Below are 72089 nucleotides of genomic sequence, written 5' to 3' on the forward strand. Positions count from 1 at the left end.
TGGTGATTTTTTGCTATGAACTTGCAAATTAGGGTTTATGATTTTAGGGTTTGACTAGCTTTGACTCTTTGACTTGTGAATTAGTTGATTTAAAGCATGAAGCATTATGGCCTATAGTTTTAATGTGTGCTTTCGATATGATTGCAAGGTTGTTTAGGTTTGCTAGAATTACACCTATGTGGTAGAGCGGAATTGAGCATTGTATTATTTTTGCACACTGACTATTTGGCCTAAAACATTGTAAAGTTTGAAGCTTTTAAGTGATGGATTGTGATGATTATTTGATGAGCTTAAATGTAGGGGTGAGTTACCCCTTAGTTGAGTTGATTGTGGTATGATAGCATTAATGCTAACTTGGTACAACATGGTTTTTGTTTGTTGTTATTTTTCTATTTCAGGGAAAAAGCAAGGGTAAAGAAAAACAAGCCGAAGGTGACACATCTCGCCAAAAGGCAAATAAAGCTAAAAGTGCACGACAAAAACAATCGAGACCACCACCTTCACCACCACCACATGACTCACCTCCTCACAACGATGAGGGAAACCAAGGTTATTACCTACATCCATGGCTTCAAGCCATTTTTGACTTAGCAGGTAAGGATGTGTGGTGTAGGAGATTGAATGTCCGACTTGCTAAACAAGTCAACGTTGCCAAGTACATTGATTGGCAACTGCTAAAAGACTTAGGCAAGTACAACATCCTTCTGAAGTATATTGTAGTTTACCCGGACCCAACCAACGGGCAACAAACCATAAACCCTTGGTGACCACTCTTTACCATTCGAGAGGCTACATACCCAACTCTCACAAGGGAGTTTCTAACCACAATGAATTTAGACCACGAGTTGAATCAATTAATGATGCTAGTTACATGACCTTTCGTTTGGGGGGTATTGAGAGAAGTTTGAGCATGCTGGATTGGATTAGAATTCTGGAAGTTTATCAAGAATACATTGACAACCCTGATTTGTTATGGGCTTACTTGCAAAATTTCCAAATTATTCTTTCCACCTTTGACTTTGACCAAAAGTGGGGCCTCATGGCTGAGGGACCCTTCATCCCTGGAAAAACTTTAATGATAAACATTAGGTCCCTCATCCGCCATATGATCCATATGGTTGTCTCACGAGTGATAAATAGTCGAGTTGAGAACTTTGAGAAGATGTACTATATCGATGTTTGACTTAACCATTTGATCTATAATGGTTGGAATGCTCACATTCCAAACACCATCGCCTCCATCCTTCATGATGATGATGGTACAAAGGCTTTAAAGCCTTCGGCGGGTGGGCATTCCGTGAATTTGGTGGCCAAATTCTTGAATATCAATCTAGAGGGGTTAAGGAGTGAGAAGAAGGATGCTAAGAAAACAAACATGAATGTTTATCTGGGTTGCAATATTTTAATGAAAGAGGGTGATCACTATGTGTAAGACCCTAATATTTATTGTACATAGAGTATTTATGGTGTACATAGGGTAAGGGTGCGCGCCGCGCACCTCACCTGCGACAGAATTTCTGTCTTTTTCCAATTAGATTTAAATGAGGGCCTTTTTGGTCTTTTCACTTGAGGACGGATCTCAGGCCATATCAGCTGGTTTGGATCCAATTTTGGATCACTTTCACATCCATTCAACACTTTCATCCATTCTTAGAGAGAGTGAGAGATTTCTAGAGAGAGATTTGGGGTTTTGTAGAAGAAGAAGCTTGAATCAATCAAAAGCTCGAGTGTTAAAATTGTTCACCTCGTTTCTAGCTACATTTTGGTTGATGTGGTAAGTTCTAACTCCAAATTTCAATGTTTGATTTGATACTCAAAGTTAGGGTTTGAACTTGAATTGTATAGAAACCCATTTAAACTCTTGAAGTGAGTTCTTGGATGCTAGTAATCGGGTTTATTGTTTTTGTTGGTGGGTTTTGGATTGGAAACCCACTTGGCCATGATTAGAACTTGTGATTGGGTTTAATCACCAGGTTTAGTTATTATGGAAGTGTTGGAACCCATTTTAATGTATTTGAAAGACTAATTTTGAAATGAGTCAAAATTAGAGTTTATGGGTGATTTTGAGAATGATAAGTGTTTAACACTTATGATTGGGTTAAATTGGCATATTAGGGCCATTGTCACTAGTGTTAGTGATTATTTAGTAGTTTGGGCGCGGTTTGTGCTTGGAAGTGCGGTGGGTCAAAATTGCACTAAGTGTCGATTTGAGTTGGTTTGTAAATCTACTCTAAGTGTGTTGTTTGTATTGTGATAATGGAATAGGTACTTTCCATTGACGAGTTGCGAATTATTCGGTAGCACTCTTCAAGACGACAAGGTGAGTGTTAATAACCTATGTACATATGTATGTGTAGGATGGGTGCGGGTCGGGTGAAGTGGTTCTCGGTTATAGAGCTCACTTCACATATAGGTGGATTTGATGGACTTGTGTAATAGGTCCAATTGGCACAGTTGTGCGTTTTGGTTGACCACCTTTGGCGAGGTGCACACTTTGTGTGTACGTTATCACATGTGCGTGTGATGTGAATTATATAACCCCAAAGGCGAAGGGTTGATATTGAGTTGTGAATTGGATAACCTCGATGATGTGGATTTTTATAAATCCCGGGATCATGGGTTTTGATTTGGGAAGTGAATCACGTGTGGATGCAGATTCACGATGACGCGTGTAGTTCGGTCATCTTATTGAGGTAGTGATCTCACGTGGTTGCGGATTTACTAAGGCTCGTGTAGTTCGGCCAACCTCGATGTTGTTGTGTTATTGAAGATAGTAGTCTTGTGTGGATGCAGATTTACTAAGGCTCGTGTAGTTCGGCCAATCTTCATTTGGTAATGGGTTAAGGGGTTAACCTTGGGCGGTATTATGCTTTGTTATACATATGGATTATTGTTGTATTGTTGTGTTGTAGCTAACTCTCTGGGTGTAGCTTATTGGCGTGGTACATATCGTCGTTGGTGTACTCACATTGTTGATATTGTTAGCTTGTTGTATAACGATTGTATGGTATGCTTAGATTAGCTTGCCTTTATGCATGGATGCTCCGATATGTGCTATTTGATTATTATTGTGTAGCGTGTCCATTTTATGCATATATATGTATGTAGTATATACTCACTCACTAAGCGTTAGCTTACCCTCTCGTTGTTTACATTTTTATAGATTCGCGTGAAGGTGGTGGCTCGGGTAAGCATGGGGACTAGTGGACTTGCGTAATTGCTTTAGAAGACGTGCTTTTGGATTGATTAGGATGGGGTAGCGTATCTCTAATCGCCATGCTCGGTCTTTATTTTGTGTTAAAATCATGTGGTCGAACTTGGTCGTAAAACGGCCAATGTGGGCCCGGTGTCGTAAAACTCATTTTATTATTGGAACGCGTTAGTTTTTTCTAATATTATGTGTTGTGAAAACCGTTTCGTCTAAAAGTGTCGGGAAGTGGGAGATCTTTAATTGAAAATTGAAAATTTCGGACAGAACCTGATCAGCCTTGTGCGCGCCGCGCACAGAAGGGGCTGCGCGCCACGCACCCCTCTGCTGTATAAATTTTTTTTTGATGCTTGTTCGATTGGATAATGGGTTGGGTCGTTACAAGTGGTATCAGAGCATGGTCTAAGGGATTTAGGCGATTTGAGATAGGTGCCTAGGCTTAGACTTTCGTGTGTGCTTATTTGTTGCGGGACTTATAGGTGAACGGTTCGGATGGGGACTTGGTTAGTGCCTTAGCGTGTAGGTGAACTAACTAGGATTGTGACTTGTGTTATGATATTACTTCTTGCATGTGTTTTATCGCGTAGGATTTTTGTTTGTGTTGGTTTTATCATCGAGCGAGGCGGTCGTTGTACTAACAAGTTGATACGGCGTGTGCGCATACTAAGGACTTGCAAACCTTATTACGGGTGCAAATTGTGTCTACAAGTGATGTACGACGAGTGTTGAGTAAGATGGGGCGGTGTTGTGCGTGTGGTTTTATACGTTCGTGACTAATCGTTTTTTCATTCTTTAGAATGACGACGAGAAACGGGATCGAGGCGGGCGACGATGAGTTTAACACTAGAGTTGCGGCCACCGTGGCGGAGAAAATGAGTGCGTTACGAGAAGAAATGGACATGAAGTATTTCGAATTTCAAAATAGTGGTGAAATGGAGCGTTGTTATAAGAGCTTCATGAGGACTAAACCTTTGATGTATGATGGGAAACTGGATCCCTTGATAAGCACAACATGGATCTCGAATGTCGAAGGGTGTTTTCGCACTATTGAATGCCCTCTCGAGAAGAGGACAAGACTCGCTACTAGCTTATTGCGGGGTAGGGCGAAGGATTGGTTGGATGGTAAAATTGATATCGATGCTGGTGAAGCTTTTATGGGGTTATCGTGGGATGATTTTAAGAAGGAATTCTTCAAGGAGTTCCGGACGCAAGCCGATTTGGCGGAATTGCGTGATGAGTTGCGAAATTTGCGACAAGGATCTAAGGACTTGAATACTCTCAAGACGACCTTTATGGCGAAGGCTCATTTTTGCCCGGAGTATATTGGGAACGATCGTATGTTGATGGAAGATTTCTATCGAACTTTGAATGATGACTTGCAAGACAAAATTAGCAGAGGTCAGGCGAAATCGTTTGCGGAGTTATTCGCCGTGGCTAGGGGTTTCGAATCGTATTCGCGATCGGTAGTTAGTAAACCTTCAAGTAAGAGAAGGGTTGTTTCGTATGGTGCACCAAGTAAGAGAGCTAAAGGCGCAAGTGTGAGCACGGGTGGTATACGGACGAGTATATCGGATTCTAGTGCGTCTAGGTGTTACAATTGTGGCGTGAGGGGTCACAAGTCTTGGGAATGTTCGGTGCCAAAGGGTGATGGCACGGTGTGCTTCAATTGCCAAGAAGAAGGACATCGTAGGTCGGAGTGTCCCGAGTTAGCGGGGATGGGTGTGGCGAGAAGACGTTAAGGTACTTTTCGTTTTAATAAATATGTCGTTTGATTATTTATTATGTGCCGATTGAGTTCGGTTTTGTTAATTGCATCGTGTTGTGTATATTATTGTTATGGGTGACATTCCTAATGGAATTACCCTATGGTGGTGTATGGATTGATGGAGGAAGGGCGTAAGACTTGGTGCGACCAAGCATTCCTTAGTGTTGGGAAATGTTTCTACCAAGCCATGAGTATGGGCTTTGGTGTTCGGTCGTTAAGCGCGTGTTTGCTTTCATGTTGAAGTTGATGAACCATGAGGTTCGACGGGTGGATAAAACCCTAAAGATCGAGTGTTTGATATCGATGTGTATTGGTAATGGAGTCTACGTGACGCGATGTTAGGTGCCTCTTTCATACCTACTAGCGTGGTATTCGACTCCGATGGTGTGGCGGTTACATTGTGCTTAGGGTACCGGAGAGAAACCCTTAGGTACATGAGTGACTAGGTGGAAATTTGACAAGCTAGAACAATCGGAGGATTGTAAGATTTAAGTTTTTGTGATTGTGGCAAACTCTTCGTTCGAAGTGTTTAAGGGTAGATTAAAATCCTTCGTGTGCTCAAGGTTGGAGCAAGGTATCGTGATGTGGTTATGGAACGGAGTTCTAATTGGGGGAGTTTGAACTCTCGCACGAAGATGTTCTAGTGCATTGATATTGGACGATGCTCGTATGGATTCGGAGCTAGCGTTGAGACCTAGGTTGGTCGATTATGGTAAAAGTAAGATTTGGAATAAATTGTACTTATGGTTTTAGATTTAAATTATCACCAAGGTGGTAATGTGGTGAATCTCATTTAGAGATAATGGACGTGTTTGACGAGCAAGGTGAGATCCATCGGTTAAGGGATGTGTGTGTCAGATTCTCTTCTAGAGAACTATTGCTTTGTGCCTATGTGCGATATAGGTGGTTCTTGCTCGATTGTGGTGGCGTTGTGTACATGTACGTGTGATGCGTGTGCAAGGATTTCCAAGTGAGTGGAATGTCTCTAAGTATGAGTATATACTTGATGTTTGGGGTGGATGGTTAGTGTATTCCGTTAGGATTCACTATGGTGTAGCAGGGCGCGATGTTACACTACTCGTTGTGATCGAGGCCAAAAGAGCGTGTGTTGATGGTTAGTGTATTCCGTTAGGATTCACTATGGTGTAGCAGTGCGCGATGTTACGCTACTCGTTGTATGAGGCCAAAAGAGCGTGTGTGATTGGTGGGTTATGGTCGTTGACGTGGTCCGCTAACTTCACCTTGGGAGAATTGTTATATCGGTATGGTATAACGTTATCGGGAAATGCGAGTACCGGTGGGGAATGGGAGTACCATTCATGTGTTGAGTTTTGGGAAGTGAGTCGCGTGTAGTTCGAATTCACAATGACAAGTGTGGATGCGGTCATTCTATTGGGATAGTGACTCTCGTGTAGTTCGGATTCACTAGGGCGCGTGTAGTTCGGCCAATCCCGATTGTTGTTGCGGTGGAGGTGGTGAGTCGCGTGTGGTGCAGATTCACTAAGGCGCGTGTAGTTTCGGCCAGCCTTCATGTGGTTAGTATTGAGAACTATTGGTTGTTTTATACGCCAATGGTGGGGTCGTGAGGACCATGTTGTGTGATTAGTGATGCGGTAGCCGTTTTTCGCTCACATGTTGTTACGGGTGTGACAATAGTCGATTTTGTACACCTTGGAATTAGCATTTCCATAGTTGTTTTTGGCGCTATCGGTTTTAGCCTTTTGCTTATGATGTTACGATAGTTGCGTATTGGTCGTACTGCGCACTTCAAGGGATGTTTAGTGATAAGTGTTATCCGTAAGGATTCGTTTTGTTTGGTCTTCATCGTTCGGGTTGTTGACCTTAGGTTGAGACTTGGTTGCTATTAGCATTGTACTTGGTGAAGGTACGCTAAGGGATTGATATCTCGGTACGAGATTGGTTGAGTTTTTCCCGATGTGAGGGATTGAGCAAGTTTTAGTGCTCGGATTTGTGGATTTGATAAATCACGGATGACGATTTAGTGTTGAAGGCGATTCATTGGGAAGAACTACCTAGTGGAGTTGGAAGAACGCGTGATGATTCCATGTATGCTAAGTGTTTGTGGTAGTTTTCGGATGTCGTGTGCGTTGCATGTCTCGAAGTGCGTGCACGTGTGTAATTGGTAAATGGAATAATCTTCGAGTTTATGATAATTGTGGTAGAAGTCAGTTTGGAACGTATGTTTGAGGACCATAGAGTGTGGATCTGATCAGTTAAGTGATAAGGATCACGATGACGTGATCGATTCTAAGTGGGGGAGAGTTGTAAGACCCTAATATTTATTGTACATAGAGTATTTATGGTGTACATTAAGTGTGTGAAGCGTGGAACAAATTACAAACTGGCGGGCTGTTCTGACCCTTGTGCGCGCCGCGCAGGGTAAAGGTTCGCGTCGCGCACCTCACCTGCGACATAATTTATATCTTTTTCCAATTAAATTTAAATGAGGGGCTTTTTGGTCTTTTCACTTGAGGACGGATCTCAGGCCATATCAGGTGGTTTGGATATAATTTTGGATCACTTTCACATCCATTCAACACTCTCATCCATTCTTAGAGAGAGAGAGATTTTTAGAGAGAGATTTGGGGTTTTGGAGAAGAAGAAGCTTGAATCGATCAAAAGCTCGAGTGTTAAAGTTGTTCACCTCGTTCCTAGCTACATTTTAGTTGTTGTGGTAAGTTCTAACTCCGAATTTCAATGTTTGATTTGATATTCAAAGTTAGGGTTTGAACTTGAATTGTAGAGAAACCCATTTAAACTCTTGAAGTGAGTTCTTGGATGCTAGTAATCGGGTTTATTGTTGTTGTTTATGGGTTTTGGGTTGGGAACCGACTTGGCCATGATTAGGACTTGTAATTGGGTTTAAACACTAGGTTTAGTGATTATGGAAGTGTTGGAACTCATTTTAGTGTATTTGAAAGACTAATATTGAAATGAGTCAAAATTAGGGTTTATGGGTGATTTTGAGAATGATAAGTGTTTAACACCTATGATTGGGTTAAATTGGCATATTAGGACCATTGTCACTGGTGTTAGTGATTATTGGTTAGTTTGGGCGCGGTTTGTGCTTGGAAGTGCAGTGGGTCGAAATTGCACTAAGTGTCAATTTGAGTTGGTTTGTAAATCCACTCTAAGTGTGTTGTTTGTATTGTGATAATGGAATAGGTACTTTCCATTGGCGAGTTGCGGATTATTCGGTAGCACTCTTCAAGACGACAAGGTGAGTGTTAATAACCTATGTACATATGTATGTGTAGGATGGGTGCGGGTCGGGTGAAGTGGTTCTCGGTTATAGAGCTCACTTCACATATAGGTGGATTTAATGGACTTGTGTAATAGGTCCAATTGGCACGGTTGTGCGTTTTGGTTGACCACCTTTGGCGAGGTGAACACTTTGTGTGTACGTTATCACATGTGCATGTGATGTGGATTATATAACCCCAATGGCGAAGGGTTGATATTGAGTTGTGAATTGGATAACCCCGATGATGTGGATTTTTATAAATCCCAGGACTGTGGGTTTTGATTTGGGAAGTGAATCACGTGTGGATGCGGATTCACGATGACGTGTGTAGTTCGGTCATCTTATTGAGGTAGTGATCTCGTGTGGTTGCGAATTTACTAAGGCTCGTGTAGTTCGGCCAACCTTGATGTTGTTGTGTTATTGAAGATAGTAGTCTCGTGTGGATGCGGATTTACTAAGGCTCGTGTAGTTCGGCCAATCTTCATTTGGTAATGGGTTAAGGGGTTAACCTTGGGCGGTATTATGCTTTGTTATACATATGGATTATTGTTGTATTGTTGTGTTGTAGCTAACCCTCCGGGTGTAGCTTATTGGTGTGGTACATATCGTCGTTGGTGTACTCACATTGTTGATATTGTTAGCTTGTTGTATAACCATTGTACGGTATGCTTAGATTAGCTTGCCTTTATGCTTGGATGCTCCGGTATGTGCTATTTGATTATTATTGTGTAGCATGTCCATTTTATGCATATATATATATATATATGTATGTAGTATATTCTCACTCACTAAGCGTTAGCTTACCCTCTCGTTGTTTACATTTTTATAGATTCGCGTGGAGGCGGTTGCTCGGGTAAGCATGGGGACTAGTGGACTTGCGTAGTTGCTTTAGAAGACGTGCTTTTGGATTGATTAGGATTGGGTAGCGTATCCCCCAATCGCCATGCTCGATCTTTATTTTGTGTTAAAATCATGTGGTCGAAACTTGTATTTTTGTACGAAAGTCGTAAAACGGCCGATGTGGGCCCTCATTTTATTATTGGAACGCGTTAGTTTTATCTAATATTATGTGTTGTGAAAACCATTTTGTCTAAAAGTGTCGGGAAGTGGGAGATCTTTAATTGAAAATTAGAAATTTCGAACAGAACCTGATCAGCCTTGTGCGCGCCCCGCACAGAAGGGGCTGCGCGCCGCGCACCCCTCTGCTGTAATTTTTTTTTTTGCTGCGTGTTCGGTTGGATAACGGGTTGGATCGTTACACTATGTGATGTTTAGAGGAGGAGTAGAACCAAGTCAAACCCTAAACGTTGAGACTAATCCGAACCAAGCTGGGGGTTCCGGGAGTTAGAGTGTACCAACCCAAGGGGGATTCAATCTTAGCCCGCAAGACCGAGAGTTTATTGGTGACCAAATTGGTGGGGTGAACCGACACCTTTATGGCATCGATTACACCCAAGCGGGACATAGCCGGGATATCCAATGGATTTGCCATTCGGTTGATACTATGAGAGTAAACCCCGAGGCCCAACTTCCCCACCGCGAACCATGGAGTCCTTTCGTGGATACAATTCCACCACCACCTTATCTAACTCCTTATAACTATGATTACTCGGTGTAACCAAGCTATGCACAACTCACAACAACAACACTTAAATGAACGAGAGCGTGAACGCCAAGAGGAGGAGGAGCAACGAAGGGCCGAAATGGGTGATCAAAGTGGAGGTCCAAGCGGTTGGTCACATTGGAATTTTTGGCAATAAAGGGAAATGGTAACTCATGTTTGGTGAAGGTTCTTAATTAATGGAACTTTGATGAATCTATGGTTTGTTAAACTTGTTTAAACAATTGGTTTGTAATAATTGTGGGAGGAAATGGTTTGGGAAGTTTGAAACAATTTGGTAATGATTTTTGGTTGCATGTGAACAATTTAGATTTTATTTGTTTATGGTTGGTTTATGGTAGTTTATTTGTATCCGGAGGGCATGTGATTCCCGGATAAAACAATTATGCATTCGAACTTGGTTTCTAATAATTTGATACATATTTAGGATCATAATGTTTATATTCATTTCCTATGGTTATGCATGTGTGGTTCATGGCACTACTATCATTCGTTTGTGTTGTGATGTTATGATTGTTTGGTTGAGAAACTTGTTATGTTTGTGAATGTTGGATTATTATAGTGATGACATCGAAACTTTGTGATCTTATTGTGGGTGCATATACTTTCCCAAGTATCGCCCCACACATTTTGTACCTTGTGAGCATACTTGAAATTATAGGGAATGCCATATGCATTTGGCTCCTTCTTTTGGCTTAACAAGTGGTACAACAACATGCAAGCAATATTGGTGACTAAGTATTATCCGAATGGTGACAACAAAGATCACTTGATCTACTCCGGTTTTTATTTCTCTTCTCTCTTCTATTCTATTTCAAAATGCCCCTCATTTTTACTTATTTCATCGTTTAAATGCAATGAGGGCATTGCATCAAACTAAATGTAGGGGGAGAGTTAAAATCTCGGGTCATTTTGAACTTTTCGGTTAAACTTGTCACATACACTACAAAGATAAAACTTGCAATGTTAAAATTTTTGGAACAAGTTTTTAACCATTGCATTAACTTATATCATAAACACCTAAATGGTTAAAACTTGTATATTGTTTCAACTTCAAGGAAGTAAAGTCTTCCTTTCATACTTGCAATTCTCAAGTGGGAGTAAAGTCTCCCACTTCCAAATGATTTTTGTGCTTAAAATGATGAAATCAAATGAAAAATCAAAGCTTTTGCATGAAAGTAAAGTCTTTCATGCGGGTTCCAAAAATCAAGTGTTTAAAGCTCCATGCTTTAACACTTCTGGATGACTCAAGTCCATCCATTTTTAGGGAGTCAAGTCTCCCGAATGTTGCATTACTTGGTGTGAGACACTTCCTAATCCACACTATTTTATATTGACATTGGTTGTCTCATCATTTCACGATGTTTCAACCGATGTATCATACCGTGGGAAGAGGAGCCCCGAGCTTCACAATGTTCGTTCCTTTTTAGGAGCAATGGCTTCGTGTGCTAGACAACACACACCATAGCCAAAAGCTATGATACCTTTGTTCGATCAATTATGGAGGGGTAGTTTCTACTTCCTACCATTTCTCAATATAAGCATAAAAGCTTGTTATGTGGGAAGTAGGCGAATGAATAAAAGCCTTGAGCTTTGACACTCCCGGGAGAGTCGAGTCCTCCCATTTGTTGTTTTGGAAGTCAAGTCTTCCAAACTTGGAAGTAAGGTCTTCCGAGTTAAGTTGTGTACCAAAAGACCTAAGCTTGGAAGTAAAGTCTTCCAAGTATCGCGCAATAGACCGACCGCCAATCTCACACCCAAGCTAGTTACTTCTCCATCGCTATTGGCACCGAGTAGTATGTTTACCGGGGGAGTAGCTACCCGTGCAGCCCTCCCACCACCGGGGTGGCTTGTATGCACACAACCCTATGAGCCCAAGATAGTTAGTGTCTCATCGCCTTCAACACAAGAAGGTAGTTCATTTCGGTGATATACCGGGGCATTAACTATCCGTGCGGTTGTCCCAAAATCGGGATGGCTTTGGAATGCACAAAGCTTGAAACCAACATTTTCGAAAAACTTGTCTAGTTTCACAACTTGACTTGTTTTCCCTTTTCAAAAACAAAAATGGTTTTCTTTAAATGCCTTGTCTTCCTTAAGGCTTAAACGTTTTCTTGGGTAACTCATGTAATTGGCACTCCATTACACCGGGATGAAGCTTTTGAGTAGTTATTGATTACTAGTGGTGATGAAAGTGGGGTATGAAGGCGAAGTCTATGCTTGTGATGATTTGAAGAAAACTCCTAGAAAGGTTTGCACTAAAAAGCTCGAATCTTGATATGATTTCTCTTAATTACAAAATCTTGTGGATATTTGAGCCTTTCTAGGGAGCTTGTTGCTTGATCGTTTGTTTCAAGCTGAATGAAGATGTGTAGATGTTTAGCCTAGGCTTGAATTTGTTTGATTTGAGGATGTTTGAAGATTTGGAGCTTGATTTGGAAGAGTGGTGTGTAATTTTGAGATTCAATTGAAGATTTGGTCAAGAATTGTCACCCCCACCATTGCCCATATGATGAATTGTAGAGGTTTGAAGCTTGATGTTTGAGTTTTTGCTAGTGTTAGAAGAAGAGGAGAAGAGGCATGCTTGTTTCTAAGCAAATGTAAGTATTTGGAGATCACTCTAGCCATCAAAGTGCACATTCATGAAGCTATCAATTGTTGCCCAAACTTTTGTACTTTGGCTTTGATCATTTATTGCTATTTGTCTCCAAGTCTTGTTTATTGTTATGCTTGCTTGAGGACAAGCAAGGTTCAAATATACGGGTTTCAATATTGCTCATTCACGCTATGTTTCTCATGCAATATCTACCTCATTTTACTCGATTTTCGTTTCCAAAGTGCTCGAAAACCTATGATCTTGGGTTTAATCGCGTTCTGAGTGCTATTGTAGTTCTAAGTGTAAATTTGGTGCAAAATTGACCAAAGTCTGCAAAGTGTATCAAGAAAATTGCAGAGTGCTCAACTTGGCAACAAGAATGACGTTTCATCATCAAGGAACGCCGTTCCATCTTCAAGAACACCGTTCCAAAGCCAAGAACGATGTTCTACCTGAGGAATTTACAAAGGAAATGGGAACAAAAAAAGATGGCATTTGGAGCACGATTCAGGAACGACGTTCTTAATTAAGAACGGAGTTCCTCTTAGAGCCCAAGAACGACGTTCCCAAAAGAGGAACGACGTTCCCAAAAGAGGAACGAAGTTCCTCTGTATTTTCTGGGCAGTTTTTGAAGAGTATAAATAGAAAGAGATGAAGGGTTTTATCATATCAACATTCAATAGAATAATGTAGTTCGTGGTGGCTGATCAAAAATTAGGGTTTCATTGTTATTTTATTAGGTTTATTATCAAGTTTTCATCCATTCTTCCATTCTACATCAAGGATTGAGAGATTGAAGCAAGATCTAGGGCTTGTTCTTCATCATCTTCTTCATCTAGTCACTTTTGTAATTTCTTGAGTTTGGTATAATATACTCTTATTTATTGCTTAATGATGTTTATATTTACTCTTATTAATTGTATTGATCTTGTTCTAGCCATGATTGGCTAGATTTTATTATGTGCACTTGTTTATGAAGTTTGATAGGTAAGAATTTTTCATATTTATGTTATTGATTGTGTTTGGATGAATATTTGAGTTGATAATTGTGGTTTGTCATTAGAATTAGTCACAAGATCATTTGTTATGCTTGTTTTGGACTTTACTTTAATTATATGAGTTGTGTAACCTTCAAAGGAATTTGATTAGTGAAGCAACTTGTACCTCAACACTTAGGTGATCTAGACAATCAAATTGGGGCTTTCAAGGGATTGGGGTCTTAGTTTGGATTGGTTTTCAATTGGTCGTTAGTCAACATAGTGAAGTTGGTTTTCTTAAGGGATTTTGATTACCAAAGGGTTTTAGGGGACTTTAACCTATGCTAAGTACTAATGACAATTGCATGATTCAACTAGATTCAATTAATGCAAGCTTATGGGAATTTGTAAGTGTTGATTGATCATAATAACATCTAGTAGGGATACTAGTCCAAAGTTCGAACACAATCAACTCTTAAGTGAATAATAAGAATAATCCGAATGCTTCAAGTGGATTAAGCAAGTGTACATATTTTTAATATTGATATTTACTTAGTCACTCTTAGTTCTTAGTTTAAATTTGCAATTGCTTTCTTAATATCCAAAATTCAAAACCCCCAACCAAACAAACTTTAGGATGATTATGAGTTTTCATAGATTCAACTAGCATTCACCGCTCTTTTGGGACGAATCTTAAACGAAAAATTTGCTAATTACAACTACCAAATCATTGTTTCTCGAATGCTTGTCATATAGTTAAGTCCACGTTTAAGTATAAAATTTGAAGATAAATTATATGTTGTGAATCGATTATCATGCCCCCATTTTTTTAAGTAAGCCATAAGTGAGCTTGATGGTCGATATGCATTTGGATACTTGACCTGTGAGCCCATCGAATTATTAGATAATATCATTTCAATGTAAAAGGTCTTTCGAGTATAACCTGGTATTTGTCAGTCATATGTCTAAGATATCCTTATATAAATTTCTTGTTGTTAGAACTTTGTGTGTTTTAATCAAGGTTATAAACTACAGTCAACTTGATCGAGTACTCAACGATTTCTCGTTTCCGTTATCTCACTGATTACTCGTTGTCCAACTTAATTAATTACTCGGTCGTTGACCGAGTTACTTGGTCAACCATTGAGTTACTCGGTGACTCGGTTTTGACTCAATTGATAACGATTTCTCGTAACAATATCAGTCAACGACTCATTCAACTTTTTTCTAAATTATGAAATAATACATATTAGATATTAGATACTTTCCCCGTCTTAAAATTACTGTCTCATATCGATTTTTAAGTCTTTTTTTGTGCAATTTTAATTTTAAATATTTTTATTTGTGAAATATAATATTTAATAAAAAAATAAATAAATGAAAACAAAAATTTTAAAACTCATACATTCATAATATTTATATTTTATATAAAATATTATATAACACAGATAAAAATGTTAAATTAAAATTTAAAAATTAAACGGATTTAATTTTTAGGATCGAGGGAGAATTAGATTTCAAGGGTTTATTGCGTCAAAGTTCGTTGTCTCATCAAATAACAGGTTACATTTCGGTTTTTTATTTCTTATCTCTGTTTGATTTTACGATTTTGTTTAATTTTCGCTCTCTGGCGTCTGCTTAATTTGTTAATTTCGATTTTGCGCTTCTGTTTGATTTTCGCTATCTGCTTGATTATGTTTTTTTTTTTTTTTTTTTTCTGCTTGATTATGTTTGATGTATTTAAAATACATACAGCAGCTAATTGTTTGATGTATTTAAGATAGACGACTACATCTGCTTGATTTTGTATAATTATGTTTGATGAATTTATTTAGGCCTATTTGATAAATGTTTAGTATTAACAGCAGCTAACTGTTTGATGTATTTAAAACATTATAAGCATATAATTTAATTCAATTTTAGCGATTTAAAATGTAATATTAGTTTCAGAAAAAATAAAGTTATATCAGCAACTCATCTACTGACTATCTGAACGATTTTGTTTGATAAAAATGTATTATGTTTAGTTTCAGTTTGCATAAGTGTCTAACTAATTGTTGATAAATGTTAACAGCAGCTAATTGTTGACAGCAGCTAATTGTTAACAGCAGCTAATTTATATCACTTTGTATTAACAACAGCTAATTGTTAATAAATGTTCATTTATAGTATTCAATGGCAACAACATCTACGGGTCAATCAATGGATTCCACTGCTTGTAAAGAACTCAAAAGGAAATCGAGTGATGTTGGGTGGGAATATGCACTTTTGGTTGATCAGAATAATCTCCAAAAAGTGAAATGTACGCTTTGTGGCAAGATTATGTCGGGTGGTATTCACAGATTGAAACAACACATTGCTCAGGTAACGGGGAATGTTCAATCATGTTCTAAAGCTAATAAAGAAGATAAATTAAAATGTCAAAATGCTCTTGATGAACTTTCTTTTAGAAAGAAAGCTAAACAAGATTATGATAACGCTGTGAGAAGGAAGGTAAGGATTAATAGGGAAAGCCCCGTTGACGTTAATGAGATGGAAGAATCGTCTAGAGGATCGAAGTCACATTGTTCTAACGGTCCTATTGATAAATTTACATCTTTTGAAAAAGGAAAGAGTAAACAAACGGACATTGATAGTGTTATGAGAAAAGAAAAAGCGACTCGTTTAAAGGAGTATGTTCCAGTTCCATTTAATAAGGTCGAGAAGGATAGTTTTGCGGCTCTGTTGGAGGCGGCTGATCAATATGGACCTAGGGGTGAACCTCCAACAAGATATGAGTTGGGAGAATGTTTATTAACCAAAGAGCTTCAAGAAACAAAAACTCGCATGAAAATGCATGAAGACGAATGGAAGACAAATGGATGCTCGATTATGACGAATGCATGGTCCGATAGACAAAGAGGGAGCATCCTGAATTTGTTTGTGAATTCGAAGTTAGGTACCGTTATCTTGTCATCAAAAGAATCTTCGGATGAAGCTCACACAAGCGAGCAAATATATGAATATGTTGAGACTTGTATAAAACAAGTTGGTCCCGAAAATGTTGTTCAAATTGTGACTAACGATGATTGTAATAATGTGGGAGTGGCAAAGTTGTTGAAGGTGAAACGACCTACAATATTTTGGACATCGTGTGCGGCGCAAGCAATTAAGCTTATGCTTGAAGGTAATAAATTTTTAATTATAATCTTACTATATTTTGATGCATGAAGGTAATATATGATAACTATAATCTTACTATATATTGGACAATGCTTCTAATGACATGTGTTTATTTATTCTTGAAGCTATTGGTGGACTAAAAACGTACAAAACAACACTTGAAAAAGCAAGAAAAATAACTGAGTTCATTTATGCCCACCACAAATTATTGGCGTTAATGCGGCAATACACCCAGAAAAGGGATATTGTAAGACCGGGAGTTTCAAGATTTGCTTCCTCATTTCTTAATTTGCATAGTTTACTTGAAAAAAGAGTGCAACTAAGACAAATGTTTATGAGTGCACAATGGGAATCGTCTAACTTATCAAAGTCGAAGAAAGGGAAAGAAGTTTACGCTTTGGTGATTGAAAACAAAACGTGGGCCGGTGTGACAAGATGCCTAAGTGTCTTTGAACCTTTGGTCAAAATCTTAAGGATGGTAGATTCCGATTCGAAGCCTTCCATGGGTTTCCTACATGGTGAGTTTAAAAAGGCACAGCACCAAATCAAGGATGCTTTGAACGATAACCAAAAATTTTATGATCCTATCATGGAAATCATATCAACTAAGATGAAAGGTAGACTTGATTCTTGCCTACATTTGGCGGCTTATGTTTTGAACCCGTTTTATCTTTATAACGATATTAATATCCAACATGATGCCATTGTGAATGATGCGGTTGTTGAAGTTATTGAGACATTATTTCCCGATGATTTTGAGATGCAACATAGAATAGTTAATGAGGAGTTGCCACTTTACAAGGGTAAACAAGGAAAGTTTAGTCGTGTAGTTGCAATTAAAGGATGTGAGGTGAACGTTAATAAATTTGATCCGGGTAATGCATTTCGTATTTCTAATTTCATATTAATATATAGAGTATAGATATAGATATAAATTATTATTATTATTAATTATTGTTATTAGTAATTATTAAATGTATCAACTTATATATACATTTTTAATTGTAGCGAGTTGGTGGTCAAATTATGGTGCCTCAACTCCTAATTTGAGAAAGGTTGCTATGAGGATACTTTCTTTAACTACTAGCTCATCGGGATGCGAAAGAAGAAAGGAAAGAGGAGGTCATGACCTACTTTTATCGAATGATGATGAAAGTGAGGCACAAGATTGGTTTTCAGATGAAGGTTTGACTTTTAATTTGATTGGTGATGCTATGGGTGCGGATGATGTTTTAGAACCTCATAGTAGTAGTAGAACGCAGGAACTTTCTGAAGAAGATTTCGAGTCCGAGAGTGAGGAGGAAGTAAATGAAGATTTTGAGTATGAGTCAGATGATGTTCAAATTATTGAACATAATGAACATTAAGGACTTCGACGTTGATGAAGATTGATCCAGATCAATGTAATTACCTAATCCTTTCCTGCTTATGTATAGTTTATGTATTGAAAATAATGACCTACTGCTGTTTAGTTGATGTTTCTACTGCTATTTGATGATGTTGCTGCTTATTATTTGATGTTTAACATTGCTGCTGCTATTTAATGTTTAAACTAGCAGATGTTTATTTGATGTTTACTGCCTTTTCGTATTTGATGTTGCTGCTACTGCTGTTTATGCTAATCATGTATTGCTACTGCTATTAGATGTTTATGTTTAAAATAGGTCTTTGCATGGGTCAAAGTAGGTAATTTGATAATTTGTTTTACCATTGTGATATTCCTGAAAACTTGTCAAATATCCTCCAGATATATGCAAGTTAGCAAGAGTCGTCTTCATAAAACAGGAAAATTTCAGGATATTTATTTTAGTTTTCATGTAAAGAAACACAATCACATAGACAAAAGAATTGCACATAATTGTTTATGTTCCATACAATAACATTTGCACATTTAATTATGATCTGCCAACAAAGGAAAGACAATTGTGGCAAAGCCAAATAAGGGACACTAAGAAATTCTACCATATCGAAAGATGGACATCATCTTCAACCTCCAACATTCCTGGCAAGATTATTTTCACCATTGTCACAACAATAAGTACCTCACCAAACGTACCTAACATTCACTTGATGCTCAAAAGAATGACAATTAAAATGAAGATAAACAGCAAAATGACATTCACAATGACTAACAATTGTTTTGTCCAGTAACAAACTCCACTCCTACACACACTTTATCTTAGGAAAAGTTGCCTCTTATAATAAAGATTGTAATTGTAATTGTAATTGTAATTGTAATTGTAAAAGGAGGGAACTTAATCTTGAGGTTCATTAATGAGGCTCATCACCAAAGCGCTTCTGGCCCAACGGCATAAATGAGGCTCATTAACCTTGAGGTTATGAGTTCGAGTCCCGTCGTGGACAAGAATTATACTACTTGTGTGCCTTGCTCAGTGGTATATAGAGGTTGCGTAACGTCTTGTGTTCGAACCTTATGGGGTATATAGAGGTTGCGTAACAATTTATGGTTATTGTTAGAGATAAACACTAGTTATTTTCCATATTAAGCTTTACCTATTTTCCATGTTTATCTAGCTACCATTGTTAATCAAGTCCAGTTTTCCCTATCTTGTAACCTAAATATAGAGGTCTTTACCCCCTCAATGATACCATTTCCTTGTAATCTATTAACAGTTGCAAGTTTACAACATACACACAATTCCATTCGACGAATTTACTAAGCGGAAAAAGAAAGAAAACTCCGCTTATATTATTCACTTATAACAGACAACAACAAAACCCAATACCATATAAGTGGTGTATAGGGGAGGTAAGATGTAGACAATCCTTCCCCTATCCGAGAATAAAGACAAGTCATTTCTCCACCCCACTCTCAAAAGTATAGAAAGTCATCCCTCTCTCTATTCGACGGATAGAGATTGTTTCCGAGTGGACCTCCGGCCAATAAGTAGGAAATTTTTTTTTTAAAAAAAAATCTTAAAATAAAATAAAATTGAGACGCCATGAAAATGGTAAAATCAAATTTCCATGGGTTTTAAATCATGCCTGAAATTTACTTTAGGCTCTGAGAGTCAGTCAAGTCGCCAATAAATCGACGCTTGTTGTCAACTCAATAACTAGAGCCGTATATTCACTTATAACAGAATGATTCATTAAATTAGTTTGCTAAGCATATCTTACCACATAACCATCGTCCAATCCAAAAAGGTAACTGCTCCAATTCCCATTTTCTCCAGATATCATAAATCTGAAAATGGGAAATTTGTCAGAAGTTAATAAATGGGACAAAAAGAAGAAAAAAATCAAAAAGAAGAGGAATAATTAAGATAGCAATTGAAAACATATTAAAAGAAGTTACAACATCATGACAATATACCAAGTGTTGCAGAAAGGAATATAAGATAGATACACATATAACAAAATTTGCCTCTATTAAATGAAACCGCGCGCAACATAATACAATCAGTGAGGCATGTTGGTCGCAAGCTTACACGAGGACGAATCAATTCTCCAACGTATTCAATCACAAAATCTTCTGCCTCAATTGGCTCAAGTGCAACAAGACCCCAATCATGTATCTTGCTCTGTTGAAAACGCAAACGTTTTTTCAATTCCTGAAAAGAAATATAAAATCAGTACGTAGATGTGGCAATTCAATAGGTTTAGTTACGAATAGGTTACTACGATTAAGTTCTCTTTAACAAGGGAAACTAGTATAAATAAAAATAAAGGGTAGCTTAGTAGGGAACAGGGGTTGAACAGGGCAACAATTATGTAATTTTAGATCTTAATACCACCGGGATCATTTTATTCAAAAATACATATTATTATCAAGAATTAGTTTCGCACTCACAGTTGACACACCGTATACTTTCAAATGGGTCGAACTGGAAAATAGTTATGGAATTTTAGATTATAAAAAGACCCGATATCATTTCAGATGTGGCAAATGGGCAGGTCAAAGCAGGCAAGTTCTTGTAAGGGCTGGTTTGACCCGAAGAGCTTCTATTGCAGACGTTTGAAAATATTATAAATAACTAGCCACTCAAATATCACAAACAAGCTTAAAAATGTTTTTTATAATAATCTCTCTGTTTGATAAAATGACTTGCAAGGTTCTATCGTAAAATGCAATAAGAATATACTTGGGGCAACGTGACCCGTTTGACCCTTTTAGCCCGTTACCTTCATAGCCAAATTTTTATGTTAAATGTTTAGCCCATTAGAGGCAATACATAACCTTAACTGATCCATAAATGTCATCATATGTAAATGACTCAAATTTGCAACTAATAGAACAAAGAGGAACATTACAAGTAAGAATAAAAACACACTCACATCTTCCTACAGTTTTGGATGAATTAACACTACCAGCAGATACTTGATACTTCCGGGCATCTAAAATCATATGCATTGGGAATGAAATTTGGATAAAGCTTCCCGTAAATCCTTAGTATTAAGTTTCAAGCATTATACTATTATAGTACCCACCAAGTAACAAGTATAGGAAAAAAAAAAAAAAAAAAAAATACAGATAAAGTTAATGGTAATATGCATTAATCTTTTGTGACTTTCAGCCTGTTTTAACTGTTATAAGTAAAACATAACTCAAATTGACCAACTTATTTGTAATAAATACAGAAATTAACTACCTCAAAAGCAAACAAAGTTGAAGTCAGTGAACTTACAACTGTTGTATCAAGATCGTTGTGCTTCATAGAAAAACGCAAGGATTTATTATGTTTATCCATAGCTCTTTTCAGAAATATGAATAACCACTCCTTGACCACAATATCATATAGTTGTTGTCTACATGTTGCCAAGATAACAAAGATCCCAATCTTTGGAAGAGACGACATTGCCATAGAACTTCTCGAACAACAATTGTAAAAATTGAGCACACTCCAACAAATATGATGAAACCAAATGAGAATATCAAAAAACCCATGGATCTGAACAAAAGTCTAGTCTAGAAAAATTGAAGAAACCAAAGGAGCTTCAATCAAAGATTATGTTGGTAAAGTATTTCATCTAGACTTCTACTTGTACCAGCCACAGCATTAGCAGTATCCCTGAAGATGAGAACGTTTGACTACTGGAATGTTTTTGATTCAACACTATACCACATACTTTTATCCACTTGATAATGTTTTTCTTTTTTTACGGATATTTTGATTTTTTAGGGTTTTGTACACTAGATGATCCAATACTGTTTCTTGTTTTTGTTTTTGAAGGCTTAGCTTTTGTGGCTATTGGATCATCTTGTTTACAAAACCCTAAAAAACAAAAAATCAAAATAACCATCAAAAAAGATACATTACGAAGTGAATGAGAGTACATGGGATAGTGAGATAGTGTTGAATAAAAACATAGCATTCTGCGAGTTAAACGTTCCCATCTTGAGGAGTACTGCTACTGTTGCAACTGATACAACCAAAAGTCTAGATGAAGAGTGTATTTAGTACTTTACCAATATAATTTTTGATTGAAGCTCCTTTGGTTTTTTTCAGTTTTTCTTGAGTTTTTCTTGACTTTTGCTCAGTTCCATGGGATTATGATATTCTTTGGAAGAGATGGCATGCTTGTCAAACAACTGTATAACTTCTTTTTCCCACAATCGACGGTGAGTTATACTTATCCCGGACAATATCCTCATGTCATATACTTTCATAAAAGCACTCACAAACATGCTAGATGAAGGCACCCTAGAGACACACATACTTTGTGAGATGATTTTGTATGTGTTGATATATTAGAAACATCAAATCGATTTGTATGACAGCGATGAAGTGTAGGGTCAAACATGCAAAAAGAAATTTTTGACAATTTGAAAACACATAATCTGTGCAATTCATGATCATGCCAAACACACAAACTCCCACAAGCCCAACACTTGTCTGGCTCTCATATTTGACTCATTTGTTCTTAATGCAATACCGGCGTTGACATTTCAACATCATATGCAAACATGCTATTGTATTACTTTTTACGGCATGTACTAAAAGAATGTAATGTAAAAAGGCATGTACTAAAAGAGATGTAATGTAAAAAGCAGTGAATCACATACTTTCCTTCACATTTGATTCTTTTAACGTTACAGATCATCAAGAGCTCTTGAATAGTAAGATAAGTTGAATGAACAAAAGTATGTATTTCACTGTGGATTCTTTTATATAATACACTTTACTATAAAATGATACCGGAGCTTCTAAAAATATGTTCTTCAACTTAGTATCCCCTCTTGGAAGTTATGAATTTTTATTTGCTTATTCAGTTTTCTAAGATATGCACAATAGCGTTTGGATGAACAAAGTACTACACTATAATATACTACTTCTACAAGATTATACACTAATGTAAACATCTGCTTCTTTAACAAATTGTATCCGTCTACAACGTTAACTAAAAAACTAAAATAACTTAGGCCCCGTTTAGCTCACGGAATCCAATGGAATTCCGACAGAATTGGAATTGATTTTAGACACACGTGTATTCCGCCGAAATTTCATTGGATTCCGTGAGCGGAGCCTCAGTTTGACTTATATACTAAATTTATTTAGATTTGTATCTAAAATATATGAAAATAATCAACGATACATCAATAAGACATAATTTACTGATTTGCTCATAAATTAACATACAAAGAACTAATAAACAAACATTGAGCTGTTGTGATTAAAATTTTAAATCTGAAAAGTAAAACTGATTAATTACAAAAGTAAATCGATTAGGTTAACATCAATCAGTGGAAGAATAGAACGAATTGAAAGTATGAACAGGTGGTACCTCCTTTAAGGTTAATAAATAAATATAGATCGATGGTTTCCGAACGATTAATTATACACAAATTAATACAGATCGAGAAATGAAGATGGAGATGATAAGGTCATGAACCGGTGAATGTGGGATCACAAGCCGGGAGGGATGAATATAAGCGAAGCAGGTTTTGGGGTACTCACACACTATTTTATTTTATTGCATGTTTAATTACCTATTTTATTTTATTGTATGTTTATTATATGTTTAATTACCTATTTTACCCTTAATTATATTTACATTAATTATAACATAAGTTCAACTCCCTAAATTAATTTACGGGTAAAACTATAAACTTATGAGACAAAAATATATATGGATTAAAAAGTGATGTGTAAGAATCATCTCCCTTTATTTTTTATTCTTGTTATTGACTTTTATTTCAAAAAAAATGAACGAAATTAAGATTATATTAAATGATATCGATGGAGTTGCAAGAAATGATCAAATTATATCGAATGAGTTACAAATGATCTAGATAGGGCTATATCGATCGACTTTTCAATCAATTAAACTGAAATTGAAATATGTACGATGCAAATATGGTTAAGGATTATTGATTTTGTTTTTATTATAGAGAAATAATTTATTTCTTGAACATTTATTACGGAGTAATAATTTCTTTCTTTCTTTCATATCTTTTGAAATTTTTAACTTAAAATTGATTTTAAACTAAATTTTAAGAAGTTAACATAGAGCTTTTCAAAAAAAAAAAAAAAAAAAAAAAAAAAATAAGAAGTTAACTTAGATAATATACAATTAGAATCAATATATGTTATATAAAATGTGTATAATATATGCAATTTATCATCCAAACATTGCCTTTTTTCTTGCTATAAAACATATCATATATTAGACAAAATTTGACCCCTAACAATTAGGTTCAAGCTCCGCTACTGGATGCAGATCATAACCGTTGTACTTGAATAGATCCTACAATCTAATTGAACTACAAACATCGATTAATTCGAACTATAAACAATGTAGAAACAAGGCTAATACAAACAAACTCAAAAACTATTGAGACTTCCAAAACCCTAAACTTTTTTTTTGTTGCAACAGCCTAGATAAACACAAGAATTAGTCTCGACGGAACAATTGATAGGTTATACATGCAATAAACCATTGAAAACCAAATACTGCTCAAAAACGACTCGGATAAGGTATCAGAGCAATAAACAATACAATCAAACATACTAACGAGTTGAGATCTCAACTCACCCAACCAACTCCCAATTATGACGGCCAACATCACCAATCTCCCAAACATACTATAAAAATAACCGTTTATGCTTTGAAACCTGCACCACACGTCTTCATAAGGAATCATCCAAAATCGTCGCCAAATCACTTGAGACCGTCACTGAAAAAAACCAAAGAACGCTGTTGCTGGTTAGTGATCCAATGATAATATTCAAATGTTAACCATTTTATTTTGATGATGACACCAAGTCTTATTTGCTTAAACAACGTATAGAACAACACAAGTTCACAAGCCTACACAATCTCTAGCAAACGACCAATACACAAAAATCGTTAAGTCAAAAGAGTAATTTGAAAAACACTGAATGAGCACGGATGGGTCCACGGTCGACCACAGTTCAGTCCGTGGGATGCCCTGTACCTTGGTTCCACGAAACAAGGTACACGGTCGACTCCACGGTTAGCTGTGGGTCGACCGCAGTTTCTCATTGTCCGGATTTTTGACCGAAAAATGTTTGACTACTTCGGGGCATCTATAATTTATGAAACTTATTTAAACATGCTTAGAATAGTTGACTCCTTCATATCAAAAAGAGTTTTTGTCACTAAAGCGCTAATATTGGTTAATCACACTTAATGACAACTTAATGACACTTTAGCCTTGGATTAAAGTTAAACACATATGACTCCTTCATATCAAAAAGATTTTTTGTCACTAAAGCGATAATATTGGTTAATCACACTTAATGTGTGACGCCCCGTACAAAATCATCGTGTACGGTACATCAACAACAGGATCATTACAAGGTCAAACACTATATGCTGTTTGAAAACCAGTTTTGCATTCATGAACAGATAATGTTTTACAAAAGATGAATAGGAAACATTAACATGAGTACATGATACTAAGGTCATTACAAAGCTATTGTTTTGAAAATAACATAAGTTGCGAATGCAAAGTAAAAGTTCCATGCTTGAGACATCTCTAAGTAATGCAGCGGATAACTAATACAGCAGGTCCTTAACAGCAATTCAATAATAGCATGACATCAAGTCTAACAGCGGAAGCAATAAACCTCTAGGCACCTGAGAAATACACGCTTAAAAAGTCAACACGAATGTTGGTGAGCTATAGTTTGGTTGTATTCAGTAATGTAATATAGGCCACGAGATTTCAGTGCTTCAAACAAGCGTTTCAAATCAGTAATTCAAATCAGTATGATAAAGTATATGTATAACCGTGGGCACCCGGTAACTAGACTTAACGTTTATAACCCCCTGAAAGTACACTTGGCGAGTGCGTATGTTCACGAAGTATTAAACACTCGTTAAATGCTAGCGCGACTAGCCCGAGTGGGGATGTCAAACCCTATGGATCCATATCTAAGATTCGCGTTCACCGGTTCAAAAACCAATGACTAAACGTTACCGTGCTAAGGGGAATGTTTATGCCGTTGTATAACCCACACACATATAAAGTTTAAGTACTCGTGCCTAGTATGTAAAATGTAAAAAGCGCATGTATTCTCAGTCCTAAAAATAGTAAAAGTAGTAAAAAGGGATGCTATAACTCACAGTGATAAAAGCGGTAAAGTCGGTAATGAAAGTACGCAAGTAGTAAGTCGGTCCAAAAGGTCGTCAACCTAAATCAAAGGTTACTAGGTCAGTAGGTTGTCTTTATATATTCCAATAGTGCATAAAATAAGTTTAAGTGTCATCATCATCATCATTCATCATCATAAAAGCTAAGTAAGTTGACGAGAATAGAGATCAAAACAATAGGCTGACATCGGTCAGCTGCTACGACCTCTACGTAAATCGAAAAGATGCATGGTCAGTGGCTATGGCTCTGTATATGAGTCCCCTAACATCTGACCAATTTTCAGAACCTAACTCATCTTCGTTTGACCGTGGCGACGGTTTAAGTGCGAGTAGGTCAGAAATTTCAGCACAATGTTAATAGGGTGTAGTGACTATCAGAGGGCCATAAATCCTAAACCGTAACTCGGATTAAGACGAGGTCTAAACAGAAAATCATCTACTTGAAACGAACTAACTGAAAATAAACTTTCCAGTAGCCCAGGTTGAAATGTCCCGTTCTTATTGATTAAAAACGTTCCATATTAATTGATTTCGTTGCGAGGTTTTGACCTCTATATGAGACGTTTTTCAAAGACTGCATTCATTTTTAAAACAAACCATAACCTTTATTTCATAGATAAAGGTTTTATAAAGCTTTACGTAGATTATCAAATAATGATAATCTAAAATATCCTGTTTACACACGACCATTACATAATGGTTTACAATACAAATATGTTACAACAAAATAAGTTTCTTGAATGCATTTTTACACAATATCATACAAGCATGGACTCCAAATCTCGTCCTTATTTAAGTATGCGACAGCGGAAGCTCTTAATAATCACCTGAGAATAAACATGCTTAAAACGTCAACAAAAATGTTGGTGAGTTATAGGTTTAACCTATATATATCAAATCATAATAATAGACCACAAGATTTCATATTTCAATACACATCCCATACATAGAGATAAAAATCATTCATATGGTGAACACCTGGTAACCGACATTAACAAGATGCATATATAAGAATATCCCCATCATTCCGGGACACCCTTCGGATATGATATAAATTTCGAAGTACTAAAGCATCCAGTACTTTGGATGGGGTTTGTTAGGCCCAATAGATCTATCTTTAGGATTCGCGTCAATTAGGGTGTCTGTTCCCTAATTCTTAGATTACCAGACTTAATAAAAAGGGGCATATTCAATTTCGATAATTCAACCATAGAATGTAGTTTCACGTACTTGTGTCTATTTTGTAAATTATTTATAAAACCTGCATGTATTCTCATCCCAAAAATATTAGATTTTAAAAGTGGGACTATAACTCACTTTCACAGATTTTTACTTCATCGGGAAGTAAGACTTGGCCACTGGTTGATTCACGAACCTATAACAATATATACATATATATCAAAGTATGTTCAAGATATATTTACAATACTTTTAATATATTTTGATGTTTTAAGTTTATTAAGTCAGCTGTCCTCGTTAGTAACCTACAACTAGTTATCCACAGTTAGATGTACAGAAATAAATAGATAAATATTATCTTGAATCAATCCACGACCCAGTGTATACGTATCTCAGTATTGATCACAACTCAAACTATATATATTTTGGAATCAACCTCAACCCTGTATAGCTAACTCCAACATTCACATATAGAGTGTCTATGGTTGTTCCGAAATATATATAGATGTGTCGACATGATAGGTCGAAACATTGTATACGTGTCTATGGTTTCTCAAGATTACATAATATACAATACAAGTTGATTAAGTTATGGTTGGAATAGATTTGTTACCAATTTTCACGTAGCTAAAATGAGAAAAATTATCCAATCTTGTTTTACCCATAACTTCTTCATTTTAAATCCGTTTTGAGTGAATCAAATTGCTATGGTTTCATATTGAACTCTATTTTATGAATCTAAACAGAAAAAGTATAGGTTTATAGTCGGAAAAATAAGTTACAAGTCGTTTTTGTAAAGGTAGTCATTTCAGTCGAAAGAACGACGTCTAGATGACCATTTTAGAAAACATACTTCCACTTTGAGTTTAACCATAATTTTTGGATATAGTTTCATGTTCATAATAAAAATCATTTTCTCAGAATAACAACTTTTAAATCAAAGTTTATCATAGTTTTTAATTAACTAACCCAAAACAGCCCGCGGTGTTACTACGACGGCGTAAATCCGGTTTTACGGTGTTTTTCGTGTTTCCAGGTTTTAAATCATTAAGTTAGCATATCATATAGATATAGAACATGTGTTTAGTTGATTTTAAAAGTCAAGTTAGAAGGATTAACTTTTGTTTGCGAACAAGTTTAGAATTAACTAAACTATGTTCTAGTGATTACAAGTTTAAACCTTCGAATAAGATAGCTTTATATGTATGAATCGAATGATGTTATGAACATCATTACTACCTTAATTTCTTTGGATAAACCTACTGGAAAAGAGAAAAATGGATCTAGCTTCAATGGATCCTTGGATGGCTCGAAGTTCTTGAAGCAGAATCATGACACGAAAACAAGTTCAAGTAAGATCATCACTTGAAATAAGATTGTTATAGTTATAGAAATTGAACCAAAGTTTGAATATGATTATTACCTTGTATTAGAATGATAACCTACTGTAAGAAACAAAGATTTCTTGAGGTTGGATGATCACCTTACAAGATTGGAAGTGAGCTAGCAAACTTGAAAGTATTCTTGATTTTATGAAACTAGAACTTTTGAAATTTATGAAGAACACTTAGAACTTGAAGATAGAACTTGAGAGAGATCAATTAGATGAATAAAATTGAAGAATGAAAGTGTTTGTAGGTGTTTTTGGTCGTTGGTGTATGGATTAGATATAAAGGATATGTAATTTTGTTTTCATGTAAATAAGTCATGAATGATTACTCATATTTTTGTAATTTTATGAGATATTTCATGCTAGTTGCCAAATGATGGTTCCCACATGTGTTAGGTGACTCACATGGGCTGCTAAGAGCTGATCATTGGAGTGTATATACCAATAGTACATACATCTAAAAGCTGTGTATTGTACGAGTACGAATACGGGTGCATACGAGTAGAATTGTTGATGAAACTGAACGAGGATGTAATTGTAAGAATTTTTGTTAAGTAGAAGTATTTTGATAAGTGTCTTGAAGTCTTTCAAAAGTGTATGAATACATATTAAAACACTACATGTATATACATTTTAACTGAGTTGTTAAGTCATCGTTAGTCGTTACATGTAAATGTTGTTTTGAAACCTTTAGGTTAACGATCTTGTTGAATGTTGTTAACCCATTGTTTATTATAACAAATGAGATGTTAAATTATTATATTATCATGATATTATGATATATAATATATCTTAGTATGATGTATATACAGTTAAATGTCGTTACAACGATAATCGTTACATATATGTCTCATTTCGAAATCATTAAGTTAGTAGCCTTATTTTTACATATGTATTTCATTGTTAATACACTTAATAATACATTTACTTATCATTTAACATAATTAACCAAGTGTATCAATATCTTAATATGATTCATATGTACCTAGTAAGACGTTGTTATAACGATAATCGTTATATATATCGTTTTCGAGTTTCTTAAATTAATAGTCTCATTTTTATGTATATAACTCATTGTTAAAATACCTAATGAGATACATACTTATAATAAAAACATGTTAACTATATATATAACCATATATATGTCATCGTATAGTTTTTATAAGTTTTAACGTTCGTGAATCACCGGTCAACTTGGGTGGTCAATTGTCTATATGAAACATATTTCAATTAATCAAGTCTTAACAAGTTTGATTGCTTAACATGTTGGAAACATTTAATCATGTAAATATCAATCTCAATTAATATATATAAACATGGAAAAGTTCGGGTCACTACAGTACCTACCCGTTAAATAAATTTCGTCCCGAAATTTTAAGCTGTTGAAGGTGTTGACGAATCTTCTGGAAATAGATGCGGGTATTTCTTCTTCATCTGATCTTCACGCTCCCAGGTGAACTCGGGTCCTCTACGAGCATTCCATCGAACCTTAACAATTAGTATCTTGTTTTGCTTAAGTCTTTTAACCTCACGATCCATTATTTCGACGGGTTCTTCGATGAATTGAAGTTTTTCGTTGATTTGGATTTCATCTAACGGAATAGTAAGATCTTCTTTAGCAAAACATTTCTTCAAATTCGAGACATGGAAAGTGTTATGTACAGCCGCGAGTTGTTGAGGTAACTCAAGTCGGTAAGCTACTGGTCCGACACGATCAATAATCTTGAATGGTCCAATATACCTTGGATTTAATTTCCCTCGTTTACCAAATCGAACAACGCCTTTCCAAGGTGCAACTTTAAGCATGACCATCTCTCCAATTTTAAATTCTATATCTTTTCTTTTAATGTCAGCGTAGCTCTTTTATCGACTTTGGGCGGTTTTCAACCGTTGTTGAATTTGGATGATCTTCTCGGTAGTTTCTTGTATAATCTCCGGACCCGTAATCTGTCTATCCCCCACTTCACTCCAACAAATCGGAGACCTGCACTTTCTTCCATAAAGTGCTTCAAACGGCGCCATCTCAATGCTTGAATGGTAGCTGTTGTTGTAGGAAAATTCTGCTAACGGTAGATGTCGATCCCAACTGTTTCCGAAATCAATAACACATGCTCGTAGAATGTCTTCAAGCGTTTGTATCGTCCTTTCGCTCTGCCCATCAGTTTGTGGATGATAGGCAGTATTCATGTCTAGACGAGTTCCTAATGCTTGCTGTAATGCCTGCCAGAATCTTGAAATAAATCTGCCATCCCTATCAGAGATAATAGAGATTGGTATTCCATGTCTGGAGATGACTTCCTTCAAATACAGTCGTGCTAACTTCTCCATCTTGTCATCTTCTCTTATTGGCAGGAAGTGTGCTGATTTGGTGAGACGATCAACTATTACCCAAATAGTATCAAAACCACTTGCAGTCCTTGGCAATTTAGTGATGAAATCCATGGTAATATTTTCCCATTTCCATTCCGGGATTTCGGGTTGTTGAAGTAGACCTGATGGTTTCTGATGCTCAGCTTTGACCTTAGAACACGTCAAACATTCTCCTACGTATTTAGCAACATCTTCCCCGTTCCAGGATGTATTGAGTATCTGGTTTTATGAGCTTCTCTAAGTACCATTTCTCTCATATCTCCAAATTTTGGTACCCAAATCCTTTCAGCCCTATACTGGGTTCCGTCTTCCCGAATATTAAGATGCTTCTCCGATCCTTTGGGTATTTCATCCTTTAAATTTCCCTCTTTTAAAACTCCTTGTTGCGCCTCCTTTATTTGAGTAGTAAGGTTATTATGAATCATTATATTCATAGATTTTACTCGAATGGGTTCTCTGTCCTTCCTGCTCAAGGCATCGGCTACCACATTTGCCTTCCCCGGGTGGTAACGAATCTCAAAGTCGTAATCATTCAACAATTCAATCCACCTACGCTGCCTCATATTCAGTTGTTTCTGATTAAATATGTGTTGAAGACTTTTGTGGTCGGTATATATAATACTTTTGACCCCATATAAGTAGTGCCTCCAAGTCTTTAATGCAAAAACAACCGCGCCTAATTCCAAATCATGCGTCGTATAATTTTGTTCGTGAATCTTCAATTGCCTAGACGCATAAGCAATCACCTTCGTTCGTTGCATTAATACACAACCGAGACCTTGCTTTGATGCGTCACAATAAATCACAAAATCATCATTCCCTTCAGGCAATGACAATATAGGTGCCGTAGTTAGCTTTTTCTTCAATAACTGAAACGCTTTTTCTGGTTCATCATTCCATTCAAATTTCTTCCCTTTATGCGTTAATGCAGTCAAGGGTTTTGCTATTCTGGAAAAGTCTTGGATGAACCTTCTGTAGTAACCAGCTAGTCCTAAAAACTGGCTTATGTGTTTCGGAGTTTTTGGGGTTTCTCACTTTTCAACAGTTTCTATCTTTGCCGGATCCACCTTAATACCTTCTTTGTTCACTATGTGACCGAGGAATTGAACTTCTTCCAACCAAAATGCACACTTTGAAAACTTAGCGTACAATTCTTCCTTCCTCAATACTTCTAACACCATTCTCAAATGTTCACCGTGTTCTTGGTCATTCTTTGAGTAAATAAGTATGTCATCAATGAAAACAATGACAAAATTGTCAAGGTATGGTCCACACACTCGGTTCACAAGGTCCATGAACACAGCTGGTGCATTAGTTAAACCAAACGGCATGACCATAAACTCGTAATGACCGTAACGTGTTCTGAAAGCAGTCTTTGGAATATCATCTTCTTTCACCCGCATTTGATGATACCCGGAACGTAAGTCAATCTTTGAATAAATAGACGAGCCTTGTAGTTGATCAAATAAGTCGTCGATTCTCGGTAGTGGGTAGCGGTTCTTGATGGTAAGTTTGTTCAACTCTCGGTAGTCGATACACAACCTGAATGTACCATCTTTCTTCTTGATAAACAAAACAGGAGCTCCCCACGGTGATGTGCTTGGTCGAATGAAACCACGCTCTAAAAGTTCTTGTAATTGGCTTTGCAGTTCTTTCATCTCGCTGGGTGCGAGTCTGTAAGGAGCACGAGCTATTGGTGCAGCTCCTGGTATAAGATCTATTTGAAATTCAACGGATCGATGTGGGGGTAATCCCAGTAATTCTTTCGGAAATACATCGGGAAATTCTTTTGCAATGGGAACATCATTGATGCTCTTTTCTTCAGTTTGTACTTTCTTGACGTGTGCTAGAACAGCATAGCAACCTTTTCTTATTAGTTTTTGTGCCTTCAAATTACTAATAAGATGTAGCTTCGTGTTGCCCTTTTCTCCGTACACCATTAAGGGTTTTCCTTTTTCTCGTATAATGCGAATTGCATTTTTGTAACAAACGATCTCTGCTTTCACTTCTTTCAACCAGTCCATACCGATTATCACATCAAAACTCCCTAACTCTACTGGTATCAAATCAATCTTAAATGTTTCGCTAACCAGTTTAATTTCTCGATTCCGACATATATTATCTGCTGAAATTAATTTACCATTTGCTAATTCGAGTAAAAATTTACTATCCAAAGGCGTCAATGGACAACTTAAGTTAGCACAAAAATCTCTACTCATATAGCTTCTATCTGCACCCGAATCAAATAAAACGTAAGCAGATTTATTGTCAATAAGAAACGTACCCGTAACAAGCTCCGGGTCTTCCTGTGCCTCTGCCGCATTAATATTGAAAACTCTTCCGCGGCCTTGTCCATTCGTGTTCTCCTGGTTCGGGCAATTTCTAATAATGTGGCCCGGTTTTCCACATTTATAACAAACTACATTGGCATAACTTGCTCCGACACTACTTGCTCCGCCATTACTCGTTCCGACACCATTTGTTCCTTTCGTTCTGTTAACCCCTGGTCCGTAGACATCACACTTCGCCGCGCTATGACCATTTCTTTTACACTTGTTGCAAAATTTGGTGCAGAACCCCGAGTGATACTTTTCACACCTTTGGCATAGCTGCTTCTGATTGTTGTTGTTGTTGCGGTTATTATTGTTGTTGGGATGATCGTTGTAGCTGTTGTTGTTGTTGTTGTTGTTGTTGTTGTTGTTGGGCCGTTTGTGGTAGTTGCGATTGATGTTGCGATTGTTGGGATAATTGTTGCGATTATTGTTGTAATTACTGTTGTTGTTGTATTGGTGATTCTTATCACCGTTTTCCTCCCACTTTCTTTTGACTTGCTTCACATTGGCCTCTTCAGTAGTCTGTTCTTTAATTCTTTCTTCAATCTGGTTCACTAGTTTGTGAGCCATTCTACATGCCTGTTGTATGGAGGCGGGCTCATGTGAACTTATATCTTCTTGGATTCTTTCCGGTAATCCTTTCACAAACGCGTCGATCTTCTCTTCCTCATCTTCAAATGCTCCCGGACACAATAGGCACAATTCTGTGAATCGTCTTTCGTACGTGGTAATATCAAATCCTTGGGTTCGTAACCCTCTAAGTTCTGTCTTGAGCTTATTGACCTCGGTTCTGGGACGGTACTTCTCGTTCATCAAGTGCTTGAATGCTGACCACGGTAGTGCGTAAGCATCATCTTGTCCCACTTGCTCTAGATAGGTATTCCACCATGTTAACGCAGAACCTGTGAAGGTATGCGTAGCGTACTTCACTTTGTCTTCTTCAGTACACTTACTTATGGCAAACACCGATTCAACCTTCTCGGTCCACCGTTTCAATCCGATCGGTCCTTCGGTTCCATCAAATTCCAAAGGTTTGCAGGCAGTGAATTCTTTGTAGGTGCATCCTACACGATTTCCTGTACTGCTAGATCCAAGGTTATTGTTGGTATGTAGCACAGCCTGTACTGCGGCTATGTTTGAAGCTAGAAAAGTACGGAATTCCTCTTCATTCATATTCACGGTGTGTCGAGTAGTCGGTGCCATTTCCTTCAAAATAGTTAAATGGAACAAGTTAATCATACAGAATATTAAGAGTAGTTAATAGTATTTCGTAGCATAATATGAACTCATTTATAAAAGCTTTTTCTTCATATTAGCGTTTTATAAGTTTAAATTCGGGTAGTACCTACCCGTTAAGTTCATACTTAGTAGCTAATATACAATTCAACTACTACAATTCTATATGAAAAACTGATTATAATAATATTTCGCGTTCAAACTTTTATACAATATTTTACAAACTTACAATACCGCTTATTTTACATAAAGCATGAAATATAGCACACAATAACTTTGATACAAGATAGTTGTGAAGATAATTCTAGCTAGTACACAAGTCGTTCAGCAAAGGCAATAAAGACACGTAATTCATACGTCCAGAAACAAGTCATGCATTCTGGTTTTACTAGGACTACTTCCCATCCTTGGTCTTGTGGAACATAACCGTTATGGCCGTTGATAAGACAGCGTGTTGTAACGTAGTCAAAGGGACGAGGGTTACGTAATGTCCAACAGTCCCGTAACAATCTAAAAACCTCATTTCTTACCCCAATTACCGACTCCGTCACTTGCGGAAATGTTTTGTTTAATAGTTGTAGCCCGATGTTCTTGTTCTCACTTTGGTGAGAAGCGAACATTACTAATCCGTAAGCATAACATGCTTCTTTATGTTGCATGTTAGCCGCTTTTTCTAAATCACGAAGTCCAATATTCGGATATATTGAGTCAAAATAATTTCTTAACCCGTTGCGTAAAATAGCATTTGGGTTCCCCGCAATATATGCGTCAAAGTAAACACATCGTAACTTATGGGTTTCCCAATGTGATATCCCCCATCTTTCAAACGAAAGTCTCTTATAAACCAATACATTCTTGGAACGTTCTTCGAATGTCTTACAAACTGATCTCGCCTTAAATAGTTGTGCTGAGGAATTCTGGCCGACTCTAGACATGATTTCATCAATCATGTCTCCGGGTAGGTCTCTTAAAATATTGGGTTGTCTATCCATTTTGTGTTTTTAAACTGAAAAATAGACAAGAGTTAGATTCATAAAAAAAAATACTTATTAATACAAGCAATTTTTACATATATCATAAAGCATAAGCACACTATAGTACATATATTACACCACACGAATACAACTATCTTATTCCGACTCGCTTGTTTCTTCTTCTTCGGTTTTGGATCGTTTTTCCAAGTTTCTAGGGATATATGATGTTCCCCTAATACGAGCCGTAATTTTCCACATTGGTTTAGAAAAACCTGGTGGTTTAGAGGTTTCCGGGTCATTGTTACAACTTAAGGACTTCGGGGGTTGACGATACATATAAAGTTCATCGGGGTTGGAATTAGATTTCTCTATTTTTATGCCCTTTCCCTTATTATTTTCTTTTGCCTTTTTAAATTCAGTTGGGGTAATTTCTATAACATCATCGGAATTCTCGTCGGAATCCGATTCATCGGAGAATTGGTAATCCTCCCAATATTTTGCTTCCTTGGCGGAAACACCATTGACCATAATTAACCTTGGTCGGTTGGTTGAGGATTCTCTTTTACTTAACCGTTTTATTATTTCCCCCACCGGTTCTATTTCTTCTTCCGGTTCCGACTCTTCTTCCGGTTCCGATTCTTCTTCCGGTTCCGACTCTTCTTCCGGTTCCTCTTCGGGAACTTGTGAATCAGTCCACGAATCATTCCAATTTACATTTGACTCTTCATTATTATTAGGTGAGTCAATGGGACTTGTTCTAGAGGTAGACATCTATCACATAATATCAAACACGTTAAGAGATTAATATATCACATAATATTCATATGTTAAAAATATATAGTTTCCAACAAAAATGTTAAGCAATCATTTTTAAAGAAAACACGGTCGAAGTCCAGACTCACTAATGCATCCTAACAAACTCGATAAGACACACTAATGCAAATTTTCTGGTTCTCTAAGACCAACGCTCGGATACCAACTGAAATGTCCCGTTCTTATTGATTAAAAACGTTCCATATTAATTGATTTCGTTGCGAGGTTTTGACCTCTATATGAGACGTTTTTCAAAGACTGCATTCATTTTTAAAACAAACCATAACCTTTATTTCATAGATAAAGGTTTTATAAAGCTTTACGTAGATTATCAAATAATGATAATCTAAAATATCCTGTTTACACACGACCATTACATAATGGTTTACAATACAAATATGTTACAACAAAATAAGTTTCTTGAATGCATTTTTACACAATATCATACAAGCATGGACTCCAAATCTCGTCCTTATTTAAGTATGCGACAGCGGAAGCTCTTAATAATCACCTGAGAATAAACATGCTTAAAACGTCAACAAAAATGTTGGTGAGTTATAGGTTTAACCTATATATATCAAATCATAATAATAGACCACAAGATTTCATATTTCAATACACATCCCATACATAGAGATAAAAATCATTCATATGGTGAACACCTGGTAACTGACATTAACAAGATGCATATATAAGAATATCCCCATCATTCCGGGACACCCTTCGGATATGATATAAATTTCGAAGTACTAAAGCATCCAGTACTTTGGTTGGGGTTTGTTAGGCCCAATAGATCTATCTTTAGGATTCGCGTCAATTAGGGTGTCTGTTCCCTAATTCTTAGATTACCAGACTTAATAAAAAGGGGCATATTCAATTTCGATAATTCAACCATAGAATGTAGTTTCACGTACTTGTGTCTATTTTGTAAATTATTTATAAAACCTGCATGTATTCTCATCCCAAAAATATTAGATTTTAAAAGTGGGACTATAACTCACTTTCACAGATTTTTACTTCATCGGGAAGTAAGACTTGGCCACTGGTTGATTCACGAACCTATAACAATATATACATATATATCAAAGTATGTTCAAGATATATTTACAATACTTTTAATATATTTTGATGTTTTAAGTTTATTAAGTTAGCTGTCCTCGTTAGTAACCTACAACTAGTTATCCACAGTTAGATGTACAGAAATAAATAGATAAATATTATCTTGAATCAATCCACGACCCAGTGTATACGTATCTCAGTATTGATCACAACTCAAACTATATATATTTTGGAATCAACCTCAACCCTGTATAGCTAACTCCAACATTCACATATAGAGTGTCTATGGTTGTTCCGAAATATATATAGATGTGTCGACATGATAGGTCGAAACATTGTATACGTGTCTATGGTTTCTCAAGATTACATAATATACAATACAAGTTGATTAAGTTATGGTTGGAATAGATTTGTTACCAATTTTCACGTAGCTAAAATGAGAAAAATTATCCAATCTTGTTTTACCCATAACTTCTTCATTTTAAATCCGTTTTGAGTGAATCAAATTGCTATGGTTTCATATTGAACTCTATTTTATGAATCTAAACAGAAAAAGTATAGGTTTATAGTCGGAAAAATAAGTTACAAGTCGTTTTTGTAAAGGTAGTCATTTCATCGAAAGAACGACATCTAGATGACCATTTTAGAAAACATACTTCCACTTTGAGTTTAACCATAATTTTTGGATATAGTTTCATGTTCATAATAAAAATCATTTTCTCAGAATAACAACTTTTAAATCAAAGTTTATCATAGTTTTTAATTAACTAACCCAAAACAGCCCGCGGTGTTACTACGACGGCGTAAATCCGGTTTTACGGTGTTTTTCGTGTTTCCAGGTTTTAAATCATTAAGTTAGCATATCATATAGATATAGAACATGTGTTTAGTTGATTTTAAAAGTCAAGTTAGAAGGATTAACTATTGTTTGCGAACAAGTTTAGAATTAACTAAACTATGTTCTAGTGATTACAAGTTTAAACCTTCGAATAAGATAGCTTTATATGTATGAATCGAATGATGTTATGAACATCATTACTACCTTAATTTCTTTGGATAAACCTACTGGAAAAGAGAAAAATGGATCTAGCTTCAATGGATCCTTGGATGGCTCGAAGTTCTTGAAGCAGAATCATGACACGAAAACAAGTTCAAGTAAGATCATCACTTGAAATAAGATTGTTATAGTTATAGAAATTGAACCAAAGTTTGAATATGATTATTACCTTGTATTAGAATGATAACCTACTGTAAGAAACAAAGATTTCTTGAGGTTGGATGATCACCTTACAAGATTGGAAGTGAGCTAGCAAACTTGAAAGTATTCTTGATTTTATGAAACTAGAACTTTTGAAATTTATGAAGAACACTTAGAACTTGAAGATAGAACTTGAGAGAGATCAATTAGATGAAGAAAATTGAAGAATGAAAGTGTTTGTAGGTGTTTTTGGTCGTTGGTGTATGGATTAGATATAAAGGATATGTAATTTTGTTTTCATGTAAATAAGTCATGAATGATTACTCATATTTTTGTAATTTTATGAGATATTTCATGCTAGTTGCCAAATGATGGTTCCCACATGTGTTAGGTGACTCACATGGGCTGCTAAGAGCTGATCATTGGAGTATATATACCAATAGTACATACATCTAAAAGCTGTGTATTGTACGAGTACGAATACGGGTGCATACGAGTAGAATTGTTGATGAAACTGAACGAGGATGTAATTGTAAGCATTTTTGTTAAGTAGAAGTATTTTGATAAGTGTCTTGAAGTCTTTCAAAAGTGTATGAATACATATTAAAACACTACATGTATATACATTTTAACTGAGTTGTTAAGTCATCGTTAGTCGTTACATGTAAATGTTGTTTTGAAACCTTTAGGTTAACGATCTTGTTGAATGTTGTTAACCCATTGTTTATTATAACAAATGAGATGTTAAATTATTATATTATCATGATATTATGATATATAATATATCTTAGTATGATGTATATACAGTTAAATGTCGTTACAATGATAATCGTTACATATATGTCTCGTTTCGAAATCATTAAGTTAGTAGCCTTATTTTTACATATGTATTTCATTGTTAATACACTTAATAATACATTTACTTATCATTTAACATAATTAACCAAGTGTATCAATATCTTAATATGATTCATATGTACCTAGTAAGACGTTGTTATAACGATAATCGTTATATATATCGTTTTCGAGTTTCTTAAATTAATAGTCTCATTTTTATGTATATAACTCATTGTTAAAATACCTAATGAGATACATACTTATAATAAAAACATGTTAACTATATATATAACCATATATATGTCATCGTATAGTTTTTATAAGTTTTAACGTTCGTGAATCACCGGTCAACTTGGGTGGTCAATTGTCTATATGAAACATATTTCAATTAATCAAGTCTTAACAAGTTTGATTGCTTAACATGTTGGAAACATTTAATCATGTAAATATCAATCTCAATTAATATATATAAACATGGAAAAGTTCGGGTCACTACACAGGTGGTCTGATCAGATACAAAAATCAGTAGACAAGTGCTCCGGTGGGGTTCTTGGTGCTTGATGCTCATCACGGTTCTCATCCTTGATGCTTGTAGCTTCAAGTGTACAACTCATTGATGGTTTAGCATCACTTTTGACCAAGATTCACCATCAATACACAATATGTTAAGACCAAGTAAGAACACAATTCATTCATGAGTCTTAGATGGATGATGAACCAAGGTTACATCATATCCTTAGTCTTAACACAATTTTAATTCTAATAGCACAATCTAAGTCAAATGAGGTGATGGAACCCTAAGCTAGAGAGCTTGGATCCATTTCACACAAGTTACAAGGTTGCAAATCTAGAAAGCTTGAACCTTTAAGTGTTCTTGAAGATCTTGAAGCATAAAGCTTGGATCTTGAAGATGCATGCAGATTACAAACAAAAGTTTGAAAAGTATAAAAGAAGTAGATCTACAAAAGATATGAAGATTCAAGCTAGAAAGCTTGAATCTTTGTTGTTCTTGAAAGATTCATGCTTGAATCAACAAGATATAAGTAAGATCAAGCTAAAAGAAACTTGATCTCCATAGATGAATGATGATGATACACGAAAATATTGAAGGAAAAGAGGAAGAAAAAGAAAACTTACAAGTATGGAAAGAAAGAAAGAACAAGTGTGTGAAAAACCAAAATGATCATGTGTTGGAATGAGAGACTAAAAGCTAGTATTTATAAGCATTAGAGATTCACATGGATTGATGAGGTGGCCATGAGGCCTCTTTGGTGGCCGAAATTTTGAGGGAGGGGAGGGGGAGACAAAACTTTGCTTTATGGATCATGGTTGTCTAAAGTGTGTCCTTTTGCTAGAATCTTATGTGACAATTAGATAATCCTTATCCATTATGCTAGTATGACTCATTAATTAATTAATTATTTATTTATTTATTTTTATGGGCCACTAGTAATAATACTTGGGCTAATTAATTGGGTCACTAGCTAGAGTAGGGTGGGCTTGAGCCCAACAAGGTAGAAAGTCCAACAATACTAACTATTGGGCTTTAGCAATTAAATAAATAAAATTAAGCATCCAAAAGCCCAGGTAATTATTATTAGAAAATAATAATTAATATTTCGCAGTCCAAAAGTTCCGGTTCCGACAAAAGTCAAACGTGTGCGCAGTCCGCGGTTTATTCGTAACGACAAGTAACACAAACGGTTATAAAGCATCCAATGGACAAGTTAAGCATTCCACACACACCAAGGCACGTTTTAAAGTATATATGAATATAAAACACGTGTTTCAAGGTTTCGGAGTAATAAAGTAACACAGTACGCACAATTACGCAGTTTCGCAAAAATACAAGGCATAAAAGCAAGTCGAAAAAGTCGGGTCGTTACATAATGACAACTTAATGACACTTTAGCCTTGGATTAAAGTTAAACACATAAGCGTTACAAGATATATTTTAATCATAAAGTTTATCTAGACATAATTAGGATGGTCATTAAGTTCCAACTAAAGAGATGCTCTCTTGTTAACCCTTGAAACTATACTTACATGGTTAAGTATAATTAACTTGGAAGATTAGTGTAACTTTCAAGAAGTCTTCACTAGTGTTAAAATGTTCATCTTTGGCATGTTGCAAGCCACCAATGAAGATAGATACCACTCAAAACTTGACAAGAAGACTTGGGAAATTAAAATTGGAGTGTTGTGGCATGGGATACGAGGTTTGGTTTAATGACCCGTTCATATCGATTATAAACGATTCACAATAGTTGATTACATCGCGAGGTACTGACCTCTATATGATACATTTTACAAACATTGCATTCGTTTTTAAAAGACAAACTTTCATTACATCGAAAGTTGATGGCATGCATACCATTTCATAATATATCCAACTATAATTGACTTAAGAATAATCTTGATGAACTCGACGACTCGAATGTAACGTCTTTTGAAATATGTCATGAATGACTCAAAGTAATATCTCTAAAATGAGCAAATGCACAGCGGAAGATTTCTTTCATACTTGAGAATAAACATGCTTTAAAGTGTCAACCAAAAGGTTGGTGAGTTCATAGGTTTATCATAAACAATAAAATTCATCATTTTGATAGACCACAAGATTTAAATACAGTACACCTATCTCGTGTACGAAACCCTTTTTCATAATGCTTGGCAGAGTAGGTTCGTATCCTTTTTTCCCCCGTAGGTTGCCTCACAATTTTTAATAACCGTACACATATCTCGTGCACAAAAATATCATACACATAACATGTGTATAAAATCATTCTCTCGATACATAACATTCATTTTGCTTTCATTGCTTGGCTTGATAACCGACCTTAACATATAATGCGCATCAATAATATCCCCAAAACAGAACATCTCGTCTGTATAATATATAAACCTCGAAGTACTAAACACCTCGCCCACTACCTATGCGGATGTATGCAACTTATTATTAATGAATGGAACTTTGTGTTGTTTAATTCTTGCACGGTGTTCTATTTACGTTACTGTATGATGATTTCGTGGTATCTGTATCTAGTTGCATTACTTAATTAACATGTGTTGTGTTAATTCCATGTTGGTTACCATATACTGTATTATTATTGAATGCTAGATTTTGACTTAAGTCAAAATGTTTGTTTAGAACATCAATGGCAAACGGAAGATCAACGCCCACAGCAGCACAGATCGAAGAAATGATCACTGAACGAGTAGCTGCAGCTTTAGCGAAAATGAACCCCCAAGCTCCACCAGTTAACCAGCTCATTCGTAACGGGTGCACATACAAAGAGTTTCAAAGCTGCAAGCCCCACAACTTTAGTGGTACTGAGGGGCCAGTAGGATTGACTAGGTGGTTTGAGAAATTAGAATCTATGTTCCGAGTTAGCAACTGCTCAGAGACGAACAAAACCAAGTATGCCTCTTGTATGCTGTCAGACGGCGCACTAACCTGGTGGAACACACTGGCTCAAGCAAAGGGTATTGATGAGGTGTATGCTACCCCATGGGAGGAATTCAAAGGGGCCATGATTGAGGAATATTGCCCCAGGATAGAGATACAGAAAATGGAGGCTGAGTTTTGGCAGTTGAAGGTTGTGGGAAACGATCTCGATGGTTACAACCGTAGGTATCTGAAATTAGCCCTGATGTGTCCTACCATGGTTACCCCGGAGTTTAAGCGTATGGAAAGGTATTTGTGGGGACTTCCTAAGACCATTAAGGGAAATGTCACCTCTTCTAAGCCACCTAATGTCCCGGAAGCAATGTGAAAGGACCCGTTCATATACATTATAAACGATTCACAATAGTTGATTACATCGCAAGGTATTTGACCTCTATATGATACATTTTACAAACATTGCATTCATTTTTAAAAGACAAACTTTCTTTACAACGAAAGTTAACGGCATGCACACCATTTCATAATACATCCAACTATAATTGGCTTAATAATAATCTTGATGAACTCAATGACTCGAATACAACGTCTTTCAAAATATGCCATGAATGACTCCAAGTAATATCCTTAAAATGAGCTAATGCACAGCGGAAGATTTCTTTAATACCTGAGAATAAACATGCTTTAAAGTGTCAACCAAAAGGTTGGTGAGTTCATAGGTTTATCATAACAATCATTTCAATATATTAATAGACCACAAGATTTCCGTTTATAAATATATGTACACTCGCAAGTGTATAAAAGTATTCTATAAGTTGTAGGCACCCGGTAACAAGCCTTAACGTTCATGTTTTACCCTCTGAAGTACACCAGATCAGGTGTGTTTAAAATAACCTCGAAGTACTAAAGCATCCCATAGTCAGGATGGGGTTTGTCAGGCCCAATAGATCTATCTTTAGGATTCGCTCCTACCGTACATAGACAAGTAGTTTAATGTTACCAAGCTAAGGGTATATTTCTGGTTTAAACCCACGTAGAATTAGTTTTAGTACTTGTGCCTATTTCGTAAAACATTTATAAAAACAGCGCATGTATTCTCAGTCCCAAAAATATATATAAAAAGGAGCAAAAGAAACTCACAATACTGTATTTCGTAGTAAAAATACATATAACGTCATTTAACAAGTGCAAGGTTGGACTCGGATTCACGAACGTATCAATATTGAGATTCAATATTGCAGGAAAGTACGTAGACGCAACGGAGATGATAAACACTAGATTGACCTCACGAGCATACCCATGAACCATACCCATCATCTCTATAGCTATAACCCATAATTTCCTTAGCTTCGACTCATTCAAAAAAACTATTTTGAAATCACTCGGACAACACTCCGTCGTAATATTTTATGTATACTAATAATATCTTGAAATAATACAAAGAAAATATATATATGTAATTCGATTGAGAGAGTTTAGAGAAATATATTTTCAAGTTTCTATGAAATAATGAAACCTATTGAATTATATTTATAACAGATTTTTGAATTATTAAAGTGAATTATTAAAGTATGAATTATTAAAATGAATTATTAAAGTGAATTATTAAAGTATGAATTATTAAAGTATGAATTATTAAAGTGAATTATTAAAGTGAATTATTAAAGTATGAATTATTAAAGTAAATTATTAAAGTATGAATTATTAAATTGAATTATTAAAGTATGAATTATTAAAGTTAAAGTAAAATAAAAGTAAAGTAAAGGTAAAGTTAAAGTATAGTAAAAGTATAAAACTATATACGTATAATACGCGTATAAGTATATATAATATTAATTTAAATCGTTATATATATTTAATAAAATAAAATATAAATATCGTTATCTTTATCATACTGGTTAAGTAATGAGTTGTCAAAAGTGGTTCTAGATATTTATAAAAGATATATACGTTTTAATAATAAAGTTCTTTTTAAACTGAAAACGTTTTTTGTACTTTTGAAACTAAATTAATAGAATATTATGGAAACCAATTCTCCACTAACTTTTGTCTAACTTTCGTAAATGACATTTTTTGTTTTTATTTATAAATAGCTTTACAAATTATTCTGAATATCGTTAAGAGGAATAGATTTTCTCAAATCATAGTGGACCTCTCAACAGAGACTTGTAATCATAATTCAATGTTTCTGATAATTCAATCATTTAATATATATTTTTTTAATTTCATTAAAAATCATATTGAAACAAATACATTCGTGTAAGGTATTATACGTTTAATACTTTATTAATATTCTCAAGTTATAATATATATATATACATATACATATCTATTTATATATAACGGTTCGTGAATCGTCGGAATTTGGTCGAGGTTATAATGAATGTATGAACACAGTTTAAAATTCTTGAGATTTAACTTAACAAACTTTGCTTATCGTGTCAGAATAATATAAAGATTAAAGTTTAAATTTGGTCGGAAATTTCCGGGTCGTCACAGTACCTACCCATTAAAGAAATTTCGTCCCCGAAATTTGATAGAGGTCGTCATGACTAACAATGAGAATGTTATTATAACGATTATAGAGTTTTATCATGTTCAAGAAGAATGGATAAAATAATTCGATTAATCGAAACGTGTGAGTGAAGTTATCGTAAATGAATGAAATAAGATAATAGTGATTCATCGTATCTTTTGACGTCATCACGATTGATCTCCGAAAAGAAAATCTTTGTAATCTATATTGGATTTGATTATTCGGCGATTAAGGAAATTATGATCCTCTTCGAATTAATGCAATAATCCATTTTGATTTCTCTGTCGGATATTTCACTATAAATCCACCTCATTTATTTTCTTACAACTCACACCTTGTCAACTCATATTTTAAAGTATTTGTCAATATGCTTCATCCAGTGCTGATTCTTGATATACTCCTCACTTTCATATCTGTCGCTCTTCTTTTTCATCTGCCTCCCAAAGAATCTATTTACTTCTACTATACTCTTGGTTTTATAGTGTTTTTAGTTCTCCCGTGTCTTTATATTGCTATATGCATTGATATATACGGTTTGTGATTTCTGGGTTGTTGTTGGGTTTTATATCTTCCCTTATATTTCAAAGTCCTTGCTTCTTCTATAATCATTGTCATCCCCAATTAATGCTCTCTTTTATTTGCTGTGATTTATACCCCAATTTCTATTTCGGAGTTTTGTCCTTTCGTTTCTTCTTCTTGCGATTAAGCACCGCTTGTAATGGTCCAGAATTCGCATATATGAATTTCGGAATAAACATTGTTAATGTTCTAAGAAGGAAATTGTAATGGCACGATCTTGACTTGTCAAATTACTAGAATACCTCGAAAAAGGCCGAATCATCAAGAAATATTTTCTTGATATTTTAGAGGTTAAAAAGAATACAAGAGTCGTGTAACATAGCACATGATGACGTTATGATCTGTGAATCATCACGTTCCATTTAGAAACTCAGCATGACTTACTGTAATATAATCACGTTGATCAAGTGTCATTATATTATACTAGTTCATGCTTCAGTTCACAACACTACTTCAAAAATATTCCTATTTTAAATTCAAAAGTTTCAGAATTTAGAAACTAAAATAGTTTCTTTTATGATGTAATATAGACAGCACGAAGAGGTAAATGATTTCAGATAAGAATAATTTTGGAAATATCTTCAGAAATATGGAGAATATTTATAATGAAAGATACGATGATATCTTAAAATTTCTAATATCAGAGGATGATGAAGAATATTGTCCGTAAGGGTTTAGAGTCAGGAGCAAGGTATTCGATAATGACTTCAGCAGACACGGAATCATTTGGATTCTTTGAAGGTAGATTTCGTCCTTGTGATTTATCCACAGCCTTCTTCATGGTTTGCTCAATCCGTATTTTTCAGTACCAAATATTCTCTTTTTCTGAGCTTTACCAACACACTACTCTTTATCATCAAACTTTTTACTGTTAAGGTCGTTTATAGTTTTTGCTGCTTCATCAGTATTTCGAGAACTAGTTCGCAGTTTTGGGTGTTTTTCAGAAACTTCACATTCAAAGTATATAAGTCCAGAAGATAGACACATATAATTGTTGGCGTAGACATGCTGCGAGATTTCAAAATACTGATTGCTAATTTTCGATGATTCGTATGGCAATTCTCGTTACAAGATGCAGATGAGTAAATGATGGGGTTTTGATAAATATAAAGATTTTTCGGAAAGTCAAAGATCAATGAAGTTATTAATAAGTCTTCTGCTAATGTGGCGAGATATGAAAGATTCCCCGGTAATATTGATGAAGAGGTAATCATTATAATAAGGCTTATTCGATTGAATAATTGAAGTTGGTTTGCTGGAGCTGTGACAAAACCGTTTATTTTTAGAAGGGTTTGAAAAGTTATTTCAGCTAGTAAATGCCAAACGGTCTGACATGGATACATGTTAAATTATGACTTTGGTTTCAAGAGTTTTTCAGGAACGTAACTGTGGATAACATGTGGTTGGATCATCATCTCGATTGTTCATTATTTTAAGTGTCTTCAGGTATTTCGAAGGGCTTGAACACAGATTATAATCGTTAATATACATACAATGTTCTAACACAGTTTTGAAGTTAAAGTATAGCTTTGAAAGATGTAAGAATCTAAGAGTGATGATACCGGTTATAACTTGAATTGAATTCGGCGATTTCAAAATCAGAATATGTAACTAGATTTTTGAATGAGTATGGTTGTTTTGATTTCTATAAAAGAATGTATATTGTTGTGAAAGTAGGGAGTATAATGGATGATTTGCTGAATCAGATTCGAAGAATGTAACATATTAATTGTGAATTTATATATCTCTCGGGTATTACCTACCCGTTAAAAAAAATTGTCACAATTAATATTTTGTACAAAAGAATTTTATTACAGTCTTTATGGAAATATATGTGTATATTTCTTCAGATGTAATATTGATTTAATGAGTTAATATTAAATTAAACTTACTTAATTTATGGTTAAGGCTAGGATAGATAATTTCTAAACTTTAGAAATTACATAATCGTCATAGAATGTTTTCCCAATGAAGTTATGAATCAATACTTCATCGTTGTGGTATTCCTTAGTATCTACAGGGCGTATGACGTCGATGCTCATGGGACAGATTGTGAAGTTGAGGTTTGCGATGCGGTTGTTGGTGGTGGTGGTAATGGTACTGTTGATGTTGTTGCTGGTGGTACTGGTTATGTTGTTGGTGCTGCTGCTGGTGTTTGTAACCTTTGCACCATATTCTCCAAAGCCACTACCCGAGCGCGAAGCTCCTTGACTTCTTCTATTACACCGGGGTGATTGTCGGTTCAGACGAGCGGATAAATAAGATCTAGAATTTGGTGTAGTATATAATCATGACGAGATACTCTGGAAATGAGAGAGAAAATGGTGTTTCGAATAGGTTCGCCGGTAAGTGCTTCAGGTTCTTCGCCAAGAGGGCAATGTGGTGGATGGAAGGGATCACCTTCTTCTTGTCTCCAATGATTAAGGAGGCTACGAACCCATCCCCAATTCATCCAGAATAGATGATGATTAATTGGTTGATCCATTCCGGTCACACTGCTTTCGGAACTTGAGTGGGATTCTATTTCGGAATCCGAGGGACTTGAACTAATGACGAATTCCATTTCGTACGATTGAATAAAGAATTTTTCGATATGAAATGATTTTCCTGCTATCAGGTGGTATTCTAATTATATAGAGCAAAAGGTTTCGTAGATTACGGAGGAATTTACGGAATATGTCAGGCAAAGTTTACAGTAACAGATACGCTAAGATATGAATTAGCAGATAAGCTAAGATATGAATTTTGTCTATACACTATTCATGCAATCAATGCAATAAGATGTGTCTAGACTAAGAATGATAAGCAGATAATTTCCGACAAAAATGATGAGAAAAACTTTTGACATGCAGACACGGTCGAAGTCCAGACTCACTAATGCATCCTAACGACTATCAGTTAGACACACTAATGCAGACCTGGTTCGCTAAGACCACCGCTCTGATACCAACTGAAAGGACCCGTTCATACACATTATAAACGATTCACAATAGTTGATTACATCGCAAGGTATTTGACCTCTATATGATACATTTTACAAACATTGCATTCGTTTTTAAAAGACAAACTTTCTTTACAACGAAAGTTGACAGCATGCACACCATTTCATAATACATCCAACTATAATTGGCTTAATAATAATCTTGATGAACTCAATGACTCGAATGCAACGTCTTTCAAAATATGCCATGAATGACTCCAAGTAATATCCTTAAAATGAGCTAATGCACAGCGGAAGATTTCTTTAATACCTGAGAATAAACATGCTTTAAAGTGTCAACCAAAATGTTGGTGAGTTCATAGGTTTATCATAACAATCATTTCAATATATTAATAGACCACAAGATTTCCGTTTACAAATATATGTACACTCGCAAGTGTATAAAAATATTCTATAAGTTGTAGGCACCCGGTAAAAAGCCTTAACGTTCATGTTTTACCCTCTGAAGTACACCAGATCAGGTGTGTTTAAAATAACCTCGAAGTACTAAAGCATCCCATAGTCAGGATGGGGTTTGTCAGGCCCAATAGATCTATCTTTAGGATTCGCGCCTACCGTACATAGACAAGTAGTTTAATGTTACCAAGCTAAGGGTATATTTCTGGTTTAAACCCACGTAGAATTAGTTTTAGTACTTGTGCCTATTTCGTAAAACATTTATAAAAACAGCGCATGTATTCTCAGTCCCAAAAATATATATAAAAGGGAGCAAATGAAACTCACAATACTGTATTTCGTAGTAAAAATACATATAACGTCATTTTACAAGTGCAAGGTTGGACTCGGATTCACGAACGTATCAATATTGAGATTCAATATTGCAGGAAAGTACGTAGACGCAACGGAGATGATAAACACTAGATTGACCTCACGAGCATACCCATGAACCATACCCATCACCTCCATAGCTATAACCCATAATTTCCTTAGCTTCGACTCATTCAAAAAAACTATTTTGAAATCACTCGGACAGGACTCTGTCGTAATATTTTATGTATACTAATAATATCTTGAAATAATACAAAGAAAATATATATATGTAATTCGATTGAGAGAGTTTAGAAAAATATATTTTCAAGTTTCTATGAAATAATGAAGCCTATTAAATTCTATTTATAACAGATTTTTGAATTATTAAAGTGAATTATTAAAGTATGAATTATTAAAATGAATTATTAAAGTATGAATTATTAAAATGAATTATTAAAGTATGAATTATTAAAGTATGAATTATTAAAGTGAATTATTAAAGTGAATTATTAAAGTATGAATTATTAAAGTGAATTATTAAAGTGAATTATTAGAGTGAATTATTAAAGTATGAATTATTAAAGTGAATTATTAAAGTATGAATTATTAAATTGAATTATTAAAGTATGAATTATTAAAGTTAAAGTAAAATAAAAGTAAAGTAAAGGTAAAGTTAAAGTATAGTAAAAGTATAAAACTATATACGTATAATACGCGTATAAGTATATATATTATTAATTTAAATCGTTATATATATTTAATAAAATAAAATATAAATATTGTTATCTTTATCATACTGGTTAAGTAATGAGTTGTCAAAAGTGGTTCTAGATATTTATAAAAGATATATACGTTTTAATAATAAAGTTCTTTTTAAACTGAAAACGTTTTTTGTACTTTTGAAACTAAATTAATAGAATATTATGGAAACAAATTCTCCACTAAATTTTGTCTAACTTTCGTAAATGACACTTTTTGTTTTTATTTATAAATAGCTTTACAAATTATTCTGAATATCGTTAAGAGGAATAGTTTTTCTCAAATCATAGTGGACCTCTCAACAGAGACTTGTAATCATAATTCAATGTTTCTGATAATTCAATCATTTAATATATATTTTTTTAATTTCATCGAAAATCATATTGAAACAAATACGTTCGTGTAAGGTATTATACGTTTAATACTTTATTAATATTCTCAAGTTATAATATATATATATACATATACATATCTATTTATATATAACGGTTCGTGAATCGTCGGAATTTGGTCGAGGTTATAATGAATGTATGAACACAGTTTAAAATTCTTGAGATTTAACTTAACAAACTTTGCTTATCGTGTCGGAATAATATAAAGATTAAAGTTTAAATTTGGTCGGAAATTTTCGGGTCGTCACACAATGCGCATGGCGCACACCTTAATGAACCAAATTATCAGCGATGAACCTGAAAAGGCAAAATCCGAATCAGGGGTTAGCAGTGAGAAGCATAAGTGGGACAACAACAAGGGGAAAGCCTATGATCAAACCCCCGCTAAGAGGCACAATGATGGGAGGAACCCCAACCCGAACACTAGCTTAAACCCTAACTACAAGGGTACTCTACCGTAGTGTAAGAGGTGCTACAAGCACCATACCGGGTACTGTAATGTGGTTTGTGAAAAGTGCAAACAGACCGAGCATGTTGGTAAGGACTGCAAGATCACCACCCTAAATGTGAAGGCAAACCCAAATGGACGGAGGAAGTGTTATGAATGCGGACAACCGAGCCACTTCAAGAATGAGTGTCCCAACAAGCCAAAGGACGGAGGACCACCGCGTGGCAGAGCTTTCAACGTAAACGCTAGGGATGCCCGTGAGAACCCCGACTTGGTTACAGGTATATTCACTATCAACAATCTATTAGCTTCTGTCCTATTTGATACTGGTGCCGATAGAAGTTATGTATGTAGACATTTTTGCTCTAATATAAATTGGTCGTTAGTTCCTTTAAAAGAGAGTATGCTTGTTGAGGTAGCCAATGGGAAACTTGAGAAAGTTAACCAAATTAGCCGAGGAGCTATTATCAACATAGCTGGTGTGGATTTCGAAATTGACTTGATACCCATCAAATTGGGAAGTTTTGACGTGATTGTTGGTATGGATTGGTTGACCAAGGTAAGGGCCGACATTATCTGTGGAGATAAAGCTCTTCGTATACCACACGGAGATGGTAAACCCCTGATTATTTATGGAGAGAGATGTAGCTCGCAACTGAATCTCATTAGTTACAAGAAAGCGCAAAAGATCATGAAGAAAGGACGTCTTGTTGTTCTAGCACATGTGAAAACGTTAGAAACTGAGGTGAAGAGCGTGGAGGATGTACGAATTATGAATGAATTTTCCGATGTCTTCCCAGAAGAATTGCCTGGATTACCGCCAACGAGGGCAGTGGAGTTTCAGATCGATTTAGTGCCAGGAGCTGCACATGTAGCTCGCGCACCTTATCGACTCACACCTTCCGAGATGCAAGAGTTACAGAGCCAAATACAAGAACTATTAGACCGTGGATTTATCCAACCAAGTTCTTTGCCTTGGGGCGCGCCTGTTTTGTTTGTGAAGAAGAAGGACGGATCATTCCGCATGTGTATCGACTACCGTGAACTCAACAAATTGACGATCAAGAATCGGTATCCTCTTCCCCGAATTGACGATCTTTTCGATCAGTTGCAAGGATCGAGCGTTTACTCTAAGATCGATTTGCGATCCGGTTATCATCAGTTGAGGGTGAAGGAGAGCGATGTAATGAAAACTGCGTTCAGAACTCGTTATGGTCATTATGAGTTTCTCGTGATGCCATTCGGCTTAACCAACGATACAATTTTACACAAGTTATTTATTTATTTATAGAGTGGATATACCTAAACCTTGCTACAACACTTATAGGCAGTGTACCTAATCGTATAGTAGTGTAGTTTTTAGTAAGTCCGGTTCGTCCACAGGGAACTAGCCAAGTTTAACGCTATATTTTTAAAACTATATTTGTATATAAATATATACATAAGTAGTTTTATTATTATAAAAGGGGGTTTTACCATTTAATGACTGGTTTATCGATTTTAAAACTTTAGTTGCAGTTAAAACCTAATGTAAAATATTAAAAATAAAAATAACTTAATTTAAAGCGTAAAGTAATTGACAATAATTAAAGTGCGATAAATAAAATGACGATAAATAAAATTGCGATAATTAAAAGTACGATAATTAAAAAGTGCAATAAATAAAATGACAGTAAATAAAAGTGTGATGAAATATGAAATAAAGGAATTATGCTTATTTAAACTTCCGTAATCATGATGTTCGACGTGTTGATTTTAATTTATTACCATGGGTTAATTGTCCTTTGTCCTGGATTATATGATATGTCCATCTGGTTTTTGTCCATAACAGTCCATCAGTCATAAATATAAAGTGCGAGTGTCCTCGTCAAATTATTCTTATATTCGAAGTCAAATATTCTAACGAATTGGGGACTTAAACTGTAATAAGGTTTTAATACTTTATTATCAATTACACCAAGTGTCCTTGCATGTAATCCACCCCTGTTTTAATGAGTCCATTAACTATTAATCCATTCACGTGTCCGGTCAAATGAACGATTATTAGTATTTATAAATATCCCGCCCATCGTGTCCGATCTAGTGTATGTGGTTATTTATAATTACGTCCAATTGTAAATCTTTATATTAAATTAACGAACTATCATTCAATTAAACAAATATAAAGCCCATTAATAGCCCATAGTCTAATTTCCACAAGTGTCGTTCTTTTGTCCAAACCCTAATTATGGTACAAAGCCCAATTACCCCGTCTTTAATATTTAGCCCAACATCATGATTACTTTGATTTAAATAAGCATAATAATAACTTAGCTACGTGACATTAATTTAAAAAGGTTGAACATAACTTACAATGATTAACCCCACATTTCACTGTAGAGCTCCGCGAGTGCGGATGTTTTCTTCATAAAAGCTCCGCGAGTGCTGAGGTCTGGAATCCAGCTCACCAAATGAATTCAACGTGGGCTGCTTTGATTAAAATAATATATAATATATATATATATATATATAATTAATTATATATAATATTATATTCTTGTGCATAGTTGATTTGTAATTTTTGGTCCGTTGCGTCGCGCGCTGAAAGTTGATTCATGTCTCGGTTTCGGATTTTCTAACGCCTTTTCGTACAATTTAATATCTTGCACTTTGTGTTTTACGGCTTGTACTCTTGTAATTTTTAGACGTTTCTCATCAATAATTTGAACCACTTTGATTGTACTTTGTAATTTTTAGCTTTTTGGTCGTTTGCGTCTTCAATTCGTCGAATCTGTCTTTTGTCTTCACCTTTTATTATTTAAACGAATATCACTTGTAAATAGAACAATTGCAACTAAAAGCTTGTCTTTCTTGAGGGATAATGCTATGAAATATATGTTCGTATTTAACGTTATCAAATATTCCCACACTTGAGCGTTGCTTGTCCTCAAGCAATATAGAACTTGAATATAGCTTTACAAGAAACACTTCTTTATTGTTCACACTTTGTACATCAGTGATTTCTATACGGCGGTATGAACAATGATAGTAACGTTGTGGTTTACAGTCCCACATGACTATGAAAATTTAGATCCGTTAGGAAATTGGATCTTTATGAAAACATTTGATCTTTTGAAAATTCAATCTAGTTTTTACCCTAGATAAGTTTTCCGGAATAACCCTTCACCGGTGTTTGCAAAATATTTTTGTGGGTTTCAGATTTGAAAATTTTAGCTCAAAACTTATGGTTTTGTGTCACCCACTTGCTAACCTTGTATTAGGAAAGCAACACGTCCAGTTTACTTGCTCCGTATATTACCTTTCGGTAAACTACCGTCCGGTTGTAAAGGAAAGCGTTGAACAAGCAACTGTTAAGGCAATGTCCCGTGACATGCTTTTGATTATGGTCTATAACGTGTCGGATGCAATTACTATCCTTTGTAGGAGAAATAGTAAAGATCACCCTATAGTTTTTCGGTCTGCCACACGGTCCTGTCTTCGACCATGCTATGCAACCACCGTTCTTACGGTTGACACCCGATTTGGTTCAGGTGACCTAATGAATTCCAGATGAATTCCTAGGATTTTACGTTCAATGGTAATGAACGCATTAAAAATGGGTTTTCAGAAAACAAATCGGTTTGTAATTTTGATCAAAATATTTCTCGTTCAAGCTCGAGTTTAGATATCATCGAATTCCATGAGTTTGTAATTCTCAATCTTTAAGGTCAATCTCAAGGATTGAGTAATATCAGTATTAAAAGCCGATTTTTGATCTTTAAGGAGATTATCCTTTCTGGGAATCTGATTCATTAGTCTTATAAGCTAATTTGCACGGTGCCCCCCATTGTACGAGACAGATCCTCTCATGGTTAGAATAAGTCTGACCACTTAGCGACCCTGTTTGATGCTGAGGTCCGTGGATTTCCAGCTGATTTTCAAGAAAACTTTTCAAGGTTTTTCGTAGACTCTACAACTGGTCTGGACGACAACTTCCTGACCTAAATCAAGAAGCGCGTGTCTTTTTCTCGAAAGACTTTACTTCCTTTTAAATTTTATTTATATTACAATAAACTGGGTAAAACTGATTAATATTGTCCAAAACAAAAGTATCTTTAATTATTTGTACAAAAATATGTGATATATGTTTTAAATAACTTGGTAAATTTTTCCCACACTTGGCTTTTATTTTTCTTTCTTTGCCTTTTTATTTTCCTCTATTCCATTTTAAATGAATTCTAACATTTTGGGTTATTTCTCAATTTATGTCCTTTCTGAGGTAATAATAATTTCGGTGTTAAAACCTAGTTTTATCGTTCATAAATATGTATAAACATGATTATGAATTCATTTATTTGAAAATTTTAAAAAATTTTACTAGAATTGGGTAGTCAGTATATAAGACTAGGGCTGTTCTTTATTAGAGAGCACTAGATTCTAATACAACTACTGCGTTACTAGTATTTTTAATGGTAACCAAGTGTATAAGTCAAAAATTTTAAAAATCCGAAAGAATTTAACCCCTTCCCACACTTAAGATCTGGCAATGCCCTCATTTGCAAGAAATCAGTACAATTTAAATTATTGAGGGTGATTAGCGTAGAAAAATGATTAAATTTTACCAAAGTTTCCAAACATATTGGCGTTTGTTTTGAATGATAAATGGTGCACATCATTTGTTCATTCCTGCAGTTATTATTTCACATATATTTTGCATCTTGTCGTCAAAATTAGTTGCTTTTGCTGAACTTAATGCCAGTATTTGAAAATGCGTTGTTTTACCCTGTTTTGCACATGAAATAAACTACAAACATATATATACATATTTTTGAAGTTGGGTATATTACCCCACATTCAAAAATTATTAAAAATCTAATAATAAAAGTTAGAAAATTATAAAAACTATTATAGTATCAAAAGAAATATTAAAAGTATAAAATTACAAGTTACCAAATAAATAAAAATAGGAATAAAAGAAAATTATGGTTGATGAGGATGGTGCCAGTAGGGATCCCATTCATAGCCGTATGTGCTGTAGAATGCTTGAGCTGGGTCATATGTAGGGTACGGTGGTCGGGTCTGTATAGTCCAGGGAGGAAATACGGGCATTGGAGTAGCAATGTAGTTTGTATTTATGTGTGCACGATGACTTATGATTTGGTTTTGATGATACTGTCAATCTTGAAATACTCGTTATCTAACTATTTCATACTCATGTTGAGCCATAAAAAGTTGCATTTCTGTCATATGATTCCCCCCTCCCGCATTACCTTGCTGCTGATCTCTTTCGACCTGTGGATGATGGCCGTCATATGGTGCTACAGCGTTATGTCGTTTCTTTAAAACCTTAGCACCATGATATACTTTCAAACCAATTGGATCACGGGGTTCTGGTGCTGCAATTATTAATCCCCCCTGATTTCTATCGACACTGAGATACTCATCAATTAAAGTAACAAAGATACCACCTCCTATTATACCATTAGGCCATATACTCCTAACCATAGCCGATAAATAATAACTTACACAATAAGGTATACTCACAGCGCTCTGTGGGTCTCGAATACACATGAGATAAAATAAATCATTCTCATTTACTTTCTCTTTTTTCTTACCTCGATGTGTAATCGAGTTTGCTAAGAACCTATGGATTACTCTTAGCTCAGCTCTATCAATATCAGTATAAGAGTTATTCCCCCCATGAAATCGGTTATGCCTAGTCATTCTACTCCATATTCCATTCATATCAAAATTTTCATCAACCCTCCTATCATTAACTATCAACCTTTGACAATCAGTAGATGCTAGCTCCTCAGGTGTATATATACACAAAGCCTGAGCCATGTCTAGTAGAGACATATGGCGCATCACACCTCCTAATAAAAATCTAATAAAACCATGATCGGTTAAGGTAGCTACCCGATCATTTATTTCAACACTACATAATAATTTCACACACCATTCTCTATATACACGCCTACGTATATTAAACAAACGTTCTCAATCATTAAAAGTAGAATTACCATACCTTTGTGTAAGTAATTCTCTGATTGGACCGGCCAATTCCACTGTTTCTAACGGTTCCCAATCTATTACTCTGGGTACTTCAACAACATTAGACTGAAGGGTGTGCAAGTTCCTCTGGTATTTTGGATAATCTATCCAATGTCGGTCAAACCTTAAATTAGGATGTAAATCTGCCAATTCTATATTTGAATATGAAATGAATTGATGCGTTAGATTTTGTCTATATTGGTCGTTAATCTCCTGTTCTTCTGCATTCTCAGGAGGAGCATTGTGAGCCTGAGATGCGGATGAGGATTCACCCCTTTCAGTCTGCAAAACACATTAAACACAATTTTTGTGCATCAAAATATGCATTAGTATTAGCAAAATCATAAATCAAAACAATCATAATGACATGTTTAATCCATATTAAACTTTATATGCATTTTCACAATATTAACAATTCTACACTTTTACAAATAAACATATATGAAAATGTATACAATGTTCTTTAGCTTTTATCTCAATTAACATGTCAAAATAATCATTACTAGCAATTAAACAAGTTCCTAATGGCGTTTCTATCAATTAAATTGAGTTCATGCATTTTTATTCAAAAAGTCTACTTTAATTCTTAAAAATCATGTTTAGGATCAAAGTTTTGATCATTTAGCAACATAAACATGTTACACTACTCAATTTAGTATAAACTAACAACAAAATTCGGCCATAACCCATTTATATCAAAAGCCCCAATTTTGCTCAAGAATACTAACCCTAGATTACTCAAAATTTGAAGTTTAAGGCTTCTAATCATGTTAAATAGCATCAATCTAGGTTATACAAGCATAATACACAAACAATTTGAGCATAATTAAACTAGATCAAAATCAAATTAGGTATAAATTTATTCAAGAACACTAAAAATCCGAATTAAAGGGTGTTTAGATGTAGAAATTACCGATCTCCTAGAGAAACTTCTTGGTAGCATCCTTCTCAACATGATTTTAGCAAAAAACTTGATTTTTAACAGTGAAAAATCTCGAATTTGAGAGCGTTTTTGTGGGTTTTTTCGCAGAAAAATGAGTGTGGGTGTGTTGGGGACTGGTCTGTTTGACCAGTAATCCCATCTGGGTTTTGATATCTCCGCGAGTGCGGATGTGGGACCCTATCAAGTTCCACGAGTGCGGTTTTTTGTTTTAACCTTTAACTAATAAAACATAGATTAATAAATTTTAAAAATTTATTTCTTTTAAGAATGAGGGCGTTTCGGATCGTTGTCCTAGTCTGTCTCTCAACAAAGTTTTAAAATTTGTTATTTAAGAGTCGTTTTAAAAACAAAGATTTTTGAGTTTTTTTAATGTTTTTGGCATACTTTAAATCAATAAGATTAAAAATAATGATAACAAAATTTCTCGTCCCGCCCTCGGGTAAAGCAATTTCGGTTCAACGACCTAGTCTTCAACTCACGACGAATTTTAAATATCAAAATTTTAACTTAATGAAATAAAGTAAATTTTTGTTTTTAAATTCACACCAAACTTAAATTTAAAATGTATAAAATTAAAAATTCATATAAATATCATTAATATTTTTATACATTAATTTTACAAACTTATATTAAAAATATTAATTTTTAAAAATACCTAAAAAACTTAAATATATTGGTTTTAGAAATTTACAATAATAATTTAATATTTATATATTAATTTTAAAAACATGGTAAAAATTAAAATTAAAAATCTTTTTTGTCTTTTTATCCCACTTTAATCAATCAAATATTATCAAAAATATACGCCCCTCTTTTCGGTAAAGTAATTTCGGTTCCATAACCTAGTTTTACTCCTGACGAATTTTTGAAATATTTTGGGTCGATTGATTAAAGATATTTATACCTTAAGAATAAACGGTAAATTTCGCAGTGATGTAATAAATTTTTGTATGATATCAATAATTTCTGTTACGCATACCTAATTTTATTGAATACCAATTTAATACTTTATAGCGAACGATTCAGCGTTTATTATTAAAAGGTTAAAAGCAATAAATAAAAAAAATAAAAATAAAAACTGTACATACTTACCTGTGAGAAATAATTCTCAGAGACCTGCTTTAGCTGACTCATAGGAGAGTCGTGTGATTTGGTTTTCCATAGCTACATAAGCGTAACCTCGATTCTTCAATATCTTTTCTTCTAAACATATGAACGGTCCTTCTCTGCATAGAGTAACAAATTCGGTATTTGAATATGTTTGATTGTTTGAACATTTACCTTCGTGTGACCATTTTCCGCATTTATAACATCTTTCAAGGTGTCGTGCTCTTCTTTTTGTTGCGGATTTTGATTTTCTTTTACCAAAATGTGTCTTATGATGATCTTTCCTGAGTTCTTTTCTTACTCCGTCCATTTTGCCTCTTATGAATGATACCAATTCACTCGAAAGGGTGTCATTATTACGTTTATTAATCATAGCGTGTAGTAGTAGACCATGGTTCAGATCAAAGGAATTCATCATCTCGTAAAACCTAAAAAAATAAAAATTCAGAATGGAGGGAGAAGACTAGTTCTTTAGGGTCTGCTAGGGAAAGACCATTCAGATTCCATTCTCGAGAACTACACGAAAACAGAATATCTAACTCTATAAGAAATACATATTACCCTAAAAAGATTCGAATTTTCCCACACTTAGTTAGCTGTGGTGTCGAAATTGTGATTAACTTCATCTTCAACTTCCATTGGATTATCTATGTAATGTTTAACTCTGTGACTATTAACTTTAAATTCAATCCCATTTGAATTTATTAATTCTACTGTTCCGTACGGAAAAACTCTTTTGACTATGAATGGTCCAGACCATCTTGATTTCAATTTTCCAGGAAATAGCTTGAATCGTGAATTGAAAAGAAGAACTCTGTCTCCTTCTTTAAATTATGTTGAACTTCTGATTCTTTTATCATGCCATTTCTTCGTTCTTTCCTTATAGATTAACGAATTTTCGTATGCTTCATGTCTTAATTCTTCTAATTCATTTAATTGACTTAACCGTAGACGTCCGGCTTCATGTAAATCAAGATTACATGTCTTCAAAGCCCAAAATGCTTTGTGCTCAATTTCTACTGGAAGGTGACATGCTTTTCCGTAAACGAGTTTAAAAGGTGTGGTTCCAATTGGAGTTTTGTAGGCTGTTCTAAAAGCCCAGAGTGCATCCTCCAATTTCATGGACCATTCCTTCGGATTTGATCCTACGATTTTCTCTAGAATACGTTTTAATGCTCGGTTAGTATTTTCAACTTGTCCACTTGTTTGTGGATGATAAGCGGTTGAGATTTTATGAGTTACTCCATATCTTTTGAGAACTTTCTCAAGTTGATTGTTACAAAAATGAGTACCCCGATCACTTATTAAAGCTTTCGGTGTTCCGAACCTAGCAAAAAGACGTTTTAAAAAGTTGACTACAACTCGTGGATCATTAGTTGGGAGAGCTAGTGCTTTCGCCCATTTAGATACATAATCAATGGCAACGAGAATGTAGAGATTATTATGAGATTTTGGAAATGGACCCATAAAGTCAATACCCCAAACGTCAAATACTTCACATACTTGAATGACATTTTGTGGCATTTCATCACGTTGACTTATTTTTCCATCCCTTTGACATGCATCACAGGATTTGCAAAGAAGGTGTGCGTCTTTGAAAATTGCAGGCCAATAAAACCCAGCATCGTAAACTTTTCTTGCTGTAAGTTGAGGCCCATAATGCCCTCCTGTTGGTCCTATGTGACAATGGTTTAAGATTTGACTGGCTTCATCCCCGAATACACATCGGCGGATTATTCCATCCGGACAACTTTTAAACAAATGTGGATCTTCCCAGAAATAGTGTTTTATATCACTAAAGAATTTCTTTCGTTTTTGGTACGACAACCCTTTTTCAAGGAATCCACATACTAAGTAGTTTGCATAGTCTGCAAACCATGGAATTTCACTATAATATATCTTCAATAGATATTCATCAGGAAAGTTATCTTGTATGGCCGATTCATTTAGAACTTCTAATTCGGGATTTTCAAGACGAGAAAGATGATCAACGGCGAGATTTTCTGCTCCCTTTTTGTCTCGAATTTCAATATCGAACTCTTGTAAGAGTAAGATCCAACGGATTAATCGTGGTTTGGCATCTTGTTTCGAAAATAGGTATCTAAGAGCAGAATGGTCGGTATAGACCACAGTTTTAGCTAGAACGAGATATGAATGAAATTTGTCAAAGGCAAAGACAATAGCAAGGAGTTCTTTTTCAGTAGTTGTGTAGTTCGTTTGTGCTCCTTGTAACGTCTTACTAGCGTAATAAATAGGTTGAAATCGTTTTTCAATCCTTTGTCCTAAAACGGCTCCCATTGCAAAATCACTTGCATCGCACATAAGTTCAAACGGTAGATTCCAATTTGGAGTTATCATGATCGACGCATTAGTGAGTTTTTCTTTAAGAATATTAAAAGATTTGATGCATTCATCTGAAAGGATGAATGGAGCATCCTTTTCTAGGAGCTTATTCATAGGAGTGGCAATTTTAGAAAAATCTTTTATGAAACGTCGGTAAAAATCGGCATGCCCTAGAAAACTCCTAACTCCTCTAACATTAGTGGGATGTGGAAGTTTAGCAATTACATCTACTTTAGCTCTATCCACTTCAATTCCTTCCTTTGAAACTTTATGACCAAGAACGATGCCTTCTCTAACCATGAAATGACATTTCTTCCAATTAAGAACTAGATTTGATTGTTCGCATCTAATAAGAATTCGTTCAAGATTAACTAGACATGTTTCAAAAGTATCACCGAAGACTGAAAAGTCATCCATGAAAACTTCCATGCATTCTTCTATCATGTCGTAAAAAATCGCCACCATGCACCTTTGAAAGGTTGCAGGGGCGTTGCAAAGTCCAAATGGCATGCGTTTGTAAGCAAAAGTACCATAAGGGCACATGAACGTGGTTTTCTCTTGGTCTTCAGGTGCTATTGGAATTTGAAAATATCCGAAAAAACCATCAAGAAAACAATAGTAACTATTTCTGGCTAACCTTTCCAACATTTGATCAATGAAAGGTAAGGGAAAGTGATCTTTTCTGGTGGCGTCATTTAATTTTCTATAATCAATACAAACACGCCATCATGTTACAGTCCTAGTAGGAATAAGCTCATTTTTTTTCATTTGTGATGACAGTCATGCCACCCTTCTTAGGTACACATTGAACTGGGCTTACCCATGGACTATCAGAGATTGGATAAATTAAACCTGCATCGAGCAGTTTAATAATTTCTTTCTTAACAACATCTTGTATATTAGGATTTAGTCTTCGTTGGCGTTGCACATACATTTTATGACCTTCTTTCATAAGGATTTTATGTGTGCAATACGAAGGACTTATGCCTTTAATATCATGAATCTTCCATGCAATAGCTGGTTTATGAGCTTTTAGCACATAAATGATTCGAGATTTTTCATTTTCCGTAAGAGAAGATGATATTATTACAGGTAATTCAGATTCACCATGTAAATAAACATATTCCAAATGGTTTGGAAATGGCTTTAACTCTAATGTCGGTGGTTCTTCTATCGATAATTTGTATCGATATCTGTCTTCCTCTTTTAGCATTTGAAGTTCTTCTGTTGTTGGTTCGTATCCATTAGCCATGAGTGTAGCTGACATTTCAGTTTCATCAATTGGTTCAGTTCATTCTCCTAAAGAACATTCTCTCGTTCCTTGTAATTCTGGAAATTCTTCTAACAATTCTGCATATGAATCTATAGTTTGAATATAATAACATGTATCATCTGCAGATTGCGATTGTTGCATGGCTCTATCAACAGAAAAGGTAACACTCTCGTCCTCTATACTTAGGGTTAGTTTCTTACCAAACACGTCTATTATTGCTTTAGCCGTGTTTAAGAATGGTCTTCCTAATATGAGAGGAACTCGAGAATCTTCTTCCATGTCCAGAATAACAAAATCTACTGGAAATACTAAAGTGCCAACTTTAACTAGCATGTTCTCCATTATCCCTCTAGGATATTTTACTGATCGATTGGCTAGTTGTATGCTTATTCGTGTTGGTTTCAATTCTCCAAGGTCTAGTTTAGCGTATAGTGAATACGACATTAGATTTATACTAGCATCTAAATCTGCCAATGCTTCTATTAAACTAAGACTACCCAGAAAACATGGAATTGTGAAACTTCCTGGATCTGATAATTTTTCTGGTATCTTATTCAACAGTACTGCAGAACAATTAGCATTCATAGTAACAGCCTAGAGTTCTTCTATTTTCTTTCTATCTGTGATTAGATCTTTTAGGAATTTATCATATCTTGGCATTCCTGAAATCACATCAATGAAAGGAAGATTTACATTTATTTGTTTAAACATATCCAAGAATTTGGATTGCTCGGCTTCAAGTCTTTCTTTTCTCATTTTACTCGGGTAAGGAAGTGGTGGTTAGTATGATTTAACATAAGGTTTAGCCTTAACTATGTTATCTTCATTAACCTTTTCAATTACCGGTTCTGTTTCCTTATCTTGCTCAGGCTGTGGTTCTTGTGGAATAGGAATAGAGTCATCAGAAATTACAGGTATTTCAGGTGTTTTAAGTGTAATACCACTTCTTGTGGTAATGGCTTTAGCTGTTTCATTTTGGGGGTTAGCATTTGTATCACTAGGTAGACTCCCCGGTTTTCTTTCACCTATCAACCTTGCTAGGTTGCTTACTTCTTGTTCCAGATTTTGAATAGAAGCTTGTTGATTTCTAAATGCTTGAGCATTTTGTTCATTGGTTTGTTTCTGAGATGTGAAAAATTGAGTTTGAGATTCAACTAGCTTTGACATCATATCTTCTAAATTTGGCTTTTTATCATCTGTTTGTGGTGGTTTATTTTGAAAAATAGGTCTTTACTGATTGTAAGTATTATTGAATACTTGTTGATTGCTAGGACCTTGTTGATTGTTGTATGGAACATTTCGGTTATAATTCTGGTTTTGATTGTAGATTGGTCTTGGTGGTTGATAATTATTCTGATAATTATTTCTAGGCCTTTGGTTCATGTATGAAACATTCTCTCTTTGTTCCATTGTTTGTTCAATACCGAGACAATCTTTTGTCAAATATGGTCCTCCACACTGCTCACAACTAATTCGTATTGAGTGAATATCTTTAGTCATCTTTTCCATTCGTCTCTCGACATCATCTATCTTTGCGGACATGGAATCAAAGTCATGGCTAGAATCGGCTCTAGCTGCTTTAGATGATCTAACGATATCTTTTTCTTGATGCCACTCATGTGAGTGGGAAGCAGTGTTATCAATAATTTTGTAAGCTTCAGTTGCGGTTTTATTCATAATGGAACCACCAGCTGCTATTCCTTGGTAGAATATTTGTACTATTTGATAAGTGTCTAAACCATGTTGCGGACATCCTCTCAACAACTTTCCAAATCTTGTCCATGCTTCATATAGAGTTTCATTTGGCTTTTGTGTGAACATAACAATTTCTCCTTAAAGTCTCACGGCTTTAGATGCCGGAAAGAATTGTTTAAGAAATTTTTCAACTAAAACATCCCATGTATCAATCGCCCCTTCAGGTAACGATTCTAACCAATCTTTGGCTTCTCCCTTTAAAGTCCAGGGAAATAACATGAGATAGATCTGTTCATCCTCAACTTCTCTGATTTTAAATAGAGTACAAATCCTATTAAAGGTTCGAAGATGTTCGTTTGGATCTTCCTTCGGCGCACCACTAAATTGGCATTGATTAGTTACCATGTGTAGGATTTGTCCTTTGATTTCATAATCTGGCGCATTAATATCTGGTTGAGTAATTGCGTGACCTTGGCCAGTGCGTTTAGCTCTCATTCGGTCTTCCATACTTAGAGGTTCCAGATTTTCCATAATTGAATTTGTTGAATCTGAATCACTATAGGATTCTGACTTAATGGTTTCGTCCTCGACAATCTCTGGATGAGTGATTTGTGGTTCAGGAGGAATGATTAGTGGTTCAGGATCTCTGAATTATCCCTGAATATCCTCCAGATTCTCAATTGTGAGGTCGGGTTCAAAAAATAGATTATCGGAAATTTGAATTGGAGTACTTGGTCGACTGGATGACGATTCTAAAGAAAAATCAACGGCGACAATATTGGCTAGATGTCTTGATCGAGTTACATGTGGTGAACGTATGAAAGGTGGTGAACGTTTCGCTCGGTGCATTCACTGAATATCCTATTAGTTATAAAAATAAAAATTATATAAGTTATCAAATTAATAGACTTTTCTGATTTTGCCCACGTTTCGAATAGCCAATAGATGCAGCAGGTAGCCAGGACCCTTTAAATCGAAAGCCCACAACTCGCCACTAACAAATCCAACTATTACTACGAACCAGAAAATTTTGGAATTCTATCAATTTAACCACTTAAAATAATTTTTTTTCGAAGTTTAAAGAAATTTTAGAAAAGAAATAGAAAATTCTATGTCCTAAAAAAACTAGAGCGTCGAGAAATAAGAAAGAAAAAGAGCGCGTCGAAAAATGTCGAAAAATAAAAGGTCGAAAAATAAGAAAATAAGCGAAAATAGCGCGTCGAAACTTAAAAATCTAAAAACTAAATATTAAAACTTGCGTCTAAAGATATTAAAGCTTAGAGAAATTCTATATCCAAAACGGCAATAACTTAAAAAGGTACTAAAATATTTTAAAAACTAAAGCGATAAACAACGTCGTAAAATTCTAAAGCACCTAAATCTTAGTCTAAAGAAAAAGCACTTAAGAGATTTTACGGCAAATCCTAAAAATCTAGAAATATAAATAACTACGGCAAAAACTATAACTTAAAACTAATTACGAGCGAAAAATATAAATATTACGAATAAACGATTAAAAGGATATAAAATTTAAAAATAAAACTTAAAAAATACAATTTTTACAAAAATATTATTTTTATATTATAATTTTATAAAAGTTTTAATTTATATAAAACTAAATAAAATTAAAACTTAAAATACAAAATTAATTAAACTAAAACTAATTAATATTAAATATAAACCTTAATTAGGTTTAATTAATAATAATACTTAATTTAAACCTAATTGTGTAATAAATGCGTACAAGGTTCAGCCTGTCAGAAGGCTCCGCGAGTGCGGATCCCTGCTGGCAAAAAGCTCCGCGAGTGCGGAGGATACAGACTCAGCTGAGGTGCAGGTTGAATTTGTGCAGGTTCAGTTGTTTTTTTTTTTTACTTTTTAATTTTTCTATTTTTAATATATATAAAATATAAATATAACTTATTACTTTTTTATAACTTTTTCACAATAAATAAAAAAATAAACTTTTTAATTTAACTAAACTTAAAAATATAGATATATTTTTCTTTTTCTTGTATTTTTAATATTTAAAACGTATATTTTTACAGAAATAGATTACGACTTAAAAAAAAAAATTATAGCGTTGCGCTTTCGGCGTTTAGGATCCCCGACAGCGGCGCCAAAAATACTTGATTAATTTTAATAATTATCATAATATCATATTTTTATTTTATTTTTCTTAATTAATTTTAATAACAACAACATATAATATTTCAAATTATATTTTCAATTATTATTTATATATATACACACACATCTATTTACAAATAGTTGTTCGTGAATCGTCAAGAATAGTTGATGTTATGCGAGGTGTATACAAAATAGTTATATTTTTATTGCGAAATATTATTAAATACGATACAATTTTACACAAGTTATTTATTTATTTATAGAGTGGATATACCTAAACCTTGTTACAACACATATAGGCAGTGTACCTAATTGTACAGTAGTGTAGTTTTTAGTAAGTCCGGTTCATCCACAGGGAACTAGTCAAGTTTAACGCTATATTTTTAAAACTATATTTGTATATAAATATATATAAGTAGTTTTATTATTATAAAAGGGGGTTTTACCGTTTAATGACCGGTTTGTCGATTTTAAAACTTTAGTCGCAGTTAAAACCTAATGTAAAATATTAAAAATAAAAATAACTTAATTTAAAGCGTAAAGTAATTGACAATAATTAAAGTGAGGTAATTTAAAGTGCGATAAATAAAATGACGATAAATAAAATTGCGATAATTAAAAGTACGATAATTAAAAAGTGCAATAAATAAAATGACAGTAAATAAAAGTGTGATGAAATATGAAATAAAGGAATTATGCTTATTTAAACTTCCGTAATCATGATGTTCGACGTGTTGATTTTAATTTATTACCATGGGTTAATTGTCCTTTGTCCTGGATTATACGATATGTCCATCTGGTTTTTGTCCATAACAGTCCATCAGTCATAAATATAAAGTGCGAGTGTCCTCGTCAAATTATCCTTATATCCGAATTCAAATATTCCAACTAATTGGGGACTTAAACTATAATAAGGTTTTAATACTTTGTTATCAATTACACCAAGTGTCCTGAAATGTCCCGTTCTTTTTGATTAAAAACGTTCCATATTAATTGATTTCGTTGCGAGGTTTTGACCTCTATATGAGACGTTTTTCAAAGACTGCATTCATTTTTAAAACAAACCATAACCTTTATTTCATAAATAAAGGTTTAAAAGCTTTACGTAGATTATCAAATAATGATAATCTAAAATATCCTGTTTACACACGACCATTACATAATGGTTTACAATACAAATATGTTACATCGAAATCAGTTTCTTGAATGCAGTTTTTACACAATATCATACAAACATGGACTCCAAATCTTGTCCTTATTTTAGTATGCAACAGCGGAAGCTCTTAGTATTCACCTGAGAATAAACATGCTTTAAACGTCAACAAAAATATTGGTGAGTTATAGGTTTAACCTATATGTATCAAATCGTAACAATAGACCACAAGATTTCATATTTCAATACACATCCCATACATAGAGATAAAAATCATTCATATGGTGAATACCTGGTAACCGACATTAACAAGATGCATATATATAAGAATATCCCCATCATTCCGGGACACCCTTCGGATATGATATAAATTTCGAAGTACTAAAGCATCCGGTACTTTGGATGGGGTTTGTTAGGCCCAATAGATCTATCTTTAGGATTCGCGTCAATTAGGGTGTCTGTTCCCTAATTCTTAGATTACCAGACTTAATAAAAAGGGGCATATTCGATTTCGATAATTCAACCATAGAATGTAGTTTCACGTACTTGTGTCTATTTTGTAAATCATTTATAAAAACTGCATGTATTCTCATCCCAAAAATATTAGATTTTAAAAGTGGGACTATAACTCACTTTCACAGATTTTTACTTCGTCGGGAAGTAAGACTTGGCCACTGGTTGATTCACGAACCTATAACAATATATACATATATATCAAAGTATGTTTAAAATATATTTACAACACTTTTAATATATTTTGATGTTTTAAGTTTATTAAGTCAGCTGTCCTCGTTAGTAACCTACAACTAGTTGTCCACAGTTAGATGTACAGAAATAAATCGATAAATATTATCTTGAATCAATCCACGAACCAGTGTATACGTATCTCAGTATTGATCACAACTCAAACTATATATATTTTGGAATCAACCTCAACCCTGTATAGCTAACTCCAACATTCAAATATAGAGTGTCTATGGTTGTTCCGAAATATATATAGATGTGTCGAAATGATAGGTCGAAACATTGTATACGTGTCTATGGTATCTCAAGATTACATAATATACAATACAAGTTGATTAAGTTATGATTGGAATAGATTTGTTACCAATTTTCACGTAGCTAAAATGAGAAAAATTATCCAATCTTGTTTTACCCATAACTTCTTCATTTTAAATCTGTTTTGAGTGAATCAAATTGCTATGGTTTCATATTGAACTCTATTTTATGAATCTAAACAGAAAAATATAGGTTTATAGTCGGAAAAATAAGTTACAAGTCGTTTTTGTAAAGGTAGTCATTTCAGTCGAAAGAACGACGTCTAGATGACCATTTTAGAAAACATACTTCCACTTTGAGTTTAACCATAATTTTTGGATATAGTTTCATGTTCATAATAAAAATCATTTTCTCAGAATAACAACTTTTAAATCAAAGTTTATCATAGTTTTTAATTAACGAACCCAAAACAGCCCGCGGTGTTACTACGACGGCGTAAATCCGGTTTTACGGTGTTTTTTGTGTTTCCAGGTTTTAAATCATTAAATTAGCATATCATATAGATATATAACATGTGTGTAGTTAATTTTAAAAGTCAAGTTAGAAGGATTAACTTTTGTTTGCGAACAAGTTTAGAATTAACTAAACTATGTTCTAGTGATTACGAGTTTAAACCTTCGAATAAGATAGTTTTATATATATGAATCGAATGATGTTATGAACATCATTACTACCTCAAGTTTAGTAGGTAAACCTACTGGAAGTGACAAGAAATGATCTAGCTTCAAAGGATCTTGGATGGCTTGAAAGTTCTTGAAGTAGGATCATGACACAAAAACAAGTTCAAGTAAGATTTTTACTCGAATTAAGATAGTTTATAGTTATAGAAATTGAATCAAAGTTTGAATATGAATATTACCTTGAATAAGAAAGATAACCTACTGTATATAACAAAGGTTTCTTGATCTTAGATGATTACTTGGAATGGATTAGAAAGCTTGGAAGTAAATTAGTAAACTTGAAGGGATTTTTGAAGTGTTCTTGAAGTGTTCTTCCTATGATGATTATAGCTTGATTCTTGAAGTGATTTTTGATTAAGATGATGATTAACTACTGGAAAAATACGTTCATAATAGTGTGTGTGTGTTGAGAGAGAATTAGAAAGAGAATTGGAAGTGAAATGGAGTGAATGATGAGTGGTAATTGGTGAGTGGTGAGTGGGGTTAAAAGGAGTTCTAGTTAGTTTACTAGCTCATGGTAGAAGTTAAAATTGATTAGTCATACATGACATAATCAAGAGTGGAATCCCATGCTAGTTCCTATTGGTATATACTCATAGTAAGTACGTTTTGAAGCTGTGTATAATACGGGTAAGAATACGACTAGAATTCTTGATGAAAGAAAAGAATGGAAAAGTAACTGTAACCATTTTCGTTAAGTATGAGTGTTTTGATATATGTCTTGAAGTCTTCCAAAAGTATTTTAATACATCTAAATACACTACATGTATATACATTTTAACTGAGTCGTTAAGTCATCGTTAGTCGTTACATGTAAGTGTTGTTTTGAAACCTTTAAGTTAACGATCTCAATTAATGTTGTTAACCCATTGTTTATTATATCTAATGAGATGTTAAATTATTATATTATCATGATATTATGATATATTAATATATCTTAATATGATATATATACATTTAAATGTCGTTACAACGATAATCGTTACATATATGTCTCGTTTCGAAATCCTTAAGTTAGTAGTCTTGTTTATATGTATATAACTCACTGTTAATATACTTATGGAGATACTTACTTATCATAATCTCATGTTAACCATATGTATATCCATATATATATTGTCATGTCATTTTTACAAGTTTTAACGTTCGTGAATCGCCGGTCAACTTGGGTGGTCAATTGTCTATATGAAACATATTTCAATTAATCAAGTCTTAACAAGTTTGATTGCTTAACAAGTTGGAAACATTTAATCATGTAAATATCAATCTCAATTAATATATATAAACATGGAAAAGTTTGGGTCACTACAGTACCTACCCGTTAAATAAATTTCGTCCCGAAATTTTAAGCTGTTGAAGGTGTTGACGAATCTTCTGGAAATAGATGCGGGTATTTCTTCTTCATCTGATCTTCACGCTTTCAGGTGAACTCGGGTCCTCTACGAGCATTCCATCGAACCTTAACAATTGGTATCTTGTTTTGCTTAAGTCTTTTAACCTCACGATCCATTATTTCGACGGGTTCTTCGATGAATTGGAGTTTTTCGTTGATTTGGATTTCATCTAACGGAATAGTGAGATCTTCTTTAGCAAAACATTTCTTCTAATTCGAGACGTGGAAAGTGTTATGTACAGCCGCGAGTTGTTGAGGTAACTCAAGTCGGTAAGCTACTGGTCCGACACGATCAATAATCTTGAATGGTCCAATATACCTTGGATTTAATTTCTCTCGTTTACCAAATCGAACAACGCCTTTCCAAGGTGCAACTTTAAGCATGACCATCTCTCCAATTTCAAATTCTATATCTTTTCTTTTAATGTCAGCGTAGCTCTTTTGTCGACTTTGGGCGGTTTTCAACCGTTGTTGAATTTGGATGATCTTCTCGGTAGTTTCTTGTATAATCTCCGGACCCGTAATCTATCTATCCCCCACTTCACTCCAACAAATCGGAGACCTGCACTTTCTACCATAAAGTGCTTCAAACGGCGCCATCTCAATGCTTGAATGGTAGCTGTTGTTGTAGGAAAATTCTGCTAATGGTAGATGTCGATCCCAACTGTTTCCGAAATCAATAACACATGCTCGTAGCATGTCTTCAAGCGTTTGTATCGTCCTTTTGCTCTGCCCATCAGTTTGTGGATGATAGGCAGTATTCATGTCTAGACGAGTTCCTAATGCTTGCTGTAATGTCTGCCAGAATCTTGAAATAAATCTGCCATCCCTATCAGAGATAATA

The 72089-nt window shown here is 34.7% G+C and overlaps 2 protein-coding genes across 3 annotated transcripts; one reads left to right on the forward strand and one right to left on the reverse strand.

Moving 5' to 3' along the window:
• Positions 1-14935: 14935 nt before the first annotated feature.
• LOC139872274 (uncharacterized) lies at positions 14936-18184 on the forward strand. 2 transcript variants are annotated; one of them, XM_071860112.1, is made up of 4 exons: positions 14936-14994; positions 15602-16598; positions 16720-17469; positions 17603-18184. In XM_071860112.1, the coding sequence occupies exons 2-4, from the start codon at positions 15608-15610 to the stop codon at positions 17959-17961; spliced, it is 2100 nt and encodes a 699-aa protein (XP_071716213.1). In that variant the 5' UTR covers positions 14936-14994; positions 15602-15607; the 3' UTR covers positions 17962-18184. The 2 variants fall into 2 exon arrangements, with proteins under 2 accessions (XP_071716213.1, XP_071716214.1); XM_071860113.1 differs by lacking the exon at positions 14936-14994 and having other exon boundaries at positions 15688-15796; positions 15883-16598.
• Positions 18185-18413: 229 nt separating this feature from the next.
• Positions 18414-23462, reverse strand: LOC139873477 (histone-lysine N-methyltransferase, H3 lysine-4 specific-like). Its single transcript, XM_071861408.1, has 5 exons — positions 23342-23462; positions 21244-22260; positions 20047-20169; positions 19736-19802; positions 18414-18596 (listed from the first exon to the last, which is right to left on the reverse strand). Exons 2-5 carry the CDS (start codon positions 21418-21420, stop codon positions 18553-18555), a joined length of 411 nt encoding a protein of 136 aa, XP_071717509.1. The 5' UTR covers positions 21421-22260; positions 23342-23462; the 3' UTR covers positions 18414-18552.
• Between the last annotated feature and the right edge of the window lie 48627 nt (positions 23463-72089).

This window comes from Rutidosis leptorrhynchoides, chromosome 10 (assembly GCF_046630445.1).
Source record: "Rutidosis leptorrhynchoides isolate AG116_Rl617_1_P2 chromosome 10, CSIRO_AGI_Rlap_v1, whole genome shotgun sequence".
Lineage (NCBI taxonomy): Eukaryota > Viridiplantae > Streptophyta > Magnoliopsida > Asterales > Asteraceae > Rutidosis > Rutidosis leptorrhynchoides.

Excerpts from the sequence above, each read along its gene's own strand:
- LOC139872274 (XM_071860112.1), top strand. The coding sequence starts at position 15,608 with ATGGCAACAACATCTACGGGTCAATCAATGGATTCCACTGCTTGTAAA. Across the intron at positions 16,599-16,719 it reads AATTAAGCTTATGCTTGAAG|CTATTGGTGGACTAAAAACG; the intron begins GTAATAAATTTT and ends TTATTCTTGAAG. Across the intron at positions 17,470-17,602 it reads CGTTAATAAATTTGATCCGG|CGAGTTGGTGGTCAAATTAT; the intron begins GTAATGCATTTC and ends TTTTAATTGTAG.
- LOC139873477 (XM_071861408.1), bottom strand. The coding sequence starts at position 21,420 with ATGGCAATGTCGTCTCTTCCAAAGATTGGGATCTTTGTTATCTTGGCA. Across the intron at positions 19,803-20,046 it reads GAGAATTGATTCGTCCTCGT|ATTTATGATATCTGGAGAAA; the intron begins GTAAGCTTGCGA and ends TCCCATTTTCAG. Across the intron at positions 18,597-19,735 it reads GATTGGACGATGGTTATGTG|GAATGTTGGAGGTTGAAGAT; the intron begins GTAAGATATGCT and ends TAATCTTGCCAG.